The 69,122-nt window shown below is 54.4% G+C and overlaps 2 protein-coding genes across 4 annotated transcripts; both read right to left on the bottom strand.

The window, feature by feature from the left end:
- Positions 1-20,511: 20,511 nt before the first annotated feature.
- Positions 20,512-68,163, bottom strand: KMT5B (lysine methyltransferase 5B). Of its 3 annotated transcripts, XM_060177255.1 has the most exons (12): positions 67,973-68,163; positions 54,762-54,886; positions 49,281-49,428; positions 39,617-39,685; positions 37,279-37,444; positions 35,719-35,828; positions 34,400-34,566; positions 33,965-33,984; positions 33,750-33,886; positions 30,472-30,668; positions 24,035-24,668; positions 20,512-23,980 (listed from the first exon to the last, which is right to left on the bottom strand). In XM_060177255.1, exons 2-12 carry the CDS (start codon positions 54,814-54,816, stop codon positions 23,113-23,115), a joined length of 2,571 nt encoding a protein of 856 aa, XP_060033238.1. In that variant the 5' UTR covers positions 54,817-54,886; positions 67,973-68,163; the 3' UTR covers positions 20,512-23,112. The 3 variants fall into 3 exon arrangements, with proteins under 3 accessions (XP_060033238.1, XP_060033239.1, XP_060033240.1); XM_060177257.1 differs by lacking the exons at positions 20,512-23,980; positions 24,035-24,668; positions 67,973-68,163 and adding exons at positions 29,824-29,969; positions 57,600-57,729; XM_060177256.1 differs by lacking the exons at positions 37,279-37,444; positions 39,617-39,685; positions 49,281-49,428; positions 54,762-54,886; positions 67,973-68,163 and having other exon boundaries at positions 34,400-34,513.
- LOC132533975 (proline-rich protein 2-like) lies at positions 66,178-67,593 on the bottom strand. Its single transcript, XM_060177363.1, has 5 exons — positions 67,535-67,593; positions 67,241-67,411; positions 66,967-67,185; positions 66,763-66,910; positions 66,178-66,606 (listed from the first exon to the last, which is right to left on the bottom strand). The coding sequence occupies exons 1-5, from the start codon at positions 67,591-67,593 to the stop codon at positions 66,178-66,180; spliced, it is 1,026 nt and encodes a 341-aa protein (XP_060033346.1).
- Positions 68,164-69,122: the final 959 nt, after the last annotated feature.

Genomic DNA, 69,122 nt, shown 5'->3' with positions numbered 1-69,122 from the left:
ATTTATTTATCTATTGCCACCAGAATTATCTTTGGGGATTCACTATCTGAATAGCTTGACCATTCACAGCAGCCTCTTTTTTTTCTACAGATTGTGAGACTCAAATGGAGATATAAAGGGCGAGAGAGAGAGAGAGAGAGAGAGAGAGAGATAGTATAATGCTATGTAAAGAGACTTTTCTGCCTGAGGCTCCAAGGTCCCAGGTTCAATCTCCCACACCACCATAAACCCAAGCTGAGCAGTGAAAGGGAGACAGACAGAGAGGAGAGACCTCTGTAGCACTATCACTGCTCCTGAAGCATCCCCCCTGCAGGTGGAGACCAGGGCCTTGAGCTAGGTCCCTGGCACAGTAGCTGCACCCTCCCAGATGAGCCACCAGCCTCCAAGGTAGGCTTTTAGAAAGACCCCTGGAGCCGGCTCGGTGGCACAGCACCAGCTGGCATGCATGTGGATCTGGGTTTGATCCCCGGCAGCACATGGACACAGCAAAGGGAAGCCATGGGTGGTGGAGTGCTGGTGTGCTCACTCTCTCCCTCTCCTGCTGTACCATAAAAATAGCAGTAAGCAGGGGTCGTGGGTTAAGCGCAACTGGTGCAAAGCCCAAGGACCGGCGTAAGGATCCCAGTTCGAGCCCCCGGCTCCCCACCTGCAGGGGAGTCGCTTCACAGGCGGTGAAGCAGGTCTGCAGGTGTCTGTCTTTCTCTCCCCCTCTCTGTCTTCCCCTCCTCTCTCCATTTCTCTCTGTCCTATATAACAACGACGACATCAATAACGACAATAATAACTACAACAATAAAACAACAAGGACAACAAAAAGAATTTAGAAAAAATAGCAGTAGCTGGGCCATGGAGATGGCTTGGTGGTTAGCTCACATCTGACACCCTGAGAGTGATCTCCAACATTAAGAGAGAGGGAGATGGTAGTGAGGCTGGAAAGGAGACTGACCGTGGTTTCGCCCCTCTCTGGATGGCCAGAGACCAGAGTCCCCCAGTCATGTCCCCACCTCCAGCAGAGAAACAAAGCAGCTGCCCCCACCTTACACTGGCCAGCGCCCTCACACTTGCGAGCTTGGCTGGGCCCAGAGCCGCTCAGAACGCCATCTAACTGGACCAGGGGGCAGGCGGTGTCGGGGAGGGAGGCGTGGGGCTGCTGGGAGAGGAAGGTGACCTTGGAAGGGCCTCTGGGTCCCAAGAAGCAGTGGCCAGCCCCCTCCCCCGCCTGGGACAAATTCCAAGGTCGGCTCCCACTTGGGGCCAGGCCCGGAATGCAGCACCACCAGATTCCTGCAGCCCTGCACTCAGGGGGGAGGGGAGGACAGGGACACACACACACACACCACACACACACACACACACACACACACACACACACACACTACACTCAACAAGGACACCACACACACACACACACACATACACTACACTCAGTGAGGACACTACCACATCACACACACATACACACACTACACTCAGTAAGGACACCACCACATCTCTCTCTCTCTCTCTCTCTCACACACACACACACACACACACACACTTTTATTGTTTGTTTGCTTTTTACCAGAGCACTGCACAGCTCTGTTGCGGGGGGTGGGGGATTGTATGTTGAACTTGGGACTTTGGAACCTCAGGCAAGAGAGTCTGTTTATATAACCATTATGCTATCTACCCTCTACCCTATATATTTTTTTAATTAGAGCACTGCTCAGCTCTAGCTTATGGTGGGGCTGGGGACTGAACCTGCAACATCAGCATTAAAGTCATTTTGCATAATCATGATGCTATTTCCCCAGCCCTGTTTATATATTTTAATGCGAGTGAGGATGGAGACAACCGAGCACCATTCAGTTCACGCAGGAGAAGCTATTGGGGATTAAACTTGTGGCCTCTCAGGCTCTGTGTCCTCATGGGCTTGGCTCCCACCTGGGCCAGCCACAGGCGTTGGCTGACACCTGGAGTGGAGAGCTCTCCCAGTCTGAATTAGTCCTCCAGCTGCTCTTTTTTCTCTGAAGGTTTTTTTTAATTAAGTAGTTATTTTTTAATTTTTCCTCTTTGTTGCCCTTGTTACTTATCTCTGCAGGTTTATGAGTTGTTATCCTTTTCCCAGAGCACCGTCTCCTCAGGCTTAGGGCCTTGCAGGTGATTGATCCTGGGACCTGGGAGCCTCCTCTGAGAGTCTGCTCACATGGCCATTAGGTAAAGCCTTGCCCTGAATGGTTTATTTATTTGTGGGAGGGAGGGGTGGTTGGAGAAAGAGAGAGTGGGGCCTGGTGGTGGCACACCTGGTTGAGCACACATATTAGAATGTTCAAGAACCCAGGGTTCGAGCCCCTGGTCCCCACCTGCTGGGAGGAGGCTTTGAATGGTGAAGCAGGGCTGCAAGGCCTCTCTGTCTTTCTCCCTATCTCCCCCTTCTCTCTTAATTTCTGGTTGCTTCTATCCAATAAATAAAGAATAATAAAGATAAAATTAAAAAGAGAGAGAGAGAGAGAACCAGAAGTTTAGCGGGACCGGGTGGTGGCGCACCTGGTTGAGCGCACATGGGACAGTGCCCAGGGACCGAAGTTCGAGCCCCCAGTCCCCACCTGCCCACCTGCAGGGGAAATCTTTGCGAGCGGTGAAGCAATGTTGCAGGTGTCTCTCGGTCTCTCCCTCTGTATCACCCCCTTCCTTCTAGATTTCTGGCTGTCTCTATCCAATAAATAAGATACAGATAATAATGATAAGCAGCAGAAGTTTAGCTATACAGTACAAAGGATCAAACCTGGACCCTCAGCTGTGCACATTCTGTGCTCTACCGCCATATACCCCTGGGGAGTGAGCCCTCTCTCTACTTACTTATCTGTGTGTTGAATTCTGCCACCAGGTGATTGCTGGGCCCCAGACAGCCGTTTCTGTCTTTCTGATAAAGGGTGAGAGTTACCACACTTTCACCCCACTAGCTCTGAAGCCACCGCCCCCCACCCCCTGCCTATGTGGTGGCCAGGGACTCAAATCCGGGTCGTCCCCTCTTTATTTATTTATCATGGTTATTTTTTAATTTCTTTCTTTGAAATTCTTTTATTTAAATTTTTAACATTTATTTATGTATTTATTTTCCCTTTTGTTGCCCTTGTTTTTTATTGTTGTTGTAGTTTTTATTACTGTTATTGATTGCTGGCGCTCATGTGGAGTGGATCCAGCCAGGGGGTAAGTCACCGATCCTCCCTCACCGGCTCTCAGGGACCGCATGATTCAGATTCAGACAGGAGGACTCGGGAGTATTCTGGTACAAACACTCGTTTTATTTGGGGATGGGTACAGGTCTATATAGAGAGTTAAACAAAGAACATTTTTCACATATGTCAGAAATTACAGGTTTCTTTTTCTTTAATATTTTATTTATTAATGAGAAAGGATGAAAGAACCAGACAGGTAGAGAAAAGAAAAACAAGGCTTGATGTAAATCACAGACATCAAAGGACACAAGGAAATAGAAGTTGGGGTCTCACTGCCAGGGTGTGTGATAGTTTGTTCTCCATTGTGATCAGAAGGTGAAGTGGCTGTGTGCACTTTGAGGAACCCTAAAGCAGGCAGCCATTTGACCTGCTGCTAGCAGGGGAAACTGAGTGTGAGAGGCCTGTAGGCTTTCTGTGGGCTTGAGAGACTAACAGGGAGAAACTGAGTCTGGGAGACTTTTCCCTCTTGGCTCATCTCTATAAGGAGAGAGGATAACAAGTGAGGTGTCTTTCCAGACCTCCATCCAAGGATGGGAGAGCTCCCCTAAGCTCTACAAAGCTTTCACATAGTCCCACAATTGATGTCGTCCTTAGATAGGACAGAGAGAAATGGTGAGAGGAGGGGAAGACAAAGAGGGGGAGAGAAAGATAGACATCTGCAGACCTGCTTCACCGCCTGTGAAGCGACTCCCCTGCAGGTGGGGAGCTGGGGTTCGAACCGGGATCCTTACGCCGGTCCTTGCGCTTTGCACCACATGCGCTTAAACCGCTGCGCTACCGCCCGACTCCCTAATTTCTTTTTTTAAATTATTTTTGTTTATTTATTATTAGAGAGAAACGGGGAAATTGAGAGCAGGGGAGAGAGAGAGAGAGCGAGAGGGAGACAACCTCCCTGCAGGTAGGGACTAGGGGCTTGAACCTAGGTCCTTGTGTACTGTAATGTGTGTGCTTAACCTGGTGCACTACTGCCTAGCCCCTCACGTCCCCTCTTTAAAACAGAAAAGTTAAAAAAAAAAAAGAACAGAAATGGCTACATTCAACATTCAGCTGCCTGGGACGGGTGCTAAGGGCCGGATCCGTAGGAGCACGGCCTTGCATGGTGGCCCCAGGGGTCCCATCCCCAAACCATTTCTATGGCTTCAGGACTTTTTGCTCCTGTAACGATGGCTCCTCCGTTTTGTGTTCAGAACACTGGGAGGAGCCAGGCAGTGACGCACCTGGCTAACTGCTCACATTACAGTGCTCAAGGCCCCAGGTTCATGCCAAGCCCCTGGTCCCCACCTGCAGGGGAACAGCTTCATGAGTGGTGAAGCAGGGCTGCAGGTCTCTCTACCTTTTTTAAAAAAATTTTTATCATCTATTTTTCATTATTTGGTAGACAGAAATCAAGAGGGAAGGGGGTGATAGAGAGGGAGACAGACAGAGAGACACCTGCAGCCCTGCTTCACCCCTTGCAAAGCTTTCCCCCTACAGGTGGGGGCCAGGGGTTCGAACCTGGGTCCTTGCACACTGTAATGTGTACATTCAACCAGGTGCACCACCACCCGGCCCCTATCCCTATCTATCTATCTATCTATCTATCTATCTATCTATCTATCTATCTCCTGCTCCTCTCTGTCTCTATCTAATAATAAATAAAATAAAATAAAAAGTTTTTTTAAAAAAAAGCAAACACTGGGCAGTGGGTCATGTCACAGAGTCTGAGGGAGACAGACATCAAGCTACAGAGAAAGTTGCAGCCCAGTGTCCCCACTGGATGGGGTAGTAGGGTAGTATTCCCATCTGCAAAGGAGAAAGGGGGCAGGGTGCAGAGCTGATGCCACCCACCCACCTCACCTGACAGGAGGCAACAGCTCAGGGTATGAGTCCAGACTGGGAATGAGAGGTGCCTCTGTTTCTCCAGTGCCCTCAGGCCTTGGACACTCAGCCAGCCTGGAGGGTCATTGTCCTACTCGGCCTCTGAACTGTACCCAGGCTGCCAAGTGGAGCAGTGGGGCATCTGTGACCCCACCAGTCCTAAGCACCTCCCAGAAGAGGGGGAGAATCCACAGGGTGGGGTGGGGGGGGGTTGGTCTGGAGCTGGGACCAGGGCAGTGCCCGACCGGAGTCAAAGTGAGTCAGGGACCAGGCTGCCCTCCAGCCGCCTGCTAGTCCCCTCACCCAGGCCTTGCAGTAGGCAGGAGCCTTGCCCATCAGAGCAAGTGTCACCCAGTGACCCAATGTCATGCTCATGGCACCCTGGGTGGCCACCAGGGCCCTCCCCTATCTTGGGGTCCCTGTAAAATCTTTTTTTAAATTTTTTAAAAAATATTTATTTGTTCCCTTTTGTTGTCCTCCTTGTTTTTTATTGTTGTAGTTATTATTGATGTTGTTGGATAAGGCAGAGAGCAATGGAGAGAGGAGGGAAGACAGAAAGGGGGAGAGAAAGACAGACACTTGCAGACCTGCTTCACCGCCTGTGAAGTGACTCCCCTGCAGGTGGGGAGCCGGGGGCTCGAACCGGGATCCTTATGCTGGTCCTTGTGCTTTGCGCCACATGCACGTAACCTGCTGCGCTACCACCCCGGTAGACTGAAGGCTGTTTCCATCATTTGCCAAGGCCATTTTCAACTTCCAGTGGGCACACAGGGCATAGCCCCCTGGCAATAGGGTGACCTGTGTGTCAAAGCAGCTTCTCCTGCTGGGGGACAGTATAATGGTTATAAAGATACTTTCAGGCGGGGGAGACAGCATAATGGTTATGCAAAGAGACTCTGATGCTGGAGTTGGGCTATAGAACAGCGGCTTAAGCACTGTGGCACATAGCACAAGGACCAGCATAAGGATCCTGGTTCGAGCCCCCGGCTCCCCACCTCCAGGGGGCTCAAACAGGCAGTGAAGCAGGTCTGCAGGTGTCTGTCTTTCTCTCCCCCTCTGTCTTCCCCTCCTCTCTCCATTTCTCTCTGTCCTATCCAACAACGACATCAATAATAACAACAATACAACAACAAGAGCAACAAAAGGGAATAAATAAATATTTAAAAATTTTTTAAAAAAGACTGTCGTGCTTGCGGCTCCAAAGTCCCGGGTTCAATCCCCCACACCACCATAAGCCAGATCTGAGCAGTGCTCTGGTAAAGAGGGAGAGGGAGTCTTTCAGGGTTGGGTGGTGTGCACCAGGTTAAGCACACGAAGTACTAAGTGCAAGAACCCAAGCAAGGATCCCGGTTTGAGCCCCCGGCTCCCCACCTGCAGGGGGGTTGCTTCACAAGCGGTGAAGCAGGGCTGCAGGTGTCTGTCTCCCTCTTAATCTCCCTTTCTCCTCTCAGTTTCTCTCTGTCCTATCTAATAAGATGAAAAAAAAAAAGTGGCCACCTTGGGGAGTTGAGTGCTCATGCTACAATCTGCAAAGCTTTACGAGTGATGAAGCAGGGCTGCAGGTGTCTCTCTGTCCCTCTCTCCCTCTCCCTTCTCTCTCAATTCCTGGCTGTCTCTATCCAATAATAAAGATGGTGCAAAGAAAAAAACTTTAAAAAGTGGCCACCAGGAGCAGTAGATTCGTAGTGCCAGCACGGAACCCAGAGATTACCCCAGAAACAAAACAAAAAGAAAAAAAAATAAAGTAAAACAAAAAAGAGAGAGAGACTGTCATGCCTGAGGCTCTGTGTGGTTCCAGGTTCAGTCCCCAGCACCACCATCAGCCGGAGCTGAGCAGGACTCTGATCTCTCTCTCTCTCTCTCTCCATCTCTCTATATCTCTCTCAAGATAAATAAAAAGTATATATTTTAATTTTGTTTATTTATTGGGTAGAGATAGCCAGAAATCAAGAGAGAATGGGGAGAGAGAGACACCTGCAGCCCTGCTTCACCACTCGCAAAGCTTTCCCCCTGCAGATGGGGACCAGGGTCTTGAACCCAAGCCCAAGCATTATACTGTGTGCACTCAATCAGGTGCGCCACTGTTGGCCCCATAAATATTGAAAAATAAAAAAGCGGGAGTCGAGCGGTAGCACAGTGGGTTAAGCGCAGGTGGCGCAAAGCACAAGGACCGGCGTGAGGATCCCGGTTCGAACCCTGTCTCCCCACCTGCAGGGGAGTCGCTTCGCAGGCGGTGAAGCAGGTCTGCAGGTGTCTGTCTTTCTCTCCCCCTCTCTGTCTTCCCCTCCTCTCTCCATTTCTCTCTGTCCTATCCAACGACGACAACAATAATAATGACAACAATAAAACAAGGGGAATAAATAAATAAATATAAAAAAATAAAAAAGGAGCTTTTCCTGACAGATTAAGGAGGCAGGGCACAGTCTGGTCACAGCAGAAGCCCCATTCTCAGCCTGCTGCAAGCCCTTCCCCTCTCTGTGGCTCCCTCACTTCCCCCCCAAATCTGGCTCAAGGACACTTTCTCTGAGAAGCCAGCCTTGTCCCCACCTCACCCCTGGCTGCTGTTTGTGTCCCTTGGCTTTGGACTGGCCTCAGGAGGACCCCAGTGTGTGTGTGTGTGTGTGTGTGTGTGTGTGTGCGCGCACACGTGTGCAACCCCGGGGGCAATGAGGGGTTCCCAGTGCCACTGTGTGCCCACCTGGCACAGTACAGAATGCTATGGAGTGAATGGCTGCAAGAAAATAGTCCTGACCCCACAGCCTTCCGGCTTAGTCCAAGGCCGGCCCCCCCATGGGCACCTGCTCCCCCCAGCTGACACAGAGGCCTTTGGAAGCCACGTGGCAGGTGCACCCCCCCTTCTCCCAGCAGCGTGTTTATCTGACCCAGTGCCCGCGTGGTCATGGCCTGGGGTCAGCTACACCAGCTGGGCTGTCCCTCCTCCTAGGCCAGGTGAGATAGCCACCCCACCGTGTGAGCACTGCCCGCTCTGATCCACCACATCTGAACTGTCCACACTGACTCCACGTAGCTCTGGGTGGCGGGGGCTGCTCAGATGAGAGGCCCAGAGCTCCAGGCTTGGGTGGGCAGGCAGGTGGGAGCAGAACTCCTTCCAGAGCCCCCTCATTCCTGCTGGACACCCTACAACCTCAGTGGTGGCCCTGTTCCCTCTCGTGCCACCAGCACCCTCACGGGGCCCAACTGGCAGGCGGGAGAGAGAGACTGAGGTGCTCCTGCCTGTCCCCTGCCCTGCGCCTACCCTGGGTCTCTGTGGGCCTGTGCAAGGATCTGGAAAGTTCCTTGAGGTAGGCTGAGGCTGGGTTTGTGAGGTCAGCGACAGGGCGGGGCTGCGTGGGAACAGCTTGGTGGCAGTAGCTGAAGCCAGTCCACCACACTCCTCTGGGGGTGCCAACTGCCCTTCACACACTCCCTAACCGGGCTCACCTGCCCCTGAACTCAGCCATGACCTGGGCCCCATTCTCTGTGGGCTTCTGTGATCCCCATGGAGAGGCTGGCCCAGAACTGAGACTCGGACCTTTTGGGGTGTCTTGAACCCTGCCCAGCCATGTAAGAGGACAAGGAGGTGGTGTGACAGGAAACGGAAGCAGAGATGAGAGTCAGAGACAACCCCAGTCACCTGGAAGTGACATCAGCACGGAGTGGGGGGAGGGGAGCCAGCAGACCCTCAAACCCAAGTGAGCCCCACATCAGCCGTCAGCCGGTCCCCCCCGCCATCGCCACATAAGACACAGCCAAGTAGTCCAGGGACCAGGGCGCCACTGTCCTGTGGGGCAGGGTCCCCAGGCAGCCCGGGGGTGGAGGGTTGAACATTAACCCGGTGCTGAGTGGCTCCAGCTACACAAACACGCCTTATCACATGTCAGCAGCAGCCCTGGTGTGAGCGTCCTCTGAGTCACAGCACGGGGCGCCTGTTGGGGTATGTGTGGGGGGCTCGGGCAGGCTGCTGTGGCCCCCCCCACCAGCGATGTCCTTCTCTGGGGCGGCCAGGGGCAGGTCAGGCAGGGAGGGGGGTCTGGGGGGGAGCTCTGGGTCGGTCTGACTGGGTGACAACCAAGAAACCAGGCCATCTGTGCAGACAGTGGCTGGCAGTGGGAACCCACTTACCACGACCAGACCTTTGGTTTTCGTCCTTATTTTATCTTCATTTCATTTTATTTTACTTGCCACCAGGGTTATTGTTGGGGCTCAGTGTCTACACATCTCCACTGTTCCCAGAGACTTTTTTATTTAAAAGAAAACGGGGCGGGCAGGTGGTGGTGTACTCGGTGAAATGCATATAGTATGAAGTGCAAGGACCCACACAAGGATCTGGGTTCGAACCCCTGGCTCCCACCTGTAGGGGGATTGCTTCACACACACAGTGAAGCAGGTCTGCAGGTGCCTCTCTTTCACTCTCTCTCTCTCCCCCTCCCAATATCTCTCTGTCCTATCCAATAAAATGGAAAGAAAAAAAAAGGCCCCTGGAGCAGTGGATTCATAGTGCAGTGGATTCACCGAGCCCCAGAGATAACCCTGGAGGCAAGAAAAAAATGTTACTGGCAACAGGGCTATTGCTGGGGCTCAGTGTCTGCTGGCTATTTTTCCTTTTTTATTTATTTATTTTTTATGTGACAGGACAGAGAGAAACTGAGAAAGGAGGGAAACAGAGAGGAAGAGAAAGAGAGAGAGAGAGAGACATCTACAGCCTCGCCTCACCACTTGCAAAGTTTTCCCCCTGCAGGTGGGGACCAGGGGCTCAAACCCAGGTCCTTCAGCACTGTAACATTTATGCTCAACCAGGTGCGCCACCACCGGGCCCCTACTATTTTCCTTTTTATAGAACAAAAGAGAAAGGGAGAGACAGAAGAACAGACACCTGCAGCTTACTACACTGCTTGTGAGGCCTGCCCTCTGCAGGAGGGTTGGGGATTTGAACCCAGGTTCTCTTGAATGGTAGCATATGCACCGCTGAACCCCCAGACGATTAAAAAATATATAAATAGGGGCGGGTTGTAGTGCCCCTAGCTGAGTGCACATGTTACAATGAGCGAGGACCCGGGTTCGAGTCCCCAGCCCCCACCTGCAGGGGGAAAGCTTTATGAGTGGTGAAGCAATATTGCAGGTGTCTCTCTGCTTCTCTCCCTCTCTGTCACCCTCTTCCGTTTGAATTTGTAGCTGACTTTATTCAATAAATAAAGATAACATCAATATTTAAAAATAAATACATAGGGAGTTGGGCGGTAGTGCAGTAGGTTAAGCGCAGGTGGCACAAAGTGCAAGGACCAGCATAAGGGTCCCAGTTTGAGCCCCCGGCTCCCTACCTGCAGGGGAGTCGCTTCACAGGCGGCGAAGCAGGTCTGCAGGTGTCTGTCTTTCTCTCCCTCTCTGTCTTCCTCTCCTCTCTCCATTTCTCTCTGTCCTATCTAACAACGACGACATCAATAACTACAATAATAATAACTACAACAATAAAACAACATGGGCAACAAAAGGGAATAAAAATAAATAAGTAAATAACTATAGATAGATATGAAATGAGATAAAGGATATATATGTATATATAGAGGGGGGGTTGGTCACTATTTCAACCACTCGGGGGCTGGGCAGTGGCGCAGCGGGTTAAGCACACATAGAACTAAGCTCAGGGAGTCGGGCGGGGTAGCGCAGCAGGTTAATCGCATGTGGCGCAAAGCGCAGGGACCGGCGTAAGGATCCCGGTTCGAGCCCCCGGCTCCCCACCTGCAGGGGAGTCGCTTCACAGGCGGTGAAGCAGGTCTGCAGGTGTCTGTCTTTCTCTCCTCCTCTCTGTCTTCCCCTCCTCTCTCCATTTCTTTCTGTCCTGTCCAAAAACAACAACATCAATAATAACTACAACAATAAAACAACAAGGGCAACAAAATGAAAAATAAATATTAAAAAAAATAACTAAGCTCAAGGATCCCCGTTCGAGCCCCCTACTCCCCACCTGCAGGGGGGTCACTTCACAAACGATGAAGCAGGTCTGCAGGTGTCTCTGTCTTTCTCTCTCTCTCCCTCTTGCTCTCACCTCCCCTTCTCAATTTCTATCTAGTGAAGGGTGGGAGGCAGGGCCACCTGTAGCGGGGGATTCATAGTGCAGGGACCAAGCCCCAGCGAACCTGGAGGCATCACCTCCTGGCTGCGACACAACCTTGTCTGAATTTTTCTCTTTTATTTATTTATTGCCTTTTTGTTGCACTTGTTTTTATTGTTGTTGTAGTTATTGTTGTTGATGTCGTTGTTGTTGGATAGGACAGAGAGACATGGAGAGAGGAGGGGAAGACAGAGAGGGGGAGAGAAAGACAGACACCTGCAGACCTGCTTCACCGCCTGGGAAGCGACTCCCCTGCAGGTGGGGAGGGTCCTTGTGCTTTGTGTCACATGCGCTTAACCCACTGCACCACTGCCCGACTCCCTCAATTTTATCTTCTTCCTTCCTTCCTTCCTTCCTTCCTTCCTTCCTTCCTTCCTTCCTTCCTTCCTGCCTTCCTTCTTCCGCCCGCCTACCGCCTCCAGGGTTATCACTGGGACTCTGTGCCTGCACTACAAATCCACTGCTTCTGGTGGCCATTTTTCTATTTTATTGGACAGGACAGAGTGAAATTGAGACAGGAAGGGAGAGAGAGAGGGAGGGAGAGAGAGAGAGACACCTGCAGACCTGCTTCACCACTTGGGAAGCGTCTCACATGCAGGTGGGGAGCTGGGGGCTCAAACCCGGATCCTTGTGTGGGTCCTTGCGCTACGTGCACTTAACCACTGCACCACCACTCACTCCTTCCTTTTTTTTTTTTTTTTAAATTTATGCTGGGGGTAGATAGCATAATGGTTATGCAGAGACTCTCATGCCTAAGGCTCCAAAGTCCCAAATTCAGTCCCGTGCACCCCCATAAGCCAGAGCTGAGTAATGTACTGGGGAAAAAAAATTTTAAAAAGCTTTCTTAATTTATTTATGGGAGAGAGGAGGAAGAGAGAATGAACTAGAGCATTTCTCTGGCACAGACCAAACTTAGGACCCCATGCTTGAGTCCAGTGTTTAATCCACTGCAACACCTCCTGGGATGCTACGATTCTTTCTTTTTGTTTTATTTTAAATATTTATTTATTTTCCCTTTTGTTGCCCTTGTTTTTTGAAAATATTTTATTTTCTTTTTTTATTTTCTTTTTTTTTTTTCCTCCTCCAGGGTTATTGCTGGGCTCGGTGCCTGCACCATGAATCCACCGCTCCATTTTTCCCCCCTTTTGTTGCCCTTGTTGTAGCTTCGTTGTGGTTATTATTATTGCCCTTGTTGACGCAATTCGTTGTTGGATAGGACAGAGAGAAATGGAGAGAGGAGGGGAAGACAGAGAAGGGGAGAGAAAGACAGACACCTGCAGACCTGCTTCACCGCCTGTGAAGCGACTCCCCTGCAGGTGGGGAGCCGGGGGCTCGAACCGGGATCCTTAGGCCGGTCCTTGTGCTTTGTGCCACATGCGCTTAACCCACTGCGCCACCGCCCGACCCCCGAAAATATTTTATTTTCATTTATTTTCCTTTTTTGTTGCTCTTTTTTTTATCATTGTTATGGTTATTATTGTTGTTGTTATTGATGTTGTTGCCGAATAGGACAGAGAGAAATGGAGAGAGGAGGGAAAGACAGAGAGGGGGAGAGACAGACACACCTGCAGACCTGCTTCACTGCTTGTGAAGCGATGCCCCCTGCAGGTGGGGGCTCGAACCGGGATCCTTACACTGGTCCTTGCTCTTGCCCTTATTGTTTTTATTGTCGTAATTATTGTTGTTGTCATTGATGTCGTTGTTACATAGGACAGAGAGATATCGAGAGAGGAGGGGAAGACAGAGAGGGGGAGAGAAAGACAGACACCTGCAGACCTGCTTCACCGCCTGTGAAGCGACTCCCCTGCAGGTGGGGAGCCGGGGGCTCGAACCGGGATCCTTAGGCCGGTCCTTGTGCTTTGCGCCACATGCGCTTAACCCACTGCGCCACCGCCCGACCCCCGAAAATATTTTATTTTCATTTATTTTCCTTTTTTGTTGCTCTTTTTTTTATCATTGTTATGGTTATTATTGTTGTTGTTATTGATGTTGTTGCCGAATAGGACAGAGAGAAATGGAGAGAGGAGGGAAAGACAGAGAGGGGGAGAGACAGACACACCTGCAGACCTGCTTCACTGCTTGTGAAGCGATGCCCCCTGCAGGTGGGGGCTCGAACCGGGATCCTTACACTGGTCCTTGCTCTTGCCCTTATTGTTTTTATTGTCGTAATTATTGTTGTTGTCATTGATGTCGTTGTTACATAGGACAGAGAGATATCGAGAGAGGAGGGGAAGACAGAGAGGGGGAGAGAAAGACAGACACCTGCAGACCTGCTTTACCACTTGTGAAGCGACTCCCCTGCAGGTGGGAACCGGGGGCTCAAACCGGGATCCTTATGCCGGTCCTTGTGCTTTGTACCACGTGCGCTTAACCCGCTGCGCTACCACCGGACTCCCGGGATGCTACAACTCTTCTCCTCCTCCTCCTCCTCCTCCTCCTCCTCCTTCTTCTTCTTCTTTTTTTTTTTTTTTTTTTACCAGGGCACTGTTCAGCTCTGGCTTATGGTGGTGCGAGGGATTGATCCTGGGACTTTGGAGCCTCAGGCATGAGAGTCTGTTTGTATAACCGTTATGCTGTCTACCCTCCACCCGATGCTACAATTCTTTAAAGATTTATTTTGGAGGCAGGCAGTGATGCGCCCAGTTCAGCACTCTTGTTACCATGTGCAGAGCTCAGCTCCAGCCCCGGGTCCCACCTGCACAGCTGGTGAAGTAGAGTTGCAGATGTCTTTCTCTCTACCACTACTTTTCTTCTCAATTTCTCTCCGTACTAGCGGATAATAAACAAAAATAAATTACAAAACATGAGGGTGGGGCAGACAGCATAATGATTCCACAAAAGAGACAGGGGAGACAGCATAATGGCTCCACTAAAAGACTATCATTTCTAAACCACATTAAAAATATTTATTTCCTTTTTGTTCCCCTTTTTATTGCTGTTGCAGTTAATATTGTTGTAGTTATTGTTGTTGTCGTCATTATTGGACAGGACAGAGAGAAATGGAGAGAGGAGGGGAAGACAGAGAGGGGGAGAGAAAGACAGACACCTGCAGACCTGCTTCACCGCCTGTGAAGCGACTCTCCTGCAGGTGGGGAGCCGGGGGCTCAAAATGAGATCCTTACCCGGTTGGTCCTTGCACCATGTGTGTTTAATCTGCTGAGCTACTGCCTAACTCCCAAGACTATCATTTCTGAAGTACCAAAGCCCCAGATTTAATTTCCCACACCACCATAAGCCAGAGCTGAGCAGGCTAAGGAAAAACAAAGCACACACAAGCAAGAAAAAATCCTCAGGATTCTGCCAAAGATTTTCTTTCTTTCTTTTTTTTTTTTTTTAAGATTTTATTTATTTATTAATGAGAAACATAAGAGGAGAGAGAAAGAGCCAGACATCACTCTGGTACATGTGCTGCCAGGGATTGAACTCAGGATCTCATGCTTGAGAGTTTGATGCTTTATCCACTGTGCCACCTCCCGGACCACTTGATTTATTTACTGCCGTACTTCTTGTGGGGAGACCTCTTCTCGGGCACAGACTCCCGGCATACCTACCCTGTTGCACACCAGGTGCAGGGGCCTAGGAGAATGTTCCGAGGCAGCAGGAGTGAGCCTACAGGACTGACTCAGTGTCTGTGCGGGCCACAACAAGAGATGACCCAGGGACCTGTCTGATGGACAATCCGTTTATTGAACAACAAAGCAGGGTTTATAAGGGGTCGTAGGAGGAAGTAAGTCATCCATTCCATATATGGTTTGGGAGAAAAGGGGCAAAGAGAGGTAAGGGGTTGGGAAAAGGTCAGAGCATTCCTAGCAAATATTGAGCAAGGGGCTTAGTTGATCAAAGGAATGAGGAGAATAGGGTTATCAATAACCAGCAGGCAGAGAGGGGTCTTAAGGGCAGAGAGAAGATAGATCATGTAAGATTAAAAGGACCGGAGGGGGTGGAGGAGTGAGGAGAATGCTCCTAGTTACTGTTTGACGGAGCAGAACAATGATCTATGGGCCATAGGTGATCAAAGAAGATGAACTTCTATTAACCTCTGAGTAATCAAACCAACTGGTTTGGGAACAAGGAAATGGGCTGTGTGCAGAGTCTTTGTGAGGCAGGGAGACTGACAGAGGGGACATTTCCTGCTGGTCATCTTCCGCCATGCTCCAGCTCAGGTAGAGAGAGGCTCATAGGAAGGTGGTGTTATCCAGGCCCCCATCTTTCAATGGGAGGTCCCACACCATGCTCAGCCATGTCCTCACAGTTTCCCTACAATTTACTACTTATGAGAGAGGGAGGAAAAAGAACTAGCTCATAGTTCCTGCACCTGCGGTGTGGGAATTGAATTCAGAACCTCATACTTTTGAGTCCAACGCTTTATCCTCTGGACTACCTACCTGGGCCAAGGACACTGCTTTTATCTCCATCTCTCAGCCCAGGAAGCAGAGGCTGCCAAGTGGGAAGAGCTGGGAGTTTACCCCAGGCACCCGGCCAGAGTCTGGATCGAGCCCCAAGGACCCCTTCTGCCTTGCAGACAAACCCAATTCCTCTGCCCAGGCCTCACCCGCCTTCCAGGCTGGCCACCCTGAACTTCTAGGTCCTCCCATCAGGGCAGCTTCTTCTCCTTCCTGCTCTCCAGAACTTTGTCCTCGCCATTGAATTCATGAACTCTTACTCATTCAACAGCAGCTTTCTCAATCTCACCTCCTCCTTGAAGCCTACCTTGATTCTCCAGCAGAAACAGGGACACCCTCCTCTATATTCCTGGGCACATGTGACCTACACCATTCAAGCACTTGTGAAGCTTCCCCCAATGCAGGTGGGGACTAGGGACTTAAACCGGGGCCCTTGTGCACTGTGATAGGAGTGATCGACTGGGGGAGACGGGCAGTAGCGCAGCGGGTTAAACGCAGGTGGTGCAAAGCGCAAGGACCTGCTTAAGGATCCCAGTTCGAGCCCCCGGCTCCCCACCTGCAGGGGAGTCGCTTCACAGGCAGTGAAGCAGGTCTGCAGGTGTCTGTCTTTCTCTTCCCCTCTCTGTCTTCCCCTCCTCTCTCCATTTCTCTCTGTCCTATCCAACAACGATGACATCAACAACAATAATAACTACAGCAATAAAACAACAAGGGCAACAAAAAGGAAATAAATAAATATTAAAAATCTTTAAAAAAATAATCATATGGGGAGTTGGGCTGTAGCGCAGCGGGTTAAGCGCAGGTGGCGCAGAGCACAAGGACCGCATAAGGATCCCGGTTCGAACCCCGGCTCCCCACCTGCAGGGGAGTCGCTTCACAGGCGGTGAAGCAGGTCTGCAGGTGTCTGTCTTTCTCTCCTCCTCTCTGTCTTTCCCTCCTCTCTCCATTTCTCTCTGTCCTATCCAACAACGATGACAACAACAATAATAACTACAACAATAAAATAACAAGGGCAACAAAAGGGAATAAATAAATAAAATTTAAAAAAATTTAAAAAAATAATAATAATCACATATATATATATATATATATATATATATGGAGAGAGAGAGAGAGAGAGAGAGCATCAGTGGGCAAATGTGATGCCAGGGAGTGAACTCACACCCTTAAGCCTATAAGTCCAACACTCTAACCACTTCTCCACCTCCCAGGCTGCGGTCAACCTTCTTTTCCTGACTTATTTACACCACCAGGGCCTCGAGCAGGTGAGTCCACCGCTCCAGGCTGGTTTTGCTGTCACTGGAGCTGATGTGTTACAGTGCCAGGTCAACATTTTCAGAGAGGAAGAGAGAGAGAAAGAGAGAGAGTGAGCGACCACAGCTGTGAGGCTTCCCTCTTTCTCCCGTGCGGAGTGCTAGAGGCTCGAACCTGGGTCACGTGTGTGACAAAGCAGGCACCTCCCCAGGAAGCTGCCTCGGTGACCCCTCGCCCCACCCAGGCCAGTTCTCTCTTTTTCCCCTTCCTTCCTTCCTCCCTCCCTCCCTCCCTCCTTCTCTCTCTCTTTCTTTCTTTCTTTCTTTCTTTCTTTCTTTCTTTCTTTCTTTCTTTCTTTCATCTATCATCTCATTGGACAGAGAAAAATGGAGAGGGCAGAGGGAGGTAGAGAGGGAGAGAGAAAAAGAGACACCTGCAGACCTGCTCCTCCTCTTGTGAAGCACCCCTCTGCAGGTGGGGACCGGGGGCTCAAACCCGGGTTCTCGCACACCGTAATGTGTACACTCAGCTACGTGTTCCACTGCCTGGCTTCAATGTTTTAATTTTTTTCCTTTCAGAGAGAGAAAGAGGAGGGGCTGGTGGTGGCGCACCTGGTTAAGCGCACACACGACAGCATGCAAGGACCCCGTTCAAACGCCCATCCCCACCTGCAAGGGGGAAGCTTCACAAGTGGTGAGACAGGGGGTGCTGCAGGTGTGCTCCTCTCTCTCCCTCCCTTACCTCCCCTCACCCCAGCTGCTAGGCTCTGGCTTGTGGTGGTGCGGGGGATTGAACCTGGGACTTCTGAGCCACAGACATGTCTCTCTCTTTTTTAAAATATATTTATTTATTTTCCCTTTTTTGTTGCCTTTATTTATTTATTTATTTATTTTTTTTAAAAGATTTTTATTTATTTATGAGAAAGATAGGAGGAGAGAGAGAGCCAGACATCACTCTGGTACATGTGCTGCCAGGGATCGAACTCAGGACCTCATGCCTGAGAGTCCAAAGCTTTATCACTGCGCCACCTCCCGGGCCACTGTCGCCCTTGTTTCTTTTATTATTGTTGTAGTTACCATTGTTGTTGTTATTGATGTTGTTGTTGGATAGGACAGAGAGAAATGGAGAGAGGAGGGGAAGACAGAGACGGGGAGAGAAAGACAGACACCTGCAGACCTGCTTCACCGCCTGTGGTGTGTGTGTGTGTGTGTCTGTGTGTGTGTGTGTCTGTGCGTGTGGTGTGTGTGTCTGTGTGTGGTGTGTGTGTGTGTCTGTGTGTGGTGTGTGTGTGTCTGTGCGTGTGGTGTGTGTGTCTGTGTGTGGTGTGTGTGTGTGTCTGTGCGTGTGGTGTGTGTGTGTCTGTGTGTGTGGTGTGTGTGTGTGTCTGTGCATGTGGTGTGTGTGTGTCTGTGTGTGGTGTGTGTGTGTGTCTGTGTGTGTGTGGTGTGTGTGTCTGTGTGTGGTGTGTGTGTGTGTGTCTGTGTGTGTGGTGTGTGTGTCTGTGTGTGGTGTGTGTGTGTGTGTCTGTGCGTGTGGTGTGTGTGTGTCTGTGTGTGTGGTGTGTGTGTGTGTGTCTGTGCGTGTGGTGTGTGTGTGTCTGTGCGTGTGGTGTGTGTGTGTCTGTGCGTGTGGTGTGTGTGTGTCTGTGCGTGTGGTGTGTGTGTGTCTGTGTGTGTGTGTCTGTGTGTGGTGTGTGTGTGTGTCTGTGCGTGTGGTGTGTGTGTCTGTGTGTGGTGTGTGTGTGTGTCTGTGCGTGTGGTGTGTGTGTGTGCGTGTGGTGTGTGTGTGTCTGTGCGTGTGGTGTGTGTGTGTCTGTGTGTGTGTGGTGTGTGTCTCTGCGTGTGGTGTGTGTGTGTCTGTGCGTGTGGTGTGTGTGTGTGTGTCTCTGCGTGTGGTGTGTGTGTGTCTGTGTGTGTGGTGTGTGTGTCTGTGCGTGTGGTGTGTGTGTGTCTGTGTGTGGTGTGTGTGTGTCTGTGCGTGTGGTGTGTGTGTCTGTGTTCTGTGTGTGTGGTGTGTATCTGTGTGTGTGGTGTGTGTATCTGTGTTCTCTGTGTGTGTCTGTGCATGTGGTGTGTGTGTCTGTGCATGTGTGTGTGTGTCTGTGCTCTGTGTGTGTGTCTGTGCATGTGTGTGTGTGTCTGTGCTCTGTGTGTGTGTGTGTGCGCTCAACCAGGTGCGCCACCACCCGGCCCCTATTTCTTTCTTTCTTTCCCAAACCAGTTTTCAATGGTCTGCTTGCTTTCCCAGTCTCCACTCCTGAATTTCTGGGGCTCCCTCTTCTTTCCTGCTGTCTTTTACTTTTTTGTTATTGTTGCTAGAGTTGTTTTTTTCTGTTTTTTTAAATTTTGTTAATATTTATTTTCCCCTTTGTTGCCCTTGTTGTTTTATTGTTGTAGTTATTGATGTCGTTGTTGTTGGCTAGGACAGAGAGAAGTAGAGAGAGGAGGGGAAGACAGGAGGAGAGAAAGATAGACACCTGGAGACCTGCTTCACCGCCTGGGAAGCGACTCCCCTTTTCTTTCTGTTTTTTTACCAGAGCCCTGCTCAGCTCCGGTGTATGATGGTGCGGGGACTGACCCTGGGACTCTGGAGCCTCAGGCACGAGAGTCTCTTTGCAGAACCACTGTGCTGTTTCCCCTCTACCTACCTCTTCTTTCCTTTTTTCCAGACAACTTCGTGACTCCCAGGACGACCCCCAGTTTGGCTCCCGCTCGTTGCCGGCCCCCAGCATTAGACCAGTCCTTCTTCCTACGTCCACGGTCGTCTTTCCTCTACCGTCCCCCTGGCTTTGACACACCGGGCTCCTGCCCCCTCACCGAGCACACCCCACAGGGAGGGATGCCCCCCCCCCCCCAAGGACACGGAACACCAGCTACTGTCACACTGGCCCAGCCATGACGGGGCTGGCAGGATGGACTCCTCCCAGGGGGTGCTGGGAGCAGCAGGGACTCAGCAGGTGGGACGCAGCTGAGCCCAATTTCCTATATTTAAAACAAGGGGTGGAGTTGGGGGTGGGGGACTGAGACCCAACTGCACTGAAGCTTTTTCCAGTGTGAAGGCAGTCAGGCTTGGACCTAAGTGGTGCATGGCACTACGTAGGTTTTTTTTCTTTTTATTTATTTACTTTCCCTTTTGTTGCCCTTATTGTTATTATTGTTGTAGTTATTATTGTTGTTATTGATGTCATTGTTGGATAGGATAGAAATAGAGAGAGGTGGGAGTCGGGCTGTAGCACGGCGGGTTAAGCGCAGGTGGCGCAAAGCACAAGGACCGGCATAAGGATCCCGGTTCAAGCCCCCGGCTCCCCACCTGCAGGGGAGTCGCTTCACAGGCGGTGAAGCAGGTCTGCAGGTGTCTATCTTTTCTCTGTTCACCCCAAGTCGGGGTGCAGCTGGCTGCCACCCTGCTGTTACAGCGCCGGGCAAATGCTGAGCCCTGAGCCCCAAGGCACACACCTTCCACCTAGCTTTTGCTCAGCACCCAGCGGAGAGATGCCCCCACCTGCCCTGGGCAGTGCCCCTAAGCAGGAGCCTCCGGGGAGCTCCCCACCCCGAGGAAGTGCCAGGCCAGGAGCCCCAGCACTCCCATGCCTAGGACCTGAGGACCACAAACCTCAGGGACAAAGCCACCCCCTTGGGCCTCTTCTCAGACACAGCAGACACCGGCCAGATTGTTTTAATTTCCGAATTTATTAAAATGATTAACCTCAATACTGCAAGTGCATGTACAAAATATTTGTAAAAAATGTTTTTTTTTAATGAAACATTAAAGAACTTACCTCAAATGCTGAAAAAGTCCTTTTTTTTTTTCATTCTTTTCAGTACAAGGAATACATTGTATCTCAAAAGTATCACAACTCAGCAAAAACAATTGACAACAGCAATTTGAAAACTGAATACTCGACATAGACCTCTAAGCTCGTCTCCTAATTCTTACAGTGCCGAGTTCTTGACCCATCACTGCAGAAGCTCAACGGGGGCTTTACTGACACCAGCTTTGCCAAGCAGTCACCGTCAAGTTCTGCAGTGGGGCAGGGGTCCCCCAAACTTGAAAACGGAAATGAGGATTCCCTGGAAGGCGCCGGAGGCTGCTGGGCGCTTGTGCGTGCCCGCTGAGGGCAGGCCGTGGGAAGGTCTTGACAAAAGTCAGAAATAAGTTAAAGTAATTGAACAGTGGAGAAAAGCAGGGCTGGGGTGTCTCGCTCACTTTTCCTTAAAAAGGAAAAAGCCTGAAGTCCCTGAAATAGCTACTTGTTAGTATTCCATGAAACACTGTCTGCTCAGTGTTGGCTCTGAACCTCTTTCACGGCACCCCCAGGACACGAGGGAGGGACACCAGGGGGGGACCCAGGGCCCTCTGCCTTCCTTTCCTCGGGGCGTGGGTCTCACTGCTCCTACTCAGGGACACGGGACACTGAGGAACAGCCGTGTCTGCAAAGCGCGCCGGTGCCCCCAAGGCCACCCTACGGGTCCAGGTGGAGAAATCTAGAAGGAGCAAAGGGGTCATGTGAGGTCGTGTGATGCCTGCAAGAAGGTGGCCCTGGCCCCACTCGTCCCTGAGGGATTCACCTGCACCCCAACAAACAAGGACGAGACTCTGACTCTGTAGGACTATGACAATGGTGAAGAGAATTCGAACCCTGGGCCGGGGGCACTTTTTGGAACTTGGATCAACAGCAGGGAGTCTGGGTGTGGGGGCTCTGTCCTTGGGGCTGTGTGCTGTTACAGGCCGCTCCTTTTAAGGTTCTCAGACCCTGGCTCCCTGTCTAGAGAGGCCACATGAAACCCTAAGTGGATTTGACTTCGGAACACTGGGAATCGGGAACCACATGCACCTTTCTCGGAAACACCTGCTACAGGTTTCTGTTCCCCAGACCCGAGTCTCTGTCCAAAATAAATTTGCAAAATAAGCCAGAGAAGTGAAAGATTAGTACTGGACATAAAGTAGTAATAAAAAAATTTTGCTCATTAAGTTACTTAATTTCTCTTCTCAAAAGTGCTTCAAAAAAAAAAATCTGACTCCTCTTTTTGTTTAACTGATAATAGCAAAAAAAAAAAAACAACCTTTGATATTTCCCTAAACTAACATAAACCAAGAACTCCCACTGATGCAGTGCTCAAAACTAGATATTTATAATTCCTATTTTATTGGCATGAATATTTCTAAACTTAAAACTCCTTCCTGGTAAGTTCTTTTAATTTCTTATGACAAAAATCTCTCACAACACACAAATATTTACAACATATAATACATTGTTTTCAGTTCTTTACACTGAATTCCATAGACAAACATTTTATAGGTCACCACAGAACAAAAGCTGTGACTCATGTGTTTATTTCATAAACTATTATAAGTTAAAGTGAATCGTTTTTAATATTCCTGTAGCATTTTACAAGTGCAACAGAAGACTTGACCCAAACGCAGAGTGCTCGAGTTCATCAGACACACGTTGCTTCTTGTCGTCACATTGTTCACAGCAAAGTTTTGAAAAAATAAGCACCAATCATTCTTGCAAAGAACAATTTTATCTAAAAGGATTGAAAAGTGTTAAATACAAGGTCTGTAATTTACATGACAAGCAATAAATACGCCGCCGTACGGACTCTCCGGCCCACTGCCGCCCTGGGGCGCAGGCTGGAGTGAGCTCTCGCGCCAGTCACTGTACTTGTGCTGGTCTGCTTGGCAAAGAACCGATCTGACTCCCAGCCGCCGCTCTGCTTGTTAGCCAAGGCCAGAAACAGTCCACCTGGGCCAGCAGACGGTGTGAAACCGGCAGAATCCGAGGGGGAAACGTCTAGCAGTTAGCTCAAAAAGCCGAAGGTCATTGCTGGTGACGTCAGCACGAGCTGGAAACCGCAGCGGGCTGCTCCTACGCTCGGTCTGAAATGGTTGCTCAGTTGTGTGTTCCAGAGCCCGCTGTCACAGCCGCTCCGAGAAGCTGAGGGAAGGAGACTGGAGAGCCACACACGGAATAAGCATCCTGCGTGCGTGAGCTGCCGGCGCTGCCCAGTGCTGCTCTGCTCGGGCCCTGCCTTTACGCCAGGCTCGACCGCTACCTCAGCATCGCAAGGAAGAAGGTGGCTGAAGATCTGCACAGCAAAGATCTGCAGGATCAGACTTCAGAAGGGCCAGCCGGCGGTACTCGGTCTACAGGACTTTGCTCAAGGGCGCAGACGCCAAGTGCTGTCACTGGGGCCCGGGGCGAGCGTGGGCCGGGGTGCTGTGTCCCCAGAGCAGTCCCCCCGGGCCGGTCGGGCCAGGCCCACGCTCACTAGGCGTTGAGCCTCAGCGACTGGTCTTCCCGCCTCCGGGAGGAGATGTCGATGTCGATGGAGTCCTTTCCCACTATGAGCCGCAGGCGCTTGGCCGGCGGGAGGGGGATGAAGTCGTCCTCGAAGTCCTCGTCGTAGTTGTCGTCCTCCTCGTCCCCCTCCGAGGACGAGGATTCGTCCGTGCTCTCCTCCTCGTACTGGCCGTAGTCGTCCACCTGCATCTGGGAGCCCAGGAGGGACAGGGGGTCGCCGCAGCACACGCCGTTCTCGCGCAGCGCCTCGGAGTAGGAGCCCCGGCTCTCCTCGTCGCGCTTCAGCTGGATCTTCAGCTTCGTGGAGCTGCTGCCGCCGCCGCCACCGCCGCCACCACCGCCGCCGGGCCCCGAGCTGAAGCCGTTGTTGAGCTTCGCCACGTACAGGTTGCTGTCCTTCTCGTGGTCCTTGCTCAGCTTGATGCTGATCTTGGACGAGTTGACGCCGTCGCCCTCCTGCTCGGCCGTCCTGCTGCTGCTGTCGTGCCGCCGGCGCAGGGTCAGCTTGGGGATCCCCGAGCTGTTCTCCAGGATCAGCTGGGCGTCGTAGCGCGTGATCCGCCGCTTCTTCTTACTTCTGGCAGTTCTGAAGCCCTCGGACGTCACGACCGAATCCCCCACGGGGGAAGGAGTCCAGTCTGTGTAGCCTCCGGGCACCTCGGTGCCGCTGTGCTCAGCAGGGGCCGAGTGGGTCCCGGTCCTGGTCCCGTCGGGCACCCCGCAGGCCCTCCCAGGAGACTCCTGCCCCGCCGTGGGGTCCTCTGCTCTCGCGAAGGCTTTTGCGGGCTTCCCCGACCGCGGCTTTTTCTTCGTCGCCGCGCCGCTGCTGCTGCTGCTGCTGCTGCTGCTGCTGCTGCTGCTACTGCTGCTGCTGTCGCTCTTGTCACACTTGGCCTCCCCCGGGGGCGCGGCTTCCTGAGCCGGCTCTGCCTCCCGCCTCTCCCTCTCCCTCTCGGGGGCTGGCTGCTCGCTGCTGTCGGGGCAAGGGTCCCTCGGGCCGTCCCGACAGCCGTCCAGCGGATCTGGTTCAAGCCTGGCGTCAGAGGTCTCCTTGGCGCCTGTCCTTGTCCTCGCGGAGCGCCTGGTGCCATAGGTGCAGGGAGAGGCCCCCGGCAGCAGCGAGGCCCCTCTCCCCGAGTGCTGCCTGTGCTCCCTGGCGGCATGTCTGGTCAGGCACCCAGTCGACGCCGTGGCGGGCACCAGCCCCTCTGGCTCCTTGTCCTTTTTGAGGGGTAGATTTTTATACAGAACTATTTTAGGCTCCTTGAGGACTAGGTTTCCCATTTCGAGCTTTCTGGAAGCACTCTTTTGCTCCAGTCGTTTGCAATGATTTCTCAGTTTTACCTTTGAGAGCAAAGGCTTCGCAGGCTTTTTCAGTTTCTTTGGTACCCTGGAATTACGTAGATGAGCTAGCTTAGGTGAGGTAGAATTGGGAGAAGCCGGAATTCTTGATATGGACCGCCTCGACGACGTTCTACTCTTGCTGTTCTTTCTGACGCCGACGGAAGCTTTTCGGTTAGAAGCTGCAGGGTTAAAAGAAAAAGGATAAGGAACGGCACAGTGACAGCACAGCGCTCGGCAGGCACCCTCAGCCCAGCCCTCAGCTATGGACCCTGAGCCTAGCCGGGCGCGGAGCCCCAATCCCGCTCTCCCGCACGCGGGCAAAGCCTTTAAGTCCTTCCTCGTTTCCGTTTCTGCCTGATGCACGGAGGGGAGTGCGATGCATGGTCGGAGTGTGGGGGAGACAGAGAGGGAGAGACAGGAGACACCTGCAGCTCTACTTCACCATTCGTGAAGCTTTGCCCCTACAGGTGGGGGCTTGAACCCAGGTCCTTGCGCACGGTGACATGTGAGCTCAACTAGGTGCACCCGCCGCCAGCCCCTCCCCTCCCCTCAACTGAGCCTCCTGGGGCATCAGAGTCTATTATGAAAACACTGTGCTAGTTCCCTAGGCCCTAAGGAAATATTTCCTCTCCCAGTTTAGCATGGAAAAGATTCAAGAGAATGGGCAAATCAGATATTCCCTCTACAAATCCTGATTATTTCTCTTTCTAGTTCTTTTGGAAAGACTTAATCTCTCTCTCTCTCTCACACACACACACAATCACTCTAGTTAAGACGTGTGAAGCCAGGGGTGCAACATGGACCCCTGCGTCTAAGTCTAAAGCTCTAACCGCTACACCACACACCCCCACACCCTTTGCTTTCATTTTCATTTGTATTGTTGGCGGGTCTCAAGCCCGTGATTCCACCCCCTCCAGCCCCAGATACAAAGAGCCAGGGGAGAGGAGACACGGCAACACCTCGCCCTCCACTCACGGAGGTGCCCTGCGCTGCTGAGGACGCCAACCAGCATCACACGTGGCCAAGCATGCACTCTACTGGGTGAGCTATCTCTCAGGCTCTGAATAACTTAAATGTTTCTAAGATTCTTCACTCACTGATTCAAAGCAGGCTACTTGACCGGCTTCGTAGGATGGAAAAAATGGGTTACAAAGGGGCCCTAAGAGCCACATCCTATCACCGTGACTTCAAACCAGAGCAGAGCCCGAGCGAGAACCACGTATCACTCACTCCCAACAGACGTTCTTCCCAGAAGAGCACCTCCCCTCAGCTCCGCCATGACCTGGAAGGCGGAGCGCACCATGGCACCAAGCGCAGAGGGCTGTGAACACAGGACTGGTCTGCGGGCGCCCCAGAGCTCCCGGGGCCTCGTGCCCTGATCCACCCGGCATCGCTTGTGTGCGGGCGGCTCCAAGGAGGCGGCGTGCTTTTAGAAGACAGAACTTGGGCGCTGCTCAGTCTGAGCACAACCAACTACTGCTGGAATCAGAGCTAGTTGCTAGCTGAGAAGCTATTTTTGAAATGTAAGGCTGCTCAGGGAACTTCTCCGGTGAAAGGCCCCTTTCATGGCGGGGTGTGAGAGACGCTTATTCGCACCGGGGCTCTGGGGCCCTTTCTCGCATGCGGCTGAGGCCCTCACCCCACCGGAGACTCTCCAGCCCTGTCTGTGACCCAGCAGACTGCTCTGTGGCCTCGCCTACCTCCTTGCCCAGCCCTCCTCTATTTTTTTAATTTAATTTTTTATTATTAGGTAGAGTCAGAGAGAAATTGGGAGGGGGGATGGAGATAGGGAGAGAGACAGAGAGGCACCTGCAGCCCCGCTTCACCACTTGTGAGCATTTCCCCCTGCAGTTGGGACCAGGGCCTTGAACCTGGGCCCCTGAGCACTGTAATGTGTGCGCTCAAACAGGAGTGCCACCACCTGGTCCCCACAACCCCTCTTTTTAAAAAAAATATTTATTTATTCATTCTCTTTTGTTGCCCTTGTTGAACCCCTTTGTAAAAAATTTTTTCAAATTAATCTTTTTAATATTTATTTATTCCCTTTTTGTTGTCCTTGTTGATTTATTGTTGTAGTTATTATGGTTGTTGTTATTGATGTCGTCATTGTTGGACAGGACAGAGAGAAATGGAGAGAGGAGGGGGAGACAGAGAGGGGGAGAGAAAGACAGACACCTGCAGACCTGCTTCACCGCCTGGGAAGCGACTCCCCTGCAGGTGGGAAGCCGGGGACTTGAACCAGAATCCTTAGCCAGCCCTTGCGCTTTGCGCCACCTGTGCTTAACCCGCTGTACTACCGCCTGACTCCCACACCCCTCTTCTAAAACCTGCCATCTACATCCAGTCTGCCCCTGGAGACAGAGGCCCAGCCCAGTGGGCGCTGTTCAGCCATCACTCCTCCCTGTCGCTGAGGAAATGTGACACTGCCAACTCGCCCTCTCCACTCGTGGGTCCCTGGAGAAAGGGACAGGATGGCTGGGCTCCCACTAGCCTGTTTCCCAGGCCTGGGACTTTGAGCGTTCTCAGTGAGAGAGGTGGCCTGCGTGGCCAAGGCTGCTCTTGCCAAACTCTTTCTGACCCACCTCCAAAAGCCAGCGGCACTTGGAGCTGGAGGGCCTTGGCGCAGGCCTGACACCCACAGCCCCAGTAAGCCGCGGGCTCTGCCTTCTGAGGTCTGCCTCCCTGGGCACCTCTACCATCCCCCCGGCCGCCCAGGGAGACCAGAGTCTGTGCAGTCACTCGGGCAAAGGCGCCGGAACCACCTGCTTCCCCTGCCCTCCCTGCACAACCTCCTGGCGGAACGAGGCAACTCTGCGCCCCGTCTCATCTCTAACTGCCCTGCCGACACTCCGACTCCAAGAACCTTTCTCCCAGAGCCTCACCCTACAAGCCAGTGTGCCAGGAGTCGAGTGCAGGCATCCAACTGTGGCCGCCCCCTTCCCAGCTAGCCTATCCCGTCGTAGTGCTTCTCAGGGAACCCCCCTGACTTTCTGGGCTGCCCTTCCTTCCAGTGTACTTTTCTCATTGGGTGTGAAGAACGTCTCATCAAAGACACTGCCAGAAGTTCCACTCTTCACACCAAGGTCAAAGAAGACTCGGCTTAGGAGGACTGCGACAGGGGTCCCATAAAGCGCCCAGGGTCCGACAGTCTCTGGGAAGGGTTACGCTACCCAGGGCCTGAGGGGGTGGCAACAGCAAGCTGGTGGGCCCCTGGCTTTGACACTAACAGACCACGCATGACTCTCCCCTGCTGGCTGGGACAATCCCAGAGGCAGAGCCGAGCCAGCGATCGAGTGGAGACGTGTGTTCTTGGCGACGACCGTACTGAGGTGCTGAGCAAGAGACCAAGCCAGGCCACTCCAAAGCTCACGAGTGCTCGCTCCGGCCGGCCCCGCCCCGCCTCCTGGGGGAGCCATGCCCATGCAGACGGGTGCCCATGGCCATCTGTGCGGTGACAGCAGACAGGACTGGGGCTTGGGCCTGTGGCCTGTGCTTGGTTCAGCGCCAGGGCTCTAACCACCTCATCACAACCGAGCGGAGTGTGGAACTAAGGCACGGGACGCTTGGCTCGGCCCTCACGGCCACCTTGAGACATCTTCATCGGGGTTTCTGCCGGATGCCAGGGCGGCGGAGAGCCCTCGAGCCTCCTGAGCGCAGGGGCGGTGGCCCAGCTGCGCGCCGGCGAAGTCCAGGAAACACTGTGGCGTGAGGGCCACACGGCACCCAGCATCTTCACACCTCCAGGATCCAGACACTCATTTCCGGCCGTCAGGCTTCAGTGGGAGAAGCAGCTTCCCTCCTCGTAGCCGCGTGCCAACGGACTTCAGGGTGACCAGAGCAGCTGTGACATCTACGGCAGGCACGCGTGGGAAGTGGCCGCCATCCCATCCGGGACCACCTCAGGATGCACGCCATTCCTGACCCGGGTCTCTGGCACGAGCAGTTCGGTGGCTGTGGCTCGCAGCTGTGTCACAGCCCTGACTGTGCAGGTGGCCCAGCCACAGAGACACAAGAGGCCACAAAGCTGGGGGAGTGTCTGTGGGCTGAGTGTGCGGAGGAAACGGACTCCTGTCTCCTCCCAGGAAGCTGAAGCAGACACGCGGCTACGTGGCTCCTGACACCCCGCAGCACAGGGTCGGCTCCGGTCCGTTTCTGCTGCCCCGGGCAGAAGGTTTCTTTGGAAAGAGCGTGCATGTGTTCACGTTCAAAGACACCAGCCGCCCGCGTCTCGGTGAACTGAGACCACAAGGCAGCTCCACACTCACCACAAGCCCACAGCTCCCAGCTGCAGCCCCCTAGTCTCAGGTAGAAGGTTTGTGCCCGAGACACAGGCAGTCAGAGACGGCCTGACACACTGCACAACTGGAGCCAAGGCTGACCCCGTGTCTGACAGTCTCACAGACGGGGAAGACTCTAGAGCCCTTACAATGGCATCTGCCAGCCCTGTCGGAGCCCGGGCGTAGCCGGGTGACCCCGTGTCTGAGGGAGCCTGGGCGTAGCCGGCCACACCAGCCCTGGGCGACTCAGAACAGGCCGTCTGCAGAAGGGGGTCTGAGGACAGCCGGCATGCAGACCAGTGCTCGCTGACAAGCACCGAGCTCGGTTCTGCTCTGCTCTGTCACGCAGGGTTGGTCACCTCCTCCCCGCTGACTGCAGCCAACGGCCGTCTCTCAGCAGCCAGCCAGTAGCCAGTGCGCTCGGCAGTCCGAAAGGTCGACGCCCCGAGCCCAGGACAGACACGTTGCCCGGGCACGGCCAACCTCGCCAGGCGTCCTCATGCCTGCGTCCACAGAGCGTGCTCGCGTCTCCGCCGCACGAGAAAGTCAGACGCGAAGACAGGTGTTGAGCACGCGGCCTTTATTATCAGCACCGACGGTCAACACGCAGGCACGGGCTGCCCGCTCCGTCTGTCCCCGACAGGCACCGCTCTAGAGCCATGGCAAGGCGACTCCGACCTCACCACCTCACCGGCAGCAGCGGGATTTTCTGCAGGGCGGGGTGGGCGGGGTGGGCGGCACCCAGAGCTGGGCTGAAAGCAGCTGAAGACAGGGAGAAGGAAGGAAGGGCCTCGAGCCGCCAGACTCGCAGAAGGAGCTGGGCGCCAAGGCACATGGCCCGGGAGAGCCACGCTCAAGAGCCTCGGGAGCAAGCCGGACGCGAGCGCTTCTGCAGGAAAAGCAGCCGCGCGGTGCGCTTCTCAGCGGTGACCGGCTCTCCTGCCCCATCTGGCTTCTTCTCTTTCCCCTCCCCTTCTTCCCGTTTTCAGTGGCTCTTGCTCCTCCCCGAAGAGATTGTCTTCCAGCTCGCTTCTCTGTCCCACCTCTCTCTTTTCTCCTCTCCTCTCTTCTCCTCTCTTCTCTCTCTTCTCTTCTCTCTCTTCTCCTCTCTTCTCTTCTCTCTCTTCTCTGTAGGGCTCGTGCACAGGACAGCGATGTTGTAAGTGTTTCTCTTTCACAATCCTGAGTATGGTCACCAGTGGTCTGGTGAATCGGGTCAGATCATTTTGAAAATGTCAAGTTCATTTCACACAAAAACCAAAACCAAAACCAGACAAACTAACAAACAAAACCTTAAAAAGTGGTAACCCTGAGCTCCTTTCTGAATGGGGACTGGCCGGGCACAGCACAAGCCCACACGGTTCTGCCACCAGCTGCTGGCACGCCCGCGGGACCTAACAGCATCTTCACCGGGCAACTAACACCCTGAAAATGCTTCTCATGAACCTCCCGCGAACGATTCAAGGCCAAGTGCAGAAAAGCATCCCAGGCTGTCTAGCACCCCGTGGGCTATGGAAGCAGAAGCGAGTGCTCTGTGCTCAAGGCATGTCCAGAGATGTGCAGTGCTGCCCCAGTGCCTGCCTAAGTGCCTTGGGTTTCTCTCAGTATTTCCAAGATCGGACCCTCCGGCAGCATGCTCTGCTCTGGAAAGCAAACAGTGTGAAGGTACCAGGAGACACGGGTATCGACACCCCCTACTACTTACTTGCATTGTTTTTTTCCTGAGTGGTATCCGCATCGGTGTTAGAGCTGACAGACTGACTGTCTGAATTCTTGCTGCTGTCACCTAACTTTTTGAGCCTGTTTAAGCGTTTATCTGTTTCTCGGAGTCCGTATTTGCTGTTGATAACAGGAGCAGGCGCAGGCAGTCCCACTCTGGATTTAAAAGCACCAGTTCCCCGTCTGAAAGAGAAGACAGCCCAAGTTAAACAATCTGCACGTGCGGCACGTAGCGTGTGATGAACTGGGGGACCAAGGCTAGCACTCTCAAGAAATTCAAGGTTATAAAATTAACAACAGTAACAAGAATCCCCTCCACCCAAAGGAGCAGAACAGTGTTACGACTATTCTCAGCTAACAACTGGGAACTGTTCTCCAGAAGCTACTCGACCCTGTACTTTGATGTGCAGATAAAAGTGATTCAATTCAAGCGCACGTGGCACAAAGCGCAAGGACCGGTCAAAGGATCCCGGTTCAAGCCCCCGGCTCCCCACCTGCAGTGGCATCGCTTCACAGGCGGTGAAGCAGGTCTGCAGGTGTCTTTCTCTCCCCTTCTGTCTTCCCTTCCTCTCTCCCCTATCCAACAACAACGACATCAATAACAACAATAATAATAACTACAACAATAAAAAACAAGGATTGTGGTCCGGGAGGTGGCGCAGTGATAAAGCTTTGGACTCTCAAGCATATGGTCGAGAGTTCGATCCCCGGCAGCACATGTGCCAGAGTGATGTCTGCTTTTTTCTCTCTCCTCCTATCTTTCTCATAAATAAATAAAATCTTAAAAAAAAAACAAAACAAGGGCAATAAAAGGGGAAAAAAAGTGATTTAATTCTCAAAATGCTCGGCAGAACACAGTACAGATGTTAGCTTAATGACTTACCTACCAACTGCATTCTCGCTCTGTTCTGCACATTTTAAAATTATATCACGAAATATTTGCTTTGTTCAATAATTTGAGAGACAGAAAAATACCTGCAACACTGCTTCACCACTTGCAAAGCTTTCCCCTTGCAGGAGAGAACTGGGGGCTTGAGCCTGGTTCTTGCGCACTGTAACATGTGCGCTCACCAGATGCACTACCACTTGGCCCCTGAAAAGCCAATTCTTTTAAATTATTATTCTTTTCTTTTCTTGTCTCCAGGGTTATTGCTGGGTCATCACCTACATGTAAATTTCACATGTCAATCCTTCATTGAAACCATCTTTTTTTCTTTTTTTGGGTGGGAGTTTGTTGTGTTGGGCAATATTTTAACAAGGGAAGTTTTGTTAGCCATATAAATTTCGGCACAATTCAGGCCAGACTGGGGCAAAAAAAAAAAAAAAAGACAAATTGAATTTAAGAGATAAAAAATCTCGTGGTCCGGGAGGTGGCACAATGGATAAAACATCGGATCCTCAAGCATGAGGTCCCAAGTTCAATCCCTGGCAGCACATATGCCAGAGTGATGTTTGGTTCTTTCTCTCTCTCTCTCCTCCTATCTTTCTCATGAATAAATAAATAGAATCTTAAAAAGAAAAGGAAAGGAAGGAAGGAAGGAAACATCTCGAGGCTGGGTGCACATGTTACCATGCACAAGCACATGAAGGGAACTGTGGGGTGCAGGGTACGTGGCGGAACACAGCTGTAGTGTTTCTCTTTCTCTCACCTCCGATTAAAAATGACAAAAAGGCCACCAGTAGCAGTGAAGTCTTACAGGCACCAGACCTCAGTGGTAACCTTGGTGGAAAAGAAGAAGAAGAAAGAGGGAGCTAGCACAGTATCGTGACCACCCCTGAAGCTTCCTGCGGGGAGGACACGCACAGGCTCTCACGCGTGGCCGTGCGCGCGGCAAAGCCTAGGCTCTGCTGGACTGCGGCTCCTGCCGGAAGTGGAGCTTCCTGTGCGGCAGCTTCCCACCGGCGGCGTCTGACACGTGTGGGCTTTGGTTTCTGCCCATCACCATCAACGCTGCGGCTATGCTCCTCTTACAGAACAGTGCTGTTATTTATTTATTTATATATTGCCTCCAGGGTTACTGCTGGGGCTCAGTTCCTGCACTACGAATCCATTGTTCCTGGGGGCTATTTTTTCCCTCCTGTTGCCCTTGTTATCACTGTTGTTGTTACTGTTGTTGTTATTGCTGTCATTGTTGTTGGATAGGACAGAGAGAAATGGAGAGAGGAGGGGAAGACAGAGGGGGAGAGAAGACAGACACCTGCAGACTTGCTTCACCGCTTGTGAAGCGACTCCCCTGTAGGCGGGGAGCTGGGGGCTCAAACCAGGATCTTTGCACCAGTCCCTGCGCTTCGAGCTGTGTGTGCTTATCCCGCGGCGCTACCACCAGGCCCCGGGACGCGCCTGCTTTTTAGTTTCTGTGTTAGGGACATGCTTCCAGTGTGATCTAGACACGTCCCCCTTGGCCAAAGCACCTTTGCTAACATTCTGCTCACTTAGCTCTTCCCCGGGCCACTCCAGAGCCTTTCATTTCTAGCGCAGTGTGTCTGAGTGTGGCCTCCACCTGCCCCTTGCACATCTGTAGTCTGAGCGGCTCACGGCAGAGAGCAGTTGGCATCCCGGGACTCCCAATAGGCAGGTGTAAGCCGGCCTACTAGTTCTGTATTTTTTGTTTTGATTATTCCCATCATACTGTCACACTAAAGAATAACAAAGAACATCCTGCACTTAAATAATGAAGAGAACGGGGGCCGGGCGGTGACAAAGCCAGTTAAGTACACACAGACCAGTGTAGCAAGGACCCAGGTTCGAGCCCCCACTCCCCACCCACAGTGAGGACACTTCATGAGTGGTGAAACAGGGCTGCAGGAGTTCCACCCCCCCCCCCATTTCTCTCTGTCCTCTCAAATAAAGTAAGAGGAAAGAAGGGGCCAAGTGGTGGCGCACCTGGTTGAGCGCACAGGCTATAGTGAGCAAGGACTCAGGTTCGAGCCCCCAGTCCTCACCTGCAGGGGGAAAGCTTTACAAGTGGTGAAGCAGGGCTGCAGGTGTCTATCTCTCTCCCGCTCCATCACCCCCTTCCCTCTCAATTTCTGACTGTCTCTATCCAACAAATAAAGACCAAATAAAATAAAATTAAAAAAAAGAACAAAAAAAGAAAAAAAAAAAAAAAAGAGGAAAAATAATGGCCACTGGGAACATTGGATTCAGTGTCGGCAGCGAGCTTTGCGATACCCCTGGAGGCGTTTACAGTAATACTGCTAAGAACGTGAGTTAGAACAGACATCTTACAAGGATGTAAGCGGAACACCTCAATACCACTTTACCTTTCACAGGTGTAACACTCGCAGTACTCGTTATTTTCCCCAAAAAACCCGTCTCCGTAATAACAAGAAATCTCTTCTCCGGGTTCAATGTCTCTCAGAGCCTTCACACACGCTGTATCTCGGCCAGTCGAAACAAACTGAAATCAAAGGAACCCATTAAGACACTCACACTTCTGGCAGAGACAAAGGACTTGCTACAAAGTGGCCGTGCTTACCTTACAGTTAGGTCTGCAATCTGAAAAATGTCCAAAAGATAAAGTCAATTAACTGTAGGTAAGATCTGAAACACGAACAATTACAGACATCTGAAATAAGCTTTCCAGAAAACTTTACAATGTTTGCTAAAAGCTTAGGTTTCAAGTTAAGCTACAGATAGATTCATTTTAGAAGGTCTGTGGGGGAAACAAGAGAATTCATCTTCCTAAATACCGAAGGTTTTACTCGGTCTGACAAGGTGCTCTACACGCTAGCAGAGCCGCCAAATACTAGTGCTGCCCCCTTGGAAGTAGAGCTTACCGCCAAATACTAGTGCTGCCCCCCCCCCCCCCGGAAGCGGCGCTTACCGCCAAATACTAGTGCTGCCCCCCCCCCCCCCCGGAAGCGGCGCTTACCGCCAAATACTAGTGCCGCCGCCCGGAAGCGGCGCTTACCGTGGTTTATGAAGGCGGCGGGGCCGAGCCAGAGCTGAGCGCAGTTCTTCCTTGTGGAGTACATGACGCTGAAGTCGTTTTCTCCGTGTCTAAGCAGCATGTTCTCCTCAATCTCTGAAAGTTCGGCAATACAACCCACCAGTAATTCTATTTTGTCATTTCGTTTCCTATTTAAAATATGTGATGTGTTAAAAATCACTAGGAATTGTCAATCGTAAGGCTTCCTTTAATAAAATAAGCCTGTCCACTAGATAGCAGCAGTCAAGAAGCCCCAGCCGTGCATGGCCGGCTGGCTCCCTCCTCCCTGCAAGCCCCACAGCTGGGCCCAGGGCCTCGCACGGCTGCCGCGGCATGAGGGACTGAATGGTCCTGCAGGAGAGGAACGCAACCTGCCGGCCGCTGCGCGGCACAGGCGAGAAGGCGGCAGCAGAGGCTCCCAGGGGCCTCCACTCGGAGCAGCCCCGCTAAGAAAGGGAACTGCTTTCAAAGGGAAAACTAGCAACCCGAGACGCCCCAAACGCTACTTGCCCGGGTTGGGTTATCAGCGCGAGCAATAGGAACGAGAAGTAGAAGCTGACCTGATATCTGGCCGGCTACCACCTTCCTGGCCCTGCTCAACCCAGACCAGCCGCGCCTCCGGGACCCGACAGCCCCCCGGGCAGAACTGTGACCTCACGGAGCCCAAGGCTGTGGTGCGCACCAAGGCGATGCCACCCGGGAGGCCTGGCTGGGACTCACACTCCGCACTCCAACATCACACCCCTTGCCCTATTTATTTATTTATTTATTTATTTATTTTTTGCTGTGAAAACACTGCGTAGGCCACAGGAGCAGGGCGACCTGTTTAAACACTCCTGCGAGATAAGGTGGAGAAAAGCGCGTCTTCTCTCCTCTGCATAGGGCCGTCGCCCTTAACTAGCTGGGCTAGACTCCGCCTCCCTAGCGGCATCTCCACCTGTCCAGCGGGGAGGGCATCACACACCATCACACGCGTCCCACCTGTGAAGTCCCTGGGCTCGGGAGGACTTCACGCCCGCCTTTCTCTGGGACAGGGCAAGACTGATCCTGAAAGCTCAGTGATCCGAGCCTGGCCTTCCTGACCTCCGGAGACACCCAGAGTCAATGAAGGGTCAACGGAAGGACAGAAAGGAGCTCCACCCAGACTCATCATTCCGCCGGGCAGAGCGTGAGCCCTGGCCTTGCACCCTTGCACGGACTCCTCTGGGGAGCTCTGCTTTGCTCCTCCCCACAACCGTCTCGGCACTAGCGACCAGGAGTGTGAAAGGAAGCATCAGGGCTTCTATGAGGACAATAGTTACCACTCTTTCGTTGCAACTATTTTGGCTCCATTCTGTTCTGACGAGTATCTATTACAAGGCAAGATTTCAAATCCGCTGTCAGTGGCAAACATTCGCAAGTAAATAAATACCTAAAACAAAACAAACAAACAAAGACTACTAGCTTTACACTGTTCAGCTTGCTACTGTGTCACCAGCAATGAGGTAAACATTTAAGGTCACTGAGTAAAACACACTTTTGGTATTTGAAAACTTCACATAAGTACTTTCACGTAAGTACTTAAAGGCTTGGCGAGTAAACGACAACAGCTCTCGGTGGGGCCTGGCGGTGGCACTCGGTGTGAAGACCCCAGTCCCCAGCTGCAGGTGTCTGGCTCTCTCTTCTTTTTTTAAATTATTATCTTTATTTAGTTACTGTACAGTCAGAAATTGAGAGGGAAGAGGGAGATAGGAAGAGAGACGCCTACAGCACTGCTTCACCGCTCACGAAGCTTTCCCGCTGCAGGTGGGGTCTGGGGGCTCAGACCCAGGTCCTGTGCATTGTAACGTGTGCGCTCGACCAGGTGCGCCACCACCGGGCCCCTGCAGGTGTCTCTCTTTCTCGCTCCCTATCTCCCTTCCCCCTCGCAATTTCTTTGCCCTTTCAAACGCTTAACAGATTTTTCAAGCGCACAGTGAATTTCTCTTCTAGACGATGAACTTTGCCTGCCAGAACGTCTCTGTGGTGTGACCACCGGGACTCACCGCTCTGGGCCAGTGTTTTCAGTGTCCTGGGGGTGGCGCAGTGCTGAGTAACAGGCTTGGAAGTCAAAGGTCCTGAGCTCAACACCGAGCACCATTTTGTATCACTGTGTGTGCCAGAGTGATGCACAGATTCTCTCTCTCTTCCCCATGTTTAAAAAGAAAGATAGAGGGGGTCGGGCGGTGGTGCACCTGGTTGAGTGCACATACTGCAATGCACAAGGACCAGGGTTTGAGCCCCCAGTCCCCACATGCACGGGGGAAGCCTTGCAGGGCTTCAGTGTCTGTCTCTCGTCTTCTCTATGTTTTTTTTGTTTTTTGTTTTTGTTTTTAACCAGAGCACTGCTCAGCTCAGGCTTATGGTGGTGTGGGGGTACTGAACAAGGGTGTCTGGAGCCTCAGGCATGAAAGTCTCTTTGCATAACCGTTATGCTATCTACCCCCATTCTCTCATCTTCTCTATAGCCCCCTTCCCTCTCAATTTCTGGCTGTCTCTATCCCCAATAAATAAATAAAGGTTTAAAAGAATTTAAAAAAGAAACGATAAAGAAAGACAAGAGACAGAGGAGGAGGGAGAAAGACACCACAGTGCAGAACGTCCCCCAGTGTAAGTGTGGTGGGGCTGGACTCAAAACTGGACCGCCTTCCCAGGCGAGTTCTCTTGCTCGCCTTATCCCATAGCCTTATGAGCTATCAGATCGCCAGACTGATCTTGGCTTATGAACAGCCAGTTAGCTGTTTTAACTTGGAATTCAGTTATTTCAGTATTAACTTGGAATTTAGTCTCCTTTCCTTTCGTTCAACAGGTAAGAGCAACAAGAATCTTCTTTATGAACCTACGTGCTCCTTGAACAGTTTCTCCTGCATCTTGCTCTTGTTGAGAAAATAGTGGCGCGCCCATTCACCCGAGGTCAAGCACTTGAAAGCTTTCTCCAAGTGCTCGTCCTTCTTGAAACGCTCAATGACTTCCTTCAGTTCCTCCTGCCGTCCTCTGCTAGGCCGAAACCTGAAAGAAATTCAAACAGTAACATTTGCCGTCACCTTCAGGTCACCGTTAAGAGTTTGAGAAAAAGGTAATCATCTAAGAACGGCCAGATTTAACAAAAAAGAAGAAGAAGAAGGAGTAGCCTCTGGAATTATCACCCAGGTACTCAGCAAGCAGAGGTTCCTTCTTCAAAGTGCACTTGAAGGGGCCGGGTGGTGGCGCACCTGGTTGAGCACTCCTGTCACAGGGCACAAGGACCCGGGTTTGAGCCCCTGGTTCCCACCTGCAGGGGGAAAGCTTTGCAAGTGGTGAAGCAGAGCTGCGGGGGTCTCTCTCCCTCTCCTCAATCTCCCCCTACTCTTTCTTTTTTTGTTAGAGATTTTATGTATTTATTTATTCATGAGAAATGGTAGGAGAGAGAGAAAGAACCAGACATCGCTCTGGTACATGTGCTGCCGAGGTCTGAACTCAGGACCTCACGCTCGAGAGGCTACTGCCTTATCTACTGCCGTCACCTCCCGGACCACTCTCCCCTACTCTTTTGATTTGTAGCTGTCGCTATCCAAGATATAAAGACAATAAAAGTGGGAGTCGGGCGGTAGTGCAGCGGGTTAAGCGCATGTGGCGCAGAGTGCAAGGACCAACATGAGGATCCTGGTTCGAGCCCCCGGCTCCCCACCTATAGGGGAGTCACTTCACAAGCGGTGAAGCAGGCCTGCCTGCAGGTGTCTATCTATCTCTCCTCCTCTCTGTCTTCCCTCCTCTCTCCATTTCTCTCTGTCCTATTCAACAACGACAACAACAATAACAACAATAACTACAACAATAAAACAAGGGCAACAAGAGAATATTAAAAAAATTTAAAAGAATATAATAAAAATAAAAGTGTGCTGGGTGGTATCGCTGTGGGTTAAACACATGTGGTGTGAAGCGCAAGGACCGGCATATGGATCCCAGTTTGAGGCCCCGGCTCCCCAGCTTCAGGGGAGTCGCTTCACAGGCGATGAAGTAGGTCTGCAGGTAACTGCAACAACAATAAAACAACAAAGCCAACAAGAGGGAAAATACATAATAAAAAAATTTAAATAGATAATTAAAAAAAAATTTTTTTTTGCCTCCAGGGTTGACGCTGGGATTCAGTGCCTGCACTACGAATCCACTGCTCCTGGCAGCCATCTTTATTCCATTGTTGTTGGTGAGACAGAGAGGAATGGAGAGAGGAGGGGGAGATAGAAAGGAAAAGAGAAAGAAAGACACCTGCAGACCTGCTTCACCGCCTGTAAACTTGTGAAGCGACCCCCTTACAGGTGGGGAGCCGGGGTGAGAATCTAGGTCCTCGTGCGGCACCTGGCTTACTAAGGTGTACCGCTGTCCAGGCACCTGTCTGCTTGTTTTTGATAAAGACACAGAGAAATTGAGAAGGAAAGGGAAGTAGAGAGGAAGAGACACCTGCAGCCCTGCTTCATCATTCCTGAAGCTTCTTCCTCACGTGGGGACTGGGGGCCTGAACCTGTGTCCTTATCCACTGTAGTGTGTGTGTGTGTGTGTGTGTGTGTGTGCGCGCGCGCGCTACAGGATGCAGCCCATCCCCCTCTTTAGAATTTTTATTATTATTGGCTAGAGATAGTCAGAAATTGAGAGGGGAAAGGGTGACAGGGAGAGAGACAGACACGTGCCACACTGCTTCACCACACGCAAAGCTTTCCCCCTGCAGGTGGGGCCCGGGCCCCGAACATGGGTCCTTGCACACTGTAACGTGCGCTCAGCCAGATGCCCCACTACCCGGCCCCCACCCACACCTCTACCCCCGCCCCCCTTTTCAATTTTTATTTTTTTATTTTACCACCAGGGTTATTGTTGGTCAGTGCTTGATAAGCACAACTTCCCTGTGCCTGGCAGCCTATTGTAATTTTTTTGATAGATGGTGAGAGACAGACCGAGAGAACTAGGGTATTTTACCAAGTACCACTTGTTAGGTGCTACAGTGAAAACCATGGAAGACAGAAGACACAGCCACTGCTGTTGAACTTTTTCATTTAGTATTCGGGGGTGAGGTGGGGGACTGGGAGGCGAAAGAATCGTGCGAGTCATTCCCAAGCCCTTGCTGACGAGACACCCCACAGCAGGCTCCGACAGCGAGAGCCTCCCACAGCTTAGCTGCCATCTCCACTGCTGGGCACGGACTCTACCTACCTCACAGGGTTGTTGTGAGGAAAACCGTCGGATTTCGAAAAATGTCTTGAGCTTCTTGAAGGAAAGACGCTATGTAAAAGCAGAAACAAAACCAACGATGGAATTAGTTAAGGTCTGCAGTCTCTAGACACAATTACAGTATCACGGGCAGCAGAAACCCTTTTTCAATTAAGTGAGTATTAACTAGAGTCCGGGATACTGATAAGGAAGGGGGAGATACAGAGGGAGAGAGGCACCTACAGCCCTGCTCTACCATCCACGAAGCTTCCCCTGCAGGTGGGGACCGTGAGCTTGAACCTGGGTCCTAGTGCCCTGTCATGTGCGCGGCCACCCAGGTGCGCCACTGCCCGGCCCCTGAAGGAGCCCTGAAGATGCTGTGATGTTGAGCGAGCGCGCCAACGCCTCGGTCAGCCGACTAAAGTGCAGCCGGTGCCGGCAGCAGAGTGAGTGAAGGCCGTAGGCTGCAGTCAGGGGAGGCCTCAAAGGCAGGCTCTGGGGTTTCTCTTCTCCTGCTCATTCTTTTTTCTTCAGTGTTTCATTTTTTTATCAGGGATCTAATACTGACTTAGAATCTCCTTTCTGAGAGACTGCTTCCTGCCCAGTTGAGCAGCCAGCTAAGAGAATCCCAGTCCAGGCTCGACCACCTCAGACGCTTCCTCTGCCTTCCAAGAGCGGAGTCCGTAACCTGCCCGCCAAAGGCACGCTAAGGCGATGCTAGAAAAGCTTCGCATATCTTACATCAAGCAGAATCTCTAAAAAAGATATAAACCCGCACTGGGGCAGGTTTTCACTCAAAAGATAAAGCACTAACGGGATACTATATTCCCAAGTAAGCTGACCAAGACTCACTGAAAATGCTCACCTTTCCCTATGATTAACAAGTTTCTCGAATCAAACTCGATTTCACAAATAACAGCACCTGTAGAGCACCTGGGGATGAACTGCATCTGGCCTTGGACGGAAAGCCTTCACATTTTCTTAATTGGTCTCCTCTCACTGGGGCTCGGTGCCTGCACTACGAATCCCCTGCTCCTGGAGGCCATTTTCCCCATTTTGTTGCCCTTGTTGTTGTCGGTAAGACAGAGAGAAATTGAGAGAGGAGGGGAAGACAGAGAGGAGGAGGAGAGACAGAGAGAGAGACAGACAGACACCTGCAGACCTGCTTCGCCGCTTGTGCAGGTGGGGAGGCGGGGGCTTGATCTGGGATCCTTGAGCTGGCCCTTGCGCTTTGCACCATGTGCGCTTAACTGGATGGGCTACCACCCAGCCCCCAATTTACTTATTTTATACAGACAGCGAGCGATAAAGAGAGAAAGGGGGCAGAAAGGGAGAGGGGGAGGGAGGGGGAGGGAGAGAGAGAGAGAGACAGACAGACAGACACCTGCAGCTCTGTTTCTTCACTCATGAAGCTTCTCGCCGCTGCAGGTGGGGGCTGGAGGCTTGAGCCTAGGTCCTTTCACATGGCGACAGGTGCGTTCTACAGGTATGCCACGGCCCAGCCCCTTTCCGTGTTCGGACTACACAGTTTATTTTGTTTTGCTACCAGTCACTGCTGTGACGTGATGTTTGCATGCGGACTCTACCATCTCTGGAAGGAACAAGGAGAGACAAGAAGGGGCCAGAGAAGAAGAGACGCCAGCAGCCCGGCTCCAGCACGCGGGAGGCCCGCCCCACAGGCAGGGACTAGGACCCGAACTCGTCTTCACGGTGCTCTGGCAGGCACACCTCTGTGGTCTGAGGGTATGATGCCAGGGGCTTGTGCACGTGTGACATCACCGCCCTGCTCCCAGCGCAGTGTTTTAGTTTTAGGGATGGAGGGAGGGAGAGAGGGAGAGGGGGGGGGGTACACACCAAAGCACTACTCCACTGTCCAAGGCTGCTCTTCCGTGGTGTCAGAGATGGGTGCAGAGCCCAGGGCCGGCAAGGCGCGTGTCAGGCCTTCTGAGCCTCTCCCAGCCCGCCACAGGACCTTTCTAAATGAGCCGTAAGGAACTACTGAAAGGAGCTTTTTTGTTAAACCGGGGCACTATCTTTTTTTAACTTTTTTAAAAAATGTATTTTATTCTCTTTTGTTGCCCTTGTTGTTTTACTGTTGTGGTTATTACTGTTGTTGGCTAGGATGGAGAGACATGGAAAGAGGACGGGAAGACAAAGGAGGAGAGACAGACACCTGCAGACCTGCCTCACCGCCTGTGAAGCGACTCCCCTGCAGGTGGGGAGCCGGGGGGCTCGAACCGGGATCCTCGTGCAGGTCCCTGTGCCTGGCGCCGCCTGCGCTAACCACTGCGCTCCCGTCCGGCCCCAGGCCACTACTTTTGATGATGTTATTAATTTCCATGAAGAAGGAGAGCGCCGATCACTCTGGCGCCTGGCAGAGACCGAAGCCAAGCCCCGGCCCTCGCTGTGTCGCCCGGCCCGTGCTGCCAGCGCTCCTGAGCCCGCGGTGCCCCGCCGAAGGGGGACGGCTGCCGGCAGCGAGGCGGGGCGTAGGTGCCTGGCTCTGTCCCTTCCCCTCCACCTCTCCGTCTCTATCCAGAATAGATGTTTCAAGTTAAAAATAAGGAAATCGCATCCCAACCAAGCTCAGTGGGGCGGCCGGTCGGTTTAGGACCGAGAGAAATGCGAGAGCTTGTCGGCAGCAGACGCCGTCAGGCCGCCCCTCAGCCACCGAAGCAGAAGCAGCAGAAGCCGCACTCGGCCAACATTTCCCACAGACGCCGAAGCTGAGGAGGCGAAGGGGCGGACAAGGGGGCCTCTGATAGTCGGGGGCCGGGAGCCGGGCCTCCCTCGAGCTGTCGCCCGCCCGCCTCCCAGGTCGCAGGTGCACAGGCGGCGTCCGCCTCCAGACACGGCTCAAGTGGGCCAAGACTAGAGAGACTAGAGAGACTGCAGAGACTAGAGAGACTAGAGAGACTGCAGAGACTAGAGAGATTGCAGAGACTAGAGAGACTGCAGAGACTAGAGAGACTGCAGAGACTAGAGAGACTAGAGAGACTGCAGAGACTAGAGAGACTGCAGAGACTAGAGAGACTGCAGAGACTAGAGAGACTGCAGAGACTAGAGAGACTAGAGACTGCAGAGACTAGAGAGACTAGAGACTGCAGAGACTAGAGAGACTGCAGAGACTAGAGAGACTGCGGAGACTAGAGACTGCAGAGACTAGAGACTGCAGACTAGAGAGACTGCAGAGACTAGAGAGACTAGAGAGACTGCAGAGACTAGAGAGACTGCAGAGACTAGAGACTAGAGAGACTGCAGAGACTAGAGAGATTGCAGAGACTAGAGAGACTGCAGACTAGAGAGACCAGAGAGACTGCAGACTAGAGAGACTAGAGACTGCAGAGACTAGAGAGATTGCAGAGACTAGAGAGACTGCAGAGACTAGAGAGACCAGAGAGACTGCAGAGACTAGAGACTAGAGACTGCAGAGACTTGAGAGACTTGAGAGACTGCAGAGACTAGAGAGACTGCAGAGACTAGAGAGACTAGAGAGACTGCAGAGACTAGAGACTGCAGAGACTAGAGACTGCAGAGACTAGAGAGACTAGAGAGACTGCAGAGACTAGAGAGATTGCAGAGACTAGAGAGACTACAGAGACTAGAGAGACCAGAGAGACTGCAGAGACTAGAGACTAGAGACTGCAGAGACTAGAGAGACTAGAGAGACTGCAGAGACTAGAGAGACTGCAGAGACTAGAGAGACTGCAGAGACTAGAGAGACTAGAGAGACTACAGAGACTGCAGAGACTAGAGACTGCAGAGACTAGAGAGACTGCAGAGACTAGAGAGACTAGAGAGACTGCAGAGACTAGAGAGACTGCAGAGACTAGAGAGACTAGAGAGACTGCAGAGACTAGAGAGATTGCAGAAACTAGAGAGACTGCAGACTAGAGAGACCAGAGAGACTGCAGACTAGAGAGACTAGAGACTGCAGAGACTAGAGAGATTGCAGAGACTAGAGAGACTGCAGAGACTAGAGAGACCAGAGAGACTGCAGAGACTAGAGACTGCAGAGACTAGAGACTAGAGAGACTGCAGAGATTAGAGAGACTGCAGAGACTAGACTAGAGAGACTGCAGAGACTAGACAGACTAGAGAGACTGTAGAGACTAGAGAGACTGCAGAGACTAGAGACTAGAGAGACTGCAGAGACTAGAGAGATTGCAGAGACTAGAGAGACTACAGAGACTAGAGAGACCAGAGAGACTGCAGAGACTAGAGAGACCAGAGAGACTGCAGAGACTAGAGAGGCTGCAGAGACTAGAGAGACTGCAGAGACTAGAGACTGCAGAGACTAGAGAGACTAGAGAGACTGCAGAGACTAGAGACTAGAGAGACTGCAGAGACTAGAGACTAGAGAGACTGCAGAGACTAGAGACTAGAGAGACTGCAGAGACTGCAGAGACCAGAGAGACTGCAGAGACTAGAGACTAGAGACTGCAGACTAGAGAGACTAGAGAGACTGCAGAGACTAGAGACTAGAGAGACTGCAGAGACTAGAGAGACTGCAGACTAGAGAGACTGCAGAGACTGCAGAGACTAGAGAGACTTCAGAGACTAGAGAGACTGAAGAGACTGCAGAGACTAGAGAGACTGCAGAGACTAGAGACTGCAGAGACTAGAGACTAGAGAGACTGCAGAGACTAGAGAGACTGCAGACTAGAGAGACTGCAGAGACTAGAGAGATTGCAGAGACTAGGGAGACTAGAGACTGCAGACACTAGAGAGGCTGCAGAGACTAGAGAGACTGCAGAGACTAGAGACTGCAGAGACTAGAGAGACTAGAGAGACTGCAGAGACTAGAGACTAGAGAGACTGCAGAGACTAGAGACTAAAGAGACTGCAGAGACTAGAGACTAGAGAGACTGCAGAGACTAGAGACTAGAGACTGCAGAGACTAGAGAGATTGCAGAGACTAGGGAGACTAGAGAGACTGCAGACACTAGAGAGGCTGCAGAGACTAGAGACTGCAGAGACTAGAGACTAGAGAGACTGCAGAGACTAGAGACTAGAGAGACTGCAGAGACTAGAGACTAGAGAGACTGCAGAGACTAGAGACTGCAGAGACTGCAGAGACCAGAGAGACTGCAGAGACTAGAGACTGCAGAGACCAGAGAGACTGCAGAGACTAGAGACTAGAGACTGCAGACTAGAGACTAGAGAGACTGCAGAGACTAGAGAGACTGCAGAGACTGCAGAGACCAGAGAGACTGCAGAGACTAGAGACTAGAGACTGCAGACTAGAGAGACTAGAGAGACTGCAGAGACTAGAGAGACTGTAGACTAGAGAGACTGCAGAGACTAGAGAGACTGCAGAGACTAGAGAGACTGCAGAGACTAGAGACTGCAGAGACTAGAGACTAGAGAGACTGCAGAGACTAGAGAGACTGCAGAGACCAGAGAGACTGCAGAGACTAGAGACTAGAGACTGCAGACTAGAGACTAGAGAGACTAGAGAGACTGCAGAGACTAGAGAGACTGCAGAGACTGCAGAGACCAGAGAGACTGCAGAGACTAGAGACTAGAGACTGCAGACTAGAGAGACTAGAGAGACTGCAGAGACTAGAGAGACTGTAGAGACTAGAGAGACTGCAGAGACTAGAGAGACTAGAGAGACTGCAGAGACTAGAGAGACTGCAGAGACTGCAGAGACTAGAGAGACTGCAGAGACTGCAGAGACTAGAGAGACAGCAGAGACTGCAGATCGGAACCCCTCGGTCTGCTCCAAGTTCTCCCCCCACCCAGCCGCTTCCAGCCGCCCCTCTCCCCTCAGGACAGCTGGGAGAGGGCAGGGCGGGGTGGCTAGGCCTGGACTGCTTCCTGGAGGAGGTGTGGTCGGGCCTGCAAAGCCAGGAGACCGCAGCCACATATGGAAGGCGCAGTTCCCCGGGACACACACACACACACACACACACTTCCCGGGGGAGGCTAGGATATATCCGCCACACGAATGCCGTCAGCATCCTACTTCATGCAAGGGGCAGAATTAAAAGGCAGAAGGGGCCCGGCCCGGGGGCTGGGACACTGGAGGAAACGTTGCCGTCTCAAGCACAAGTCCCTGAGTTCGATCCTCGGCACCACATGTGCCAGAGGGAGGCTGTGCTTCTCTTGCATAAATAAATAACTACCAAAAAAAAAAGAAGAAGAAGAAGAAGACTCGAAAGAGGGGGCACGAAGCTGCTAAGCGGCTCACCTCCTGGAAGGTGACCCAGGCTCGCCGGACCCACCGCAGGGGAGCTCCAGGCCCGGGTGTCTTCGTCTCTGTCTGAAAAAGCTGAGGCAGAATGGTGAAGCCCCGGCAAAAGCAAAGGGAAAAAAAAGGGAAAAAGCCTCCCCTCCTCCTCACGTCCTTCACCACTGGCTCCATGGTGACAGGACCCTCCAGGGCGCCACGACACAGGAGCCCAGAGCCAGAGTGAGGAGGCGGCCGTGTCCGCCCGGATTCCTGCGAGGATCTCCCGCCAGACTTGAGAACCTTCTGCCATGGGGCTCGGCGGCCGCGCACACAGTATGAAGCAGAAGGACCCGGGTTCAAGCCCCCATCACCAGCTGCAGAGGAGAGGCTTCACAGACAGTAAAGCAGGTGTGCAGGTCTCTCTCTCTCTGGCCCTCCCCCCATTTCTTTCTGTCCCATCAAATAACAAAGAAAGGCCACTGGGAGCAGCGGACTCACTGTACAGGCACCAATGTACAGGAACCCATGATAACCCCGGTGACGAGAAAAAAGGGGGGTAGGTGGGCGGTGGCACACCTGGTTGAGAGCTCACATTCCAGTGCACAAGAACACAGGTTCAAGGCCCTGGACCACACCTGCAGGGGGAGGCTTTGCAAGTGGTAAAGCAGGGCTGCAGCCGTCTCCGGCTCTCTCCTCTTTCACCCCATTCTCTCTCGATTTCTGGCTGTCTCTAGCCAATAAATGAATACAGATTTTTAAAAATTCTTAAAAAAAAAAGTGGGAGCTGGGCGGTAGCGCAGCGGCTTAAGTGCACGTGGCACAAAGCGTAGGGACCAGCGTAAGGATCCCGGTTCGAGCCCCCGGCTCCCCACCTGCAGGGGGGGTCGCTTCACAGGCAGTGAAGCAGGTCTGCAGGTGTCTGTCTGTCTCTCCCCTCCTCTCCATTTCTCTCTGTCCTATCCAACAGCAATGACAACAATAATAATAACAACAATAAACAAGGGCAACAAAAGGGGGAAAAAAATAAGGCTCCAGGAGCAGTGGATCTGTAGTGCAGGCACTGAGCCCCAGCAATGACCCTGCTACCGTGGCGGTCCAGAGAGAAAGACAAGGCGGAGGTGCTGACCAGGCGAGTGCACGCGTACTAATCTGAGGGCCTGGGTTCAATCCTCAGTACTGCATATGGCGCAGCCCTGACGTTCTCTCTCTCTCACTAAAGAAAAGGAAAATGTTTCCAACCCTGACACCATCTCCCCAGACAATACCTGGGTCCACCTGCATGTTAGCTGTTGGGCTCAAGCAAAAACTAGTAAAGTCACGGGCCCCTTGGAATACACCTAAAATAGACCTACTAGCTTTTTCCAAAACGGAGACCCCCCAAACCTTCATCTTCTATATTCTTGCTTTTAGATTCATGATTAGTCAACAATTGTTCTGCTTTTTATCGTAACTCTTTCAGCCACCAGGTTCCATATGCTACCATGATGCCAACCTGACTTCCCTGGGCAGATGACCCCACTAATGGACCTTGGAGCTCCGCCTCCCCAGAGCCCTGCCCCACTAGGGAAAGAGAGGCTGGGAGTATGAATCAACCTGCCAACGCCCGTGTTCAGCGGAGAAGCAATTACAGAAGCCAGACCTTCCACCTTCTGTACCTCATAATGACCCTGGGTCCATGCTCCCAGAGGGATAAAGAACAGGAAAGCTTTGGGGCCGAGTGGTGGCGCACCTGGTTGGGCACACGTTACAATGCTCAAGGACCCAGGTTTGAGTCCTCAGTCCCCACCTGCAGGGGGAAAGCTTCATGAGTTGTGAAGCAGGGCTGCAGGTGTCTCTCTTCCTCTCTAGCCCCTCCTTCCCTGTTGATTTCTGGCTGTCTCTATCCAATAATTAAGGTAATAAAAAAGAATAGGAAAGCTTTCAAGAGAGAGGACTGGATATGGAATTCTGGTGGTGGGAACTGTGTGAACTTGTACCCCTCTTATCCTATGGTCTTGTCATTATTTCCATTTTATAAATAAAAAATAAAATAATAATAATAAAATAAATATTTAAAATAAAGGAAAATGTTGGGGGCTGGGCGGTAACATACCAGGTTAAGCGCATAAGAGTAACGCACAAGGACAGCGCATAGATCCCGGTTCGAGCCCCCAGCTCCCCACCTCTAGGGGGGCTGCTTCATAAGTGGGAAAGCAGGTCTGTAGGTGTCTTTCTCTATCCTCCCCATCTCTTTCAATTTCTCTCTGTTCTATCCTATAACAAAAAATGGGGGGAAAATGGCCTCCAGGAGTAGTGGATTCAGCGATAACCTTTGAGGCAAAAAAGGGGGGGGGGAATGTTATAAAAAGTCTGACTTATGTTTGGCAGCTGTTAATTATGGAATCACCTGAGGGTTGCTGGGAGAGAGAGAGAGAGAGATGATGCTAAAGAGAATTAGAAGGGGGAATCAGGCAGTAGCGCAGCAGGTTAAGTGCACATGGTGCAAAGCGCAAGGACCGCGTAAGGGTCCCAGTTCAAGCCCCCGGCTCCCCACCTGCAGGGGAGTCGCTTCACAGGCGGTGAAGCAGGTCTGCAGGTGTCTTTCTCTCCTCCTCTCTGTCTTCCCCTCCTCTCTCCATTTCTCTCTGTCCTCTCCAACAACGACATCAATAATAACAATGTTAACTACAACAACAAAAAACAAGAGCAACAAAAGGGAAAATAAATATAAAGAAAGCAAACAAAAAATAAAATCATTAAGAGAGAGAGAGAGAGTCAGAAGGAAAGAATTTAAGGGATGACTGATTCAAAGGAGATGTAGTGACATTTGATGAAGCTAGTGTGTGATCTCGGGAACAACCAATCCGCACACTTACTCATTCTTGCTAAAAATGCCTGGCTGGATTCCAAGTATTAACAAACACACTGGCAGAATCCCCCATACACAGCAACAGCTAAAAAGCAGAAACATCTATAATCATGGCTCAAGGTCTTCCAGCATCCTCGGCAGACTGTCCTTTCAGCCAAGATCATCAACAGTTAAACAGAATGTGAACACACACCTCCAGCTCAGCCTGGGGTAAGAGAACAGAATCGGAGCTGGCGAGAGGCTCAGCAGCCTTTGTCGCGTCCCGTCCCTTGGCCGACATACGGACACCTCTCTGCAGACAACAAGTCTCCTCCAAGGGAACTGAAAATCTCGACGAAACCTGAAACTAACCATCTGTCTTTTCTTTCTTAACTATTTTATTTATGTATGCATTTATTTACTAGATAGAGGAGAAATCAAGAGGGTAAGGGGAGACAGAGCAGGAGAGAGAGACACCTGCAGCCCTGCCTCACTGCTTGTGAAATTCCCTGCAGGCGGGGCCCAGAGGCTCGAATGCAGGCCCCTGCACCGTGTAACACCAGGTGCGCTCGACCAGGTTCGCCACTGCCCAGACCATACCATCTGCTTTCTTAAATACAACAGCATTATCGGTCCCATGGAGAAAGAAGACTTAGAATTACCTAGTATTCATTTTGTGCGTTTGAAAACCTAAATAGGGGTCAAGAACCAAACTGGTCGCTAGGTCATCGTTTTCACAGAGTTCCTTGGCGGACATTCCAGAAGATGGTACATATCGACTCTGTCCTTCGAGTCCTGAATTACCATTACCTGTGAGGAGAAAAAAGAAGAGGAACTCAAAGTGAAAACTGCCTGAATCTTCCTTAGACACCTATAGCAGCTCCATTGCCCACTCAAGAGTCAAATGTTCATTTCAGTCAACTGGAACATGAAGCCTTGAGTACCTTTTATACACAAGGCCAAATGCAATGCAGCAAGACCGGCCCGGCCAACCATCTCTTCAATCGTGGCTTGGTTCGCAGGCTGTGCCACTGGGCCTCCCCTGGATGAGGTCAGGCACCGAGCCCTCTGGTGGCGTACTCGCCCCTCCAAGGAACCATGAGAACAAGCGGTGGCGAGGTCTTCACGACCCCGCAGAACACCGTCGGGCCTGTTATCCTGCTAGGGGAGGCTGGGCATACCTGTCTGCTGGAGGGTAGGAGGGCACTTAGGCTAAGGAAGTTGTCTAGGATCACTGATCAAGGTAACAAGCGGGGAAAGAGGGAGCTAGAGAAGGGAGGGTCTAGTGTTTGAACCGATTTTGCACGGATGGGTAAGAACAGGACACCGACTGAAATACCTAACACAAATCCAACAGAAGTCCGCGCTGAGCTGTGGACGGCAACCAACGTAAGGACAAGGAAGGGGGCAGAACTGGCCCGACTCAAGTTCAACAGCGTTAAGGCAGAGAGGCTGCGGTACTGGCACTGAGAATCTTTCCACACAGCCAGAACAGCTTCAAGTCTCCCAAAACTAAGACTGGGAAAAAGAGACGACTGGTGTCTTCTCCCCACCCTCCTATCTATGCTCATCAGTGAGAAAGAGAATCAGAGCGTCGCTACGGCTACGCACTGCCAGGGACTGGACTCGGGGCTCAGGCGTGCACGGCCAACGCTTCCTCCACTGCGCTGCATCCCAGGCCCTTTCAAGAAAACAGACCCTCGGATGTGCATGCCTGCGGAGGGGAGGCCCAGCGTCTGCATCGGTTTATTCATTCATCAAATGATCAACAGCTGGGTGATTTGTATTTTGGGCAATGTTTCTATAAACATTCAGGCATGAGGTTTTTATTCTTTTCTTTTGTAAAATCATCTTTATTTATTGGATAGGGACAGGCAGAAATCACGAGGGTAGGGCAAGATAAAGGAGAGAGACAGAGAGACATCTGCAGCCCTGCTTCACCACTCGAGAAGTTTTCCTTCTTCAGGTGGGGATTAGGGGCCTTGAACCTGGGTCCTTGTACATAGTAACGTGGGCTCAACCAGTCAGGCATGAGTTTTCCAACTGTATTTTCTTTTCTTTTTTTTTTAAATTTATTTTTTATTGTTGTTGATGTCGTCGTTGGATAGGACAGAGAAAAATGGAGAGGAGGGAAAGACAGAGAGGGGAGAGACAGACAGACATCTGCAGACCTGCTTCACCGCCTGGGAAGCAACTCCCCTCCAGGTGGGGAGCCGGGGGCTCGAACCGGGATCCTTAGACCGGTCCTTGCGCTTTGCGCCACCTGCGCTTAACCCACTGCGCTACCGCCCAACTCCCCCAACTGCATTTTCTTTTTCTTTTTTTAAAATTTATTTTATTTTCCCTTTTGTTGTCCTTGATTTTTATTGTTGTTGTAGTTGTTGTTATTGATGTCACTGTTAGGACAGAGAGAAATGGAGAGAGGAGGGGGAGACAGAGAGGGGGAGAGAAAGACAGACACCTGCAGACCTGCTTCACCGCCTGGGAAGCGACTCCCCTGCGGGTGGGGAGCCGGGGGCTCGAACCGGGATCCTTATGCTGGTCCTTGCGCTTTGCGCCACCTGTGCTTAACCCGCTGCGCTACCACCCGGCTTCCTTTCTTTTCTTTCTTTTTTTTTTTTTTTTTTTTGAGCCTATTTATTCATGAGAAAGATAGGAGAAGAGAGAGAAAGAACCAGACACCACTCTGGTACATGTGCCTGGGATTGAACTTGGGACCTCATGCTTGAGAGTCCAATGCTTTATGCACTACTGCACCGCCCGGACCACTCGACTGTATTTTCAATTCTTAGACATACACCTAAGGGAGGCACGTGGTAGCCGGTGCCAACTGCCATTACGCCACACCGCCTGAGGGTCCAGCTTCCCCGCATCCAACAGCCTTCGGGGGCTAGAAATCCTGGAGGCTCTGGAGTGCCACCCAGGGTCTGGTTTGGATTTTCTTAGTGTCTAGTAATTTGGTGGTTCTTTTCCCATACTGGCTACCTGCAAATGTCTGGAGACAAGTCAATTCAGATTCCTCGCTCACTTTATTTTTCTTACAGCATCCGAAAAAGTTTCACCTGAGGCAGAGAGGAGAGCACACGAGGCATGGGGACTGAGCGGACGCTCGCCTAACTGGGCTCCCCAGCTCGCCTGCCCAGTGTAATCCGGGCCCGTTCGCTACTTCCGAGGCCCGCAGATTCTCTGGATAGTGGTCTCTTAGCAGACAGAACTGGAAGACAAGTCCCCCTCCCATTTGTAGACTGTCTTTTATTTTTTTTAAAGAATTTATTTATTTATTCATGAGAAAGATAGGAGGAGAGAGAGAACCAGCCATCACTCTGGTACATGTGCTGCCAGGGATCGAACTCAGGACCTCATGCTTGAGAGTCCAGTGCCTTAGCCACTGTGCCACCTCCCAGACCACTGCAGACTGTCTTTTTATGTTCTTTTTGCTCTTAAATGAAAGTGCCCGGGTTGGGGGTGGCGGGGCGGGTGCTGGCATCCCAGGTTAAGTGCACATAGAATGCAGCGCAAGGGCCCGCACAAGGATCCGGTTCGAGCCCCCGGCTCCCCACCTGCAGGCAGGTCGCTTCACAAACGGTGAAGCAGGTCTGCAGGTGCCTGTCTCTCTCCCTCTCTCTCCTTCCCCTCTCAATTTCTCTCCGTCCTACCCAATAAAAAAGAAGAAAGGAAAGGAAAGGAAAGGAAAGGAAAGGAAAGGAAAGGAAAGGAAAGGAAAGGAAAGGAAAGGAAAGCAAAGCAAAGCAAAGGAAAGGAAAGGAAAGGAAAGGAAAGGAAAGGAAAGGAAAGGAAAGGAAAGGAAAGGAAAGGAAAGGAAAGGAGAAGAGAAGAGAAAAATGGCTGCACGTGTGAGTTTCGCACTGAGCCCCAGAGATAACCCCGGAGGAAAGAAACAAAAGTGGGCCAAGTCTTTAGTGACTCGCCCTCTGCTGCGGCCACCGGGTCAGCAGGCTCCTCCCCGGGTGGAACGCACCCGGGGCTGTGGGGGGAGGAGGGTCGGGGTGTCTCTCGCTGTCTAGCTAGGAAACCAGAAAATAGGGGCAGTGGCCGTCTCGCAGGCCTCCCCGGGGCCCGGGAGACAGCGGGATAGCTCTGTGTCTCCGGCTACTGCAGGAGCGGCAAAGGAGGCGAGCGCCACAGAAGGGGCAGTGGTGCGGCGCCCCGTCCCATGAAGAAAGAAACCTGTCAGGAGCCGTGGCACCGCGCAGACAAAGCCCAGGCAGGACAGCCGGAGGCTGCGGGCTCTGGGGCAGTCCTCAGCTGAGAAAGGGCCTGATAATACGCTGCGCAGCCGCGGGCCTCGGGTGGGCCGGCCGCGTGAGGAAAGGCGCCGGTCACCGTGCCGCCCGTGCAAGGACTGTGCTCGGCAGCCGCCGGCGAGACCAGCAGACGCCTCGAGGACTCGGCACGGCAGGACAGAGATGGCCCGATGTGGCTCTGACTTCCGACCGTCCCACGTTCTCACCCTTCAACACAAGAATCTGCGATTCCTGAAAATGCCACCTGGCATTTGTGCTTTTGATGCCGCACCCCGCAAACTTTGCCTGTTCTGGAAGTCACGGAGTTTGTATACTTAAGTTGCTTTCTTTTCTTTCTTAAGTTTCTTTTTAAGGGTTCTAGCTTTCATCAGCAGGAAGTGAAAGACACCTATGTTCATAGCAGCACAACGTGTAGTGGTCAAAACCTGGAAGCAACAGGTGTCCAACAACAGGTGAGTGGCTAAGAAAGGTGTAATACAGGGGGGCTGGGCAACAGTGCACCTGGTGAAACACACGTATTTCCATGCACAAGGACCTGGGTTCGAGCCCCGCTTCCCCACCTGCAGGGAGTGTGTGCATCACAAAGCAGTGAAGCACGTTTTCAGGTGTCTTTCTCTCCTGACCTTCCCTTCCCTCTCAGTTTCTGTCAAGTAAAAATAAAATAGAAAGATGTCTGCTGGGAGCAGCGGATTTGTAGTGCTGGCACCAAGCCCCATCGACAACCCTGGAGGCCATAAAAACAGAGAGCTGTGGTCTAGACACACAGTGAAACACTACTCAACCATGAGGAATGACGAAGTCGCCTTCACCCTTCATCTTGGATAGAGCTGGAAGGAATCCTGTGAAGTGAGCCGGACTCCATCACAAAGACCGAATAAACGAGCCTCTGGAAAGGGTCCTCAACACAGCCACACACTCCGGGCAATCTCCAGAGCCCTGCCCCTCACACCCAGGGACTCTTCTGCTCTGAGAATTATGAGGCAAGCATCAAATCGACTACGGCCTCTCCAGGTCTCGGCAAGGCCCCAGGAGGCCCAGAGCAAGGAGCTGCAGCTGCTGCCGGTGCTTCCCTGCGCTCGCGACCCTGCGCTGACTTCTCTGGGTATTCAGCCTGCTTCACAAAGGGTCACACAGTACACATATGCTTCCACTGAGTATGAAAAAGCTGAACTTGGGCATCGGGCGGGAGCGCAGCGGGTTAAGCGCACATGCCACAAAGCTCAGGGATCCCGGTTCGAGCCCCCGGCTCCCCACCTGCAGGGCAGTCGCTTCCCAGGCGGTGAAGCAGGTCTGCAGGTGTCTGTCTTTCTCTCCCCCCTCTGTCTTCCCCTCCTCTCTCTGTCGTATCCAACAGTGAACGACATCAACAAGGCTACAACAACAAGGGCAACAAAAGGGGGAAAAATGGCCTCCAGGAGCAGTGGATTCATGGTGCAGGCACTGAGGCCCAGCAATAACCCTGGAGGCAAAAAAATAAAATAAAATAAAATAAAATAAAATAAAATAAAATAAAATAAAATAAAAATTGAACTTTTACAGAGTTGGTAGTAGGAGTTTAGTATTTTTCAGAGACCGGGTTAATCATTCTGTATAAAAGCTTCAAGACAGTCGCGAATATGAAGTCGTGATCAAGGTGACTGTGGTGAGTGCGCAGCTGGGATGATTCCCAACGCCGGGTGAGAACCGAACCCGCAGCCCTCTGGCGGGAGACAGGCCCACACCCACGCTCAGCGTGAGAACCCTACGAGGGCACCGGCCCAGCCGGGTACGTACATCGGCTGGGCCTCCTCTCGGCCGCGAGCTTGCCGGCCCTCCCCGTGTCCTCGCCCGAGTGTGCCGGCCGCGAGCGGCGCTGCGGGGAATCGCGGGACAACTTGCCTGCAGTCCTCCTGCCATTCAGCACCATGTTCTTGGATTCGCCCAGCCACTTCATGCCCACAGCCGACCGGCGCCAGGCGCATCGAGTCTCTCCACGGAGCTCCCGGTCGGCCCGGCGCAATCTCCTGCGGACAGACAAGACTGGGAGGTGAGTGCCGGGACCCTGGGGCGACGTGCCGCGCCCTGCCACGCGGAGCTCCAGGGGCACCCGGTTCTGAGGCCAGGTCTGCCCGCTCCCGCCAGCCACCGCCCCCGGGGCGCCCCCAGGCCTGCGCCTGCAGAGCTCAAGCTGGTAGGAAGCTCTTCCGTCCAGAGGACGCCCACACCCCAGGACGCTCGCACAACCCACGGCCCGAGTCCCCGAGACCGCAGAGTACCCCGTGCCATGCGGCACACCGAACTGAAGCGTGGCCTGCAGGGGACGGAGAAGTCACCCACTGCGATGGCACGTCAGCTCTCCAGAGATAATCCTCAAGTCGTTCAAGAGACAGAGAACTAGCAGGGAAGAGGCTCTTGAAACACAGGCTGCTGGAATAAGAAAGAGCATCTGAAGGGATGGATAGAAGGGGTCAGAAAGAATGGGGCCGGCAGGCCCCACCAGTGAGGACACGGGTTCAAGACTCAGGTTGCCAGCAGGGGGAAAGAATGGTGAAGTGGTTCCGTGACGTCTCTCTCTCCCTCTCCTTCCAACACTCAACTGGAGGAAAGAAAAGATATGGCGGGGCGGGGCGGGGCGGGGCGGTTAAGTGTACATATATCACCATGCACGAGGATCCAGGTTCGAGCTCCTGGTCTGCAGGTATCTATCATTCTCTCTCCCTCTCTATCTCCACCTCTCTCTCAATTCCTCTGTCATGTCAAATAAAAATAAAATAGAAAAGAAAAAAAGGGGGAGTTGGGCAGTAGCGCAGCGGGTTAAGTGCACGTGGTGTGAACCACAAGGACCGGCCTAAGGATCCCGGTTCGAGCCCCCGGCTCCCCACCTGCAGGAGAGTCGCTTCACAGGTGGTGAAGCAGGTCTGCGGGTGTCTGTCTTTCTCTCCCCCTCTCTGTCCTAGCCAACGATGACGACAACAATAACTACAACAACAATAAAATAAAAAGAAAAAGAAAATAAATAAACAGAAAAACGGCTGCCAAAAGCCTCGGATTCATAATGCCAGTACTGAGCCCCATCAATTACCCTGGTGGCAATGAAAGGAAGGACGGAAGGAAGGAAGGAAAGAAAGGAGGGAGGGAGGGAGAGAGGGCAGAGCACCAGAAGTGGTGGAGTGATGCAGGCACTGAGCCCCAACAATAACCTTCATGGCAAGAACAAAATAAACCCAAGTCCTCTCTCTCTCTCTCTCTTTTGCCTCCAGGGTTATCGCTGGGGCTCGGTGCCTACACTATAAATCCACTGCTCCTGGAGGCTATTTCCCCCACTTTGTTGTCCTTGTTATTATTGTTGTCATTGCTGTTGTTGGACAGGACAGAGAGAAATAGAGAGAGGAGGGGAAGACAGAGAGGGGGAGAGACAGACAGACACCTGCAGACCTGCTTCACCGCCTGGGAAGCGACTCCCCTGCAGGTGGGGAGCCGGGATCCTTACACTGGTCTTGCACTTTGCGGCATGTGCGCTTAACCCGCTGTGCTACCACCTGCTCCCCCCTACCCCCCACCAAGTTCTCTCTTTTTTTAAAAGAAATATATATATTATTTATTTGTTCATGAGAAAGACAGGAGGAGAGAGAAAGAACCAGATATCACTCTGGTACATGTGCTGCCAGGGATCAAACTCAGGACCTCATGCTTGAGGGTCCGATGCTTTATCCACTGCGTCACCTCCCAGACCACCCGAGTTCTCTTTTTAATGTCACTCCCACGATGAACTCCAGGTCTCAGGCACATACTCTATCAATGCTCCAATATAAAATTCCTTTTCTTATTTTTATTTTTAAGGATCCAGGACCTCACGCAATAACCCAGAAAGGGAAAGACACCAGGGTGTCAGAGCGTCCCCTGGATCAGAGGCGTGGCGAGGAAGCCCTAACTGCTGAGCTCTCTCCTCCCGTTTCCAGTGGGGGCTGACTCTGGTACACATGGCGCTCTCGGTCTCTCTCTCTCTCTGTTGCTCTTGTGTGCTGGCGGAGCTCGACCCTAGGTCCTCACCCCTGCAAGGCAGCTGCCCGCCCTACCACTGAGCTACAAACTCAACCCCACAAGCCCTGTGTTCTTACTCTATTCATCTTGAGTTATTAGAAAAAGAGAACTTTTCGTGCCAGAAAAAACAAAATTAAATTGGGGGATGATGGGAGTAGTAGTGAGAGTAGTAGGTGTTGAAAGAATTTAAAATGACCCCGTTTAAAAGCTGTTAAGTGGGAGTCGGGCGGTAGCGCAGCGGGTTAAGCGCAGGTGGCACAAAGCGCAAGGACCCGCTTAAAGATCCCGGCTCGAGCCCCCAGCTCCCCACCTGCAGGGGAGTCGCTTCACAGGTGGTGAAGCAGGTCTGCAGGTGTCTGTCTTTCTCTCCTCCTCTCTCCATTTCTCTGTCCTATCCAACAACATCAATGGCAATAATAACAATAATGACAACAAGGGTAGCAACAAAATGGGAAAAGATGACCTCCAGGAGCAGTGGGTTCATGGTGCAGGCACCGAGCTCCAGTGATAACCCTGCAGGCAAAAAAAAAAAAAAAAAAAAAAAAAAAAGTTGCTAAGTGGATGAGTGAATTCTCCTGCCGGGGAGGGGACTCTTGTGGGCCGCCGGGCAGGAGCGGTTCCGGGAGAGCTGCCCAGGGGCACAGCCAGCCCCTAGGAGGTGCACCTGCCCCGGCGCAGCAGAACGGATGGGCGCACCTCAGCTGCGGGCACCGAGCCTCAGCAGGTCCAGCGCTGGCACTCAGGCATGAGGTCTGGAGCTCAGTCCCGGTGGCGCATGTGTCTCCGCTCCTCTCCCCCCCGTTCACTAGAAAACAAATAAATCTTTAAAAAACAAATAAAACAGGCACCTTTTGTTTTTTTGCCTCCAGGGTCATTGCTGGGGCTCAGTGCCTGTACCATGAATCCACTGCTCCTCAAGGCCATTTCCCCCTTTTGTTGCCCTTGTTGTTGGAGCCTTGTTGTGGTTATTGTTGTTGTTGATGTTGTTGGATAGGACAGAGAGAAATGGACAGAGAGGGGGAGAGAAAGACAGACACCTGCAGACCTGCTTCACCGCCTGTGAAGCGACTCCCCTGCAGGTGGGGAGCCGGGAGCTCGAACCGGGGTCCCTACGCCGGTCCCTGCGCCTTGGGCCATGTGCACTCAACCCACTGCACTACCGCCCGAACCCCATAAAACAGATATCTACTCAGAGTCGCACTCAGGGCTGAAGAGGCGGCATAGTGGTTATGCAAACGATTTCCATGCCCAAGGCTCCAGGGTCACCAGTTCAACCCCCAGCATCACCAGAAGCCAGAGCTGAGCTGCTCTGATTAGAAACAAACACGGGAACCCGGACTTCTCTCCTCTTCATCTACCCTGCCTCGCTCTACAAAACAATGAAGAGATGAGGCCACAGGGGGCCGCTGAGGTGTCCCCCGTGAGACCTGGGCTCAGTCCCTGGCGCACACATGCACTAGTCTGACTGGCGGCCTGGAGCCAGCTGCCGTGCCGCCCAGCGAAGGTTCCTAAGCACTTTGTCCTAAACACCAACGAGACTTTAAACAAACCCTGCCAGAAAGACATGAAAACACCAGTTGTGAGTGTCTAGACAAGTGTTTTAATAGAGGTGCTACCCAGAGGCGAGGAAGACAACCACCAAGGAGAGGGGGAAGGAAAGTGACACAATCTTTACACAGCAGGTACTCGGGACTGGAGGGTAACCACGGGAGGGATCATGCTCAAGGACCCAGGTTCAAGCTGCGGTCCCCACCGGCAGGGGAGCTTCACTCATGGTGAAGCGGGTGTGCTGGTGTCTCTCTACCTCCCTCTTCCCTCTCAATTTCTGTCCTGTCAAGTTAAAAAACAAATTAAATTTTTTTTTTTAATGTCAGCAGGCTCTAGCCCGCTCGAGGACTTCTGGGGGTCTTTACTGAGAAACAGTGAAGCAGCCCCCTTTCTTTCTCGGCGGCACCAGTTAGTGCTGGGGTTCGGTGCAGCGCTATGAACCCACCACTCCTGCCAGCCATTTCCTTTTCTCTTCTTTCCTTTTGTTCTGTCCTATTTTATGAGATAGGACAAAGAGAGGCTGAGAGAGAAGGCGGAGACAGAGGAGAAAGTTAGACATCTTCAGGCCTGCTTCACCATTCATGAAGCATCACCCCTGCAGGGGGAGGCAGGGACTTGAACCCAGGTCCTTGTGCACGGTTATGTCTGTGTCTGAAGGGCTGCACCAGCACCCAATCTTTTCTGTTTTACTTTTTTTTTTAATTTTTATTTATTTTATTTATTTATTCCCTTTTGTTCCCCTTGTTTTATTGTTGTTGTTGTAGTTATTCTTGTCGTTGTTGGCTAGGACAGAGAGAAATGGAGAGAGGAGGGGAAGACAGAGAGGGGGAGAGAAAGACAGACACCCGCAGACCTGCTTCACCGCCTGGGAAGCGACTCCCCTGCAGGTGGGGAGCCGGGGGCCGAACTGGGAACCTTGCGCTTTGCGCCACGTGCGCTTACCCTGCTGCGCCACCTACCGCCCGACTGCCCCCCCTTGCAAGAGACCTGAACAGTAAGGCGCGCGCACTGGTAAGCGACTGCTAGGGCCTTCTTCTCCATGTGTCTGCTCAGAACGAACCGAGTGCGGCTCCTGGGCCAGCCGCTGAGCCTGAGCCACAGTCAGTCCCCACAGTCCCCACAGTCCCCACACCCGGCACGCATCGCAACAAAGGCCTTGGCTTCCTTCTTGCTTTCAGACAGAGGCAGAGCGAGAGGAGAGACACCAGAGACCCCCACCGTCCGTGCAGCCTCTGCTGGTGCAGCTGGGGGCTTTCCCTGCGCAGCACCGCCTGGGCTCAGTGGCTGTGGGGACAGTCCCGCAGAAGCCACCCGCTCCCGGGCTGGGCCGCCGAGCCCCGCGAAAAGCAAGGAGACTCCTTTGTTAGTTGGAGCCGAGCCGCACACAGCCGCCACCTAGTGCCGGGAGCCCGCCACTCCGACCGCACCGCGTCCACCGTCCGTCAGTTCTCAGCAGCAGAGGCGAGTGCGGGAAGGGACGCGGGACTGTCCGGGACTGTCCGGTGGGCTCTGTCCTCACTCACATGAAACGGTCACATGTGCTGTGCCGAGCCGAGCCCTGCCTTGGGCTGCAGGAGGCGGGTAGGGAGACGCAGGGATGGAGTCCCCCCACTTATCTGGGGGTGGCCCTAGGGCAGTCACCCAGCCCCCTTCCACCAGCCTTCAAGAGGCAAAGGGCTCAGCAGCCTCCTCTTTCCAAAAAACCGAGGGAAACAGACACGGCCAGGCAGAAGCACAAGGACAGACGTGAGGACCCCGGTTCGAGCCCCCGGCTCCCCACCTGCAGGGGAGTCGCTTCACAGGCGGTGAAGCAGGTCTGCGGGTGTCTGTCTTTCTCTCCCCCTCTCTGTCTTCCCCTCCTCTCTCCATTTCTCTCTGTCCTATCCAACAACGACATCTACAACAATAACTACAACAATAAAACAAGGGCAACAGAAGGGAAAATGAAATAAAGAATGCTTCATTAAAAAAAATAAAGTCACTAAAACGTAACTTACGCCAACGGCCAAAGCTTGCGTTAGAGTGAATTTCACATGTACCCGGCACTGTACACGAGTTAATACAGTCTGCCAGCTAATAGTAATATAGTCTTTTTCTCCTCCTTTCATTCTTCGTTACTGCCACAAGGGTCAAACCCACTGCTCTTTGCAGATTTTTCCTGCTTTTTGTTTGTTTGTGTTTGTTTTTGCGTTTCTTTGTGACAGAGAGAAAGGGGTGGAGGAAAGAGACAGACCCCTGCAGCACTGTCCCCCCATGCAGCCAGACCCCTGCAGCACTGTTCCCCCCCATGCAGCCTGCCCCACTGCAGGTGGGGACTAGGGGCCCGAACTCCGAACTCTGCGCTCTACCGGGTGCACCACTGCCGGGCCCAGTAACTCTGCTCTGATGAACAAGGACAAGGCTCCTGTGCGGAGGGGAGCCAGCAGGGCGGTTCTGCAGACAGACTCTCATGCCTGAGGCTCCAAAGTCCCAGGTCCATCCCCCGAACCACCGTAAGCCAGAGCTGAGCAGTGCTCTGGGGAAAAGTGAATTAATCAATGGATTTACTGAGTGGCCAGGAAAGCCGGCGGGGCGAGGAGAGGGGCTGGGTGCTTTCCCTGGCAAGCTGGGTGAGACGTGGCGGCAGGTCAGGCGCAGGTGGTGAGAGAAGCCCGAGATCTCTAGGGGAGTCAAAGGTTTCATCCCGGGATCCTGCACTAGAAGCTCTTCTTGACCGGAGTCCTGGATGAAAAGGCCCGGGCTGGGGAGCCGGGCGGCGGCGCAGCGGGCTAAGCGCAGGTGGCGCAAAGCGCAGGGACCAACATGAGGATCCCGGTTCGAGCCCCCGGCTCCCCACCTGCAGGGGAGTCGCTTCCCAGGCGGTGAAGCAGGTCTGCAGGTGTCTGTCTTTCTCTCCCCCTCTCTGTCTTCCCCTCCTCTCTCCATGTCTCTCTGTCCTGTCCAACAACAATGACAATAACTATAACAATAAAAAAACAAGGACAACAAAAGAGGATAAGTAAATAAATACTTTTTAAAAAGTCCGGGCTGGAGGTGCGCCCGGGACGCGCACGGTACAGGAGCTCGGACGTCAGCACGCAAGGCTCCCCGTTTTGACGTTTTGACGGTTATCTAAGGACACTATGGCGCACTCTCCGTCTTTGTAGCCAAGCTCTCACCCCACCGCCGGGTGGCCCAGCCTGAGGGGATTCCGACCCGTGACACCGAGGCTGCCACTGCCAACTGCGTGAGGAGAGCAACACCCAGGACAAAGGACCCGGCTCAGCGTGACAGACAGACAGACAGACAGACAGACAGATGACAGACGGTCGCACAGCCCAGCAGGCAGGAGTCCTCAGCTCCGTGCTGGTGCCGCTGTAACAGAATCAGCGGGAGACGAGTGTGGCCTGCAAAGCTGTGCCGACATCCTCCAGAAGAAGCTGCCGGGGCCTGGACGAGGGAAGGGAGGGGAGGGAAGAGGAGGGGAGGGGAGGGGAGAGGAAGGGAGGGGAGAGGAGAGGAGGGGAGAGGAGGGGAGAGGAGGGGAGAGGAGGGGAGGGGAGGGGAGGGAAGAGGAGAGGAGGGGAGAGGAGGGGAGGGGAGAGGAGGGGAGGGGAGAGGAGAGGAGGGGAGAGGAGGGGAGGGAGGGGAGGGGAGAGGAAAGGAGAGGAGGGGAGGGGAGAGGAGGGGAGGGGAGAGGAGGGGAGGGGAGGGGAGAGGAGGGGAGAGGAGGGGAGGGAGGGGAGGGGAGAGGAAAGGAGAGGAGGGGAGGGGAGGGGAGAGGAGGGGAGGGAGGGGAGGGGAGAGGAAAGGAGAGGAGGGGAGGGGAGGGGAGAGGAGGGGAGGGGAGAGGAGGGGAGAGGAGGGGAGGGAGGGGAGAGGAAAGGAGAGGAGGGGAGGGGAGAGGAGAGGAAAGGAGAGGAGGGGAGGGGAGAGGAGGGGAGGGAGGGGGAGAGGAGAGGAGGGGAGGGGAGAGAAGGGGAGGGGAGAGGAGGGGAGGGGAGAGGAGAGGAGGGGAGGGGAGAAGAGAGGAGGGGAGGGGAGAGGAGGGGAGGGAGGGGGAGAGGAGAAGAGGGGAGGGGAGGGGAGGGAGGGGAGAAGAGAGGAGGGGAGGGGAGGGAGGGGGAGAGGAGAGGAGGGGAGGGGAGAAGAGAGGAGGGGAGAGGAGGGGAGGGGAGGGAGGGGGAGAGGAGAGGAGGGGAGGGGAGAGGAGGGGAGAGGAGAGGGGAGGGGAGGGGAGAGGAGAGGAGGGGAGGGGAGAGGAGGGGAGAGGAGAGGAGAGGGGAGGGGAGAGGAGAGGAGGGGAGAAGAGAGGAGGGGAGGGGAGAGGAGGGGAGGGGAGGGAGGGGGAGAGGAGAGGAGGGGAGAGGAGAGGAGGGGAGAGGAGGGGAGGGGAGAGGAGGGGAGGGGAGGGGAGGGGGGAGGAGGGGAGGGGGAGGGGGAGGGGAGAGGAGAGGAGGGGAGAGGAGGAGAGGGGAGAGGAGGGGAGGGGGAGGGGAGGGGAGGGAGGGGAGAGGAGGGAGGGGAGAGGAGGGGAGAGGGGGGAGGGAGGGGGAGAGGAGGGGAGAGGGGGAGGAGGGCAGCTTCCACAGCTTTGCCGGCTCAGCCGGCCCAGGTGCCCACAGGAAGGGGTGCGGCCGCCGGGTGCGAAGGGCACGGAGAGCAGCCTGCTGCGGGGGGCACACTGGGGGCCGGGCGGGAGAGGGAGCGAGACACCGCGGAGAACCAGGTGGCGGGACCGGGTGCCAGCACGCCGCCTCCAGGCAGCCCGGGACGCAGGCGTCTCTCAGAGCAGCTCGCCATGTGAGAGCGGCCCACACCTGCACAGCTCCTCCCTCCCTTCTTCCTACCTCTCCTCTCCTCTCCTCTCCTCTCCTCTCCTCTCCCCTCTCCTCCTCTCTCTCCCTCTCCTCTGCCTCTCCCCCTCCCCCTCTCCCCCTCTGCTTCTCTCCCTCCCCTCCCTCTCTCCCCCTCCCTCTCTCCCTCCCCCCTCCCCTCCCTCTCTCCCCCTGCCTCTGCCCGGTGCCTGCCCCAGGCCCCCACGCTCCTGGAGGCCACTTTCCCCCTCCGCTGCCCTTGCTGAGAAACCGGGAGGGGAGAGCAGACAGACAGACGCCTGCAGACCTGGGCCTTGGCGCCATGGGCGCTCCACCCGCCGCGGCCCCCCTTTCCTTCTTTCTTAAGATTTATTTACCTAGAGAGCCAGGCAGTGGGGCAACTGGCTAAGGCGCACATTACAGTGTGCAAGGACCCAGGTTCGAGCCCCGGTCCCCGCCGGAAGGGAAGGAGTTTCACGAAGCAGGGCTGCAGGAGTCTCTCTGCCTCTCACCCCATCTTCCCCTCCCCTCTCGCATTCTGTCGACAGCCAACAGTAAAATAAAAACGAGTAAGATTTACCCCCCTGGCGGAGAGGAGAGAGGACCAGAACATCAAAGGCTCCAGTGACGTGCCCCCCCCCCCCCCGTGACTTTTCCTTCAGCTGAACTCGGACAGAGGAGGGACAGTGGGGGACTCCCCAGCACCGCCCCGAGTGGCCTCCCCAGGTGGTGTGCGGGCTCCACTGGAGCTGGGAACAGGGACCCTCCGGGCCGCTGCTTCTGGCTGTGAAAGGCCCCCAAAGGGCGGCAAAGATGGGCCACCTCAGGGCACAGGCACAGTGCAGGGACACCTGGGCGGCTGGGGCTGGGGCCCGCAGAGCGGAGCCGAAGGGAACTCCGAGGCGGGAGACGGGGACATGGGGATGGGGACGAAAAAGGAGACAGGGACACGGGGACGGGGATGGGGACAGAGAAGGGGACGGGGACACGGGGACGGAGACAGGGACAGAGAAGGGGACAGGAACACAGGGACACGGGGACGGAGACGGGGACAGAGGAGACGGAGAAGGGGACGGAGAAGGGGACAGGGACACGAGGATGGGGACGAAGAAGGGGACAGGGACACGGGGACGGGGACACGGGGACGGAGACGGGGATGGAGACACGGGGATGGGGACACGGGGACGGGGACACAGGGACAGGGACAGGGACGGAGACGGGGACAGAGAAGGGAACGGAGAAGGGGACAGGGACACGGGGACGGGGATGGAGACAGGGACAGAGAAGGGGACAGAGAAGGGGACAGGGACACGGGGGCGGGGACGGAGACAAAGAAGGGGACAGGGACACGGGGACGGGGACAAAGGAGGGGACAGGGACACGGGGACGGGGACACGGGGATGGGGACAGAGAAGGGGACAGGGAGACGGGGACAGAGAAGGGGACAGGGACATGGGGACAGGGACACGGGAACGGGGACGGAGACGGGGACAGAGAAGGGGACAGAGAAGGGGACAGGGACACGGGGACGGGGCCGGGCCGGGCGGGGGAGAAGCAGGAAGACACAGGCGAGTGCCCCGGTGGGGCCCCCAGCCCCTGGCCACCGGCACAAGGCACCGAGGGAGCGCCCACCGGGCACCGGGCACAGGGCAGCAGGTCGGACGCCAGCCTGGCTGAGCAGGAAAGGCGAGTGCCCCGGGGCCGGGAAGTGGGGGCGTCATCTAGAGGGACCCCACGCCACAAAGGCGGGTACACTCAGCCACAGCCCAGCGACAGCCTCACCCCACGGAGGGGCGGAGACAGCTGGGGGGCCGCAGCCCACACGCCCAGCCGGCTGAACCCCACTGCTCGTCTCTCCAGAGACGCCCCGCAAGAGCCCCGCCAGCACGCACCTGCCTGAGGAGAGGAGCCCCACAGACAGACACCCAGATGGACGGACGTGGAGGGACCAGAGGGACAGAGGCCGCGTCCCAGGCCCAGCAAGTGGCCTCTCAGGGTGCAGGCAGGGGACACAGGCAGCGAGGTCCAGGAAGCGCACCGGGACCGGGACCCGCAGACCAGTCGGGGGCACCGGAGCCGCCTTCAGGGCTGAGTGGGATCACTTTGTGGGAGTCATCCTCCAGGGCAGGATTTCGGGGTCACTGTCTAGGGGCTGGGAGCATTTCGGGGACCACCCTCGCGCGACGGGGAGGACCTAAGGCCTCTGGACGGCAGCGGCCGCATTCAGGGCACTGGGGGGCCAGAGACATTTTGGACTTTGGGGGGTCACTGGATCTCTGGCACTCTGGACTCTCGGGGTCACCTCCGGGGCATGGGGGACCTGAGGCACTCTGGACTTTTGGGGTCACCCTCCAGAGTCGGGCAGCCTGAAGTGCTCTGGGATCTTGCTGGCGCCCGCCAGGGCCAGGGGGACCCCAGGCACTTGGGACTCCGGAGGTCACGTCGAGGAACTGGGGAGATGGGGAGCCGGGCGGCATCTGGGCGGGGGCGGGGGCTCAGGCACCCGGGAGTTTTGAGGTCACCCCCCCAGGGCTGGGGGGCCTGAGGTACTTTGGGCTGAAGTCACCCCGCCAGGGACTGGGAGAAGAGGGGCCGGGCGGCGCACCTGGTTGAGCGCACACGTCACAGTGCGCAGGGACCCGGGTTCGAGCCCTTGGTCCCCAAATGCAGGGGGAGAGCTTCGTGCACGGTGAAGCAGGGCTGCGGGGGTCTCTCTCCCTCTCTACCCCCCACCCCTCTTGATTTCTGGCTGTCTCTACCCAATCAATAAAAGTAACAACATAAGTAAGTAAATAAATAAGTGGGCTGGGGGGACCTCAGGCACTCGGGACGTTGGGGTCACCCCAGGGGCTGTGAAGACCTGAGATACTTCGGACTTTTGGAGACACCACCCAAGGGCTGGGGGTCCTGAGGCACTCTGGGATTTGGGGTCACCCCCGGGGGGCCTGGGGGCACCTGAGGCCTTTGGGACTCTGGGGGTCGCCCTCGGGGGCTGTGGAACCTGAGCTCCCGGGATCTGGGGGTCGCCCTCGGGGGGCTGGAGGGTCCCGAGCTCCTGGGATCTGGGGGTCACCCTCGGAGGGGCTGGAGGGACCCGAACTCCCGGGATTGGGGGTCACCCTCAGAGGGGCTGGAGGGACCCGAACTCCCGGGATCTGGGGGTCACTCTCGGGGGGCTGGAGGGTCCTGAGCTCCCGGGACTGGGGGTCACCCTCAGGGGGCTGGAGGGTCCCGAGCTCCCGGGACTGGGGGTCACCCTCGGGGGGCTGGAGGGTCCCGAGCTCCCGGGATCTGGGGGTCACCCTCGGAGGGGCTGGAAGAACCCGAGCACCCAGGATCTGGGGGTCACCCTCAGGGGGCTGGAGGGACCCGAGCTACCGGGATCTGGGGGTCACCCTCAGAGGGGCTGGAGGGACCCGAACTCCCGGGATCTGGGGGTCGCCCTCGGGGGATAGGGGGCCCAACCACCCGGGATCTGGGGGTCACCCTCGGGGGGCTGGAGGGACCCGAGCTACCGGGATCTGGGGGTCACCCTCGGGGGGCTGGAGGGTCCCGAGCTCCCGGGATCTGGGGGTCACCCTCGGAGGGGCTGGAAGAACCCGAGCACCCAGGATCTGGGGGGTCACCCTCGGGGGGGGGCTGGGGGTCCCGAGCTCCCGGGATCTGGGGGTCACCCTCGGAGGGCTGGAGGGTCCCGAGCTCCCGGGACTGGGGGTCACCCTCGGGGGGCTGGAGGGTCCCGAGCTCCCGGGATCTGGGGGTCACCCTCGGGGGGCTGGAGGGTCCCGAGCTCCGGGATCTGGGGGTCGCCCTCGGGGGGCTGGAGGGTCCCGAGCTCCCGGGATCTGGGGGTCACCCTCGGAGGGGCTGGAAGAACCCGAGCACCCAGGATCTGGGGGTCACCCTCGGGGGGGCTGGGGGACCCGAGCTCCCGGGATCTGGGGGTCACCCTCGGGGGATAGGGGGCCCAACCACCCGGGATCTGGGGGTCACCCTCGGGGGGCTGGAGGGTCCCGAGCTCCCGGGATCTGGGGGTCACCCTCGGGGGGCTGGAGGGTCCCGAGCTCCCGGGATCTGGGGGTCACCCTCGGGGGATAGGGGGCCCAACCACCCGGGATCTGGGGGTCACCCTCGGGGGGCTGGAGGGTCCCGAGCTCCCGGGATCTGGGGGTCACCCTCGGGGGGCTGGGGGGACCCGACTCTGCGGTCGCCCTCGGGGGCTGGGGGACCCGAGCGCCCCGACTCTGCGGTCGCCCCCGGCCCGGGTGCGCGGACAGGCGGGGTCACTGGCGCCGGGCCGGGACCGGGACCCCGTGGGTGGGGCGAGCCCGGCGGCGGCCGCCCATTGGCCAGCGGGGCCCCGCGTCCCCCAATCGCCGCGCCCCGGCCCCGCGCGCGCCCGCCCCCGCCGCCCCCTGCCGGCCGCGCGCCGCACTGCAGCGCCCCTCCCCCGCCCGCCCGCCGCCCGCCGCCCGCCGCCCGCCCGACTCACCGCCGCCGCCGCCGGCCCGCCGCCCCGCCGCGCCGCCGCCCCGCCGCCGGGCCCCGCGGGAAGCCCGCACCGCTCGGCCCCGGCCCCGGCCCTCCGCGAATCAATCACCCCGAGGAATCCCCCAGAAAAATGCAGCGGGCCTCCAAGATGGCGGCGCCGGCCGCAGCACCGCCGCCGCCTCCGCTGAGGCGGAAAGGAGTCCCCGCCGCCCCGGCCCCGGCGCCGCGCCTCACCTCACCGGCCGCCCCCGGCCTCGGGTCCCCGAGTCCCGGCTCGAGGCGCCGCGCGCTGCCGCCGCCGCCGCCGCCCGGGCGCCCTCACCTCATCGCCCGCGCCGCCGCCGCCGCGTCGCCGCCCCCGGTGAGCCGCCGGACGCCGCCCGGCCGCGGTGGAAGGACACGAAAAGGAGTGCGCGCCGGCCGCGGAGGGACACCACGCCTCCCGCCGCTGCCGCCCGCCGCCGCGCTGGCTCCTGGCGCGGGGGGCGGAGACGCCCGAGGAGGAGACGCGGCCGCGCCGGGACGCGCGGCGGCGGCGGCGGCGGCGGCGGCGGAGGGACAAAGGCGGCGCCGGGCCTCGGGGCCGTTGCTTCGTTCGCCGCGGCGGAGGGATCCGCGCCGGACCCGGCAGGGATCCCTCCGCCCCTCGGGCCCTTTAAATGGCGGCTGAGCCGAGGCGGCGCCGCCGCGCGTCTGTCTGTCCGGGCCTTCCGCGCCCCCCAGCCGCCCGTCCTCCCGGGGTGCCCGCGGGCGGCGGCCGCCCGGAGCCGGAGCCGGTGTCTCTGTCGCGGGACGGGGCCCAGACTTCCGGGCGCCCCGAGACCCCTGTCGCGGTGACCCCCGCGGAGCGGGGGTCAGGGGTCAAGGGTCAGCGCCCCCGTCCGGCAGGTGCCGACGGTCCCCCCCCCCCCCCCCCCCCCCGGCACGGGCGGCAAACCGAGGCGGAGCCCGGGCGCCTCCTCCCGGGCGCCCACCTTGCTGCCGCTCGGGCCCCGGAGACCCGCGGGAATAACGGCCTCCCCGGGGCCCGGCCGACCCGGGTGCGAGCCTCCCTCCCCTCCCCGGGGAAGCTTGGCTGCGGGCGTCGGTCCGTCTCTGTCGCTCTTTCCCACCCCCTTCCTTCCCTCTTGCTTTCTGACTCTCTTCTCTAATCCATCAAGATCAAATTTAAAAAGAAGAAATTTAAGAGAAATAGGGGCCGGGTGGTGGCGCACCTGGTGGGGCGCCCGTGTTAGAATGTGCGAGGATCGGGGTTCGAGCCCCCGGGCCCCGCCTGCAGGGGGGAAGCTTTGCGAGCGGTGAAGCAGGGCTGCAGGTGTCTCTCCGTCTCGTCATCTCTATCACCCCTTCCCTCTAGATTTATGCCTGTCTCTAGCCAGTAATA

The sequence above is a fragment of the Erinaceus europaeus genome, chromosome 17 (genome assembly GCF_950295315.1).
Source record: "Erinaceus europaeus chromosome 17, mEriEur2.1, whole genome shotgun sequence".
NCBI classification, from domain to species: Eukaryota; Metazoa; Chordata; class Mammalia; order Eulipotyphla; family Erinaceidae; genus Erinaceus; species Erinaceus europaeus.
This window is presented reverse-complemented; position numbering and strand designations above follow the sequence as displayed.

Coding starts and splice junctions, on each gene's coding strand:
- KMT5B (XM_060177255.1), bottom strand. CDS start 54,816: ATGAAGTGGCTGGGCGAATCCAAGAACATGGTGCTGAATGGCAGGAGG. Junction 30,669..33,749: donor GAGTGTTACACCTGTGAAAG/GTAAAGTGGTAT, acceptor CTTCTCTTTCAG/ACGGGGAACTGGTGCTTTTA. Junction 23,981..24,034: donor GCGCCCCCGGGGGAGGCCAA/GTGTGACAAGAG, acceptor CAGCAGCAGCAG/CAGCAGCAGCAGCGGCGCGG.
- LOC132533975 (XM_060177363.1), bottom strand. CDS start 67,593: ATGGGCGGCCGCCGCCGGGCTCGCCCCACCCACGGGGTCCCGGTCCCG. Junction 67,186..67,240: donor GACCCTCCAGCCCCCCGAGG/GTGACCCCCAGA, acceptor GGTGACCCCCAG/ATCCCGGGAGCTCGGGTCCC. Junction 66,607..66,762: donor AGGGTGACCCCCAGATCCCG/GTAGCTCGGGTC, acceptor GGGTCCCTCCAG/CCCCCTGAGGGTGACCCCCA.